This window comes from Mesoplodon mirus (genome assembly GCF_964341445.2).
Source record: "Mesoplodon mirus genome assembly, chromosome: 6".
NCBI lineage: Eukaryota > Metazoa > Chordata > Mammalia > Artiodactyla > Ziphiidae > Mesoplodon > Mesoplodon mirus.
This window is the reverse complement of record NC_138982.1, coordinates 25,807,689-25,879,777: the sequence shown is the minus strand read 5'-3', so window position 1 is coordinate 25,879,777 and position 72,089 is coordinate 25,807,689.

Here is a 72,089-nt window from a genome sequence, read left to right as displayed (position 1 = left end):
TCCAAGGCTGTGAGGGGAATATGGTAGAAATTTAAATGGCAGGCTGAGGAAAGAGGTCAAATGTTGCCACAGGCAAATGGAACGTGGAGTTTTTAAAAGCTTCCTTGCTACACTGAACTCTGAAGCTCTTATTTTTAAGAGGGTTCTAAAGTTGGCAATCAACATTCTCCCATCCTTAAATGAAAAGCAGTGAACTTAATAATGCTCTCAACAATAAATATACTGGAGTAGGTATTTTGTCTACTTTAGAGCTGGATAATCTGATCACAAACCCCCAGGAGAAAGAAGGAAAATGCATCTGGAAAAATGTTTTTGAAAGTGAGGACTTGGCCCTCCTCACATATATTTCCTTTAGCTTCATCACAGAAAGCTGCAGTTATTTCAGATACTTAAAAAATATTCCTTTTGGCCAATGACTTTTCCCAATTCCCACATATGTTCACAAGTTTGTATATCCTCTGTTGGTCAAATCTCAGCTTCTTGGTTTTCTGTAGTTGGCTAAACCTATCTAATACAAAAGTATCTTCAAAACACGATGTCTAGTATGATGAATCTGACAGGTCTGTCACATATGCCTCTGGAAGGGGGGAGAAATACACATTTCTTTTCTGTTTTCATTATCTTAATGATAATCAGAGCTTCTACTTGCTGGTCAAGTGCAAGAGAAGATTCCTGCCTACCTACTATTCTAATAAGAGTCACCTGTGTATGAGTGAAGAAAAAATCTCACCAACCCTTAACACATCAGTCATGTGACTACAGAGCTGTTCATCCACATTTTCTGTAAACTTTGGTTCTAAGAGTAAAATGAAATATAAGATTCTAAACTGTTATGTAAGAGTAAAAAATCCTAATGATTATCTTCAGGATTAGTGAAACTCTGTCTCCTCCTGCATAATTTACAATCAATGCTCTGATCTTAAGATCCCAAAATTAAAAAAGCAACTTTCTTGCCCCTCCTCTTGCCTTCAGATTCAAAGGTAACACAAACTTCTAGACATGGAATAAAAAAAGCATTTTACAATCTGGTTCTAATATTTTTTGGCCCATGTTTCTGAAACTACAGAGGAATAGATTTCAGCATAATGAACAAAAAGAATTTCAACACATAATACAAAAATTGAACTGGTTCCTATACTAGATGGTGGGTTCTCTCTCAGTGGATAACCACTTGATTGTACAGTTTCAGATATGACGGACTTGCAAATGGAAAAATAACATAATAGTTAATAGTCAGATTTCCAAAGTTCAAATCACAACTTCTTGACTTACTAGGTTCATGCACTGAAGCACATTACTTTCATGTATTTATCATCATCATGCTCACTTCATAAAATTACATGAAGATAAAATCAGATCCCATACATAAGTGGGGTAATCATATAATTTAACCTCCAAACTGAGTTACTTTTGAGACTGAATAGGGGATTACTAATAATTAGGTCAAGACAACAGGCACTCTATCCTGGGCATTCTACATATAAAACATTTCAAAAATTACCTGGGGAAGAGTCCTTCAAGATGGCGTAGGAGTAAGACATGGAGATCACCTTCCTCCCCACAAATACATCAGAAATACATCTACATGTGGAACAACTCCTACAGAACACCTACTGAATGCTGGCAGAAGACCTCAGACTTCACAAAAGACAAGAAACTCCCCACGTACCTGGGAAGGGCAAAAGAAAAAAGAATAAACACAGACAAAAGGATAGGGATGGGACCTGCACCAGTGGGAGGGAGCTGTGTAGGAGGAAAGGTTTCCACACACTAGGAGGCCCCTTCGCAGATGGAGACTGTGGGTGGCAGAGGGGGGAAGCTTTGGAGCCACAGAGGAGAGCACAGCCACAGGGGTGCGGAGGGCAAAGCAGAGAGATTCCCTCCCAGAGGATCGGTGCCGACCAGCACTCACCAGCCTGAGAGACTTGTCTGCTCACCTGCTGGGGCAGGTGGGGGTTGGGAGCTGAGACCTGGGCTTCAGAGATCATATCCCAGGGAGAGGACTGAGGTTGGCTGCATGAACACAGCCTGAAGGGGGCTAGTGCACCACAGCTAAATGGGAGGAAGTCCAGAAAAAAGTCTGGACCTGCCTCAGAGGTAAGATACCATTGTTTCATGGTGTGTGAGGAGAGGGGATTCAGAGCATGGCCTAAACGAACTCCAGAGACTGTTGCAAGCAACAGCTATCAGCGCGGACCCCAGAGATGGGCATGAAATGCTAAGGCTGCTGCGGCAGACACCAAGAAGCCTGTGTGCAAGCACAGGTCACTATCCACACCTCTCCTCCTGGGAGAATGTGCAGCCCACGACTACCAGGATCCTGTGATCCAGGACAACTTGCCCGGGAGAACACACGGTGTGCCTCAGGCTGGTGCAATGTCATGCTGGCCTCTGCCACCACAGGCTTGTGCTGCATTCTGTATCCCTCCCTCCTCTGGCCTGAGTGAGCCAGAGACCCTGAATCAGCTACTATTTTAACCCCATCCTGTCTGGGCAAAGAAGAGATGCCTTCAAGTGACCTACATGTAGAGGCAGGGCCAAATCCAAAGCTGAACCCCAGGAGTTGTGAGAACAAAGAAGAGAAAGGGAAATCTCTCCCAACAGCCTCAGGAGCAGTGGATTAAATCTCCACAATCAACTTGATGTACCCTGCATCTGTGGAATACCTGAATAGACAACGAATCATCCCAAAATTGAGGTGGTGGACTTTGGGAGCAACTGTAGACTTTGGGTTTGCTTTCTGCATCTAATTTGTTTATGGTTTTAAGTTTATGTTAATTTAGTATTTAGACTGTATTATCATTGGTAAATTTGTTTATTGATTTGGTTGCTCTCTTCCATATATATATATATATTTAGTGAGTGTGTATGTGTATGTTTGTGTGATTTTGTCTGTATACTTTTGCTTTTACTATTTGTCCTAAGGTTCTGTCTGTCCGGTAGTTTTTTTTTTTTTTTTTTAATATTTAGTGCTTGATATAATTTGTGGATTTGTTTTTTGATTTGGTTTCTCTCTTCTTTCTTTCTTTTTTGTTTCTCTTTTTATTATTTTTAAGTTTTAAATTTTTAATATTTTTTATTTTAATAGCTTTATTTAATTTATTTATTTATTTATATCTTTCTTCCTTTTTGTCCTCCCTTTTCTTCTGAGCTGTGTGGCTCACAGGGTCTTTGTGCTCTGGCCAGGTGTCAGGCCTGTGCCTCTTAGGTGAGAGAGCAGAGTTCAGGTCTCCACCAGAGACCTCCTGGCTCCACATAATATCAAATGGCAAAAGCTCTCCCAGAGATCTCCATCTCAATGCTAAGACCCAGCTGAACTCAACTTCTACTAAGCTACAGCGCTGGACACCCTATACCAAACAACAAGCAAGACAGGAACACAACCCCACCCATTAACAGAGAGGCTGCCTAAAATCATATTAAGGTCACAGACACCTCAAAACACACCACGGGATGTGGTCCTGCCCACCAGAAACACAAGATCCAGCCTCACCCACCAGAACACAGGCACTAGTCCCATCCACCAGAAGGTCTACACAACCCACTGAACCAACCTTAGCCATTGGGGGCAGACACCAAAAACAATGGGAACTATAAACCTGCAGCCTGTGGAAAGGAGACCCCAAACACAGTAAGTTAAGCAAAATGAGAAGATAGAGAAACACAGAGCAGATGAAGGAGCAAGGTAAAAAACCACCAGACCAAACAAATGAAGAGAAAATAGACAGTGTACCAGAAAAGTAATTCAGAGTAATGATAGTAAAGATGATCCAAAATCTTGAAAATAGAATGGACAAAATACAAGAAACGTTTAACAAGGACTTAGAATAACTAATGAGCAAACAAACAATGAAGAACAACACAATGAATGAAATTAAAAATATTCTAGAAGGAATCAAGAGCAGAATAACTGAGGCAGGAGAACGAATAAGTGACCTGGAAGATAACATAGTAGAAATAACTACTGCAGAGCCGAATAAAGAAAAAAAAGAATGAAAAGAATTGAGGACAGTCACAGAGACATCTGAGACAATATTAAATGTGCCAACATTCAAAATATAGGGGTCCCAGAAGAAGAAGAGAAAAAGAAAGGGACTGAGAAAATATTTGAAGAGATTATAGTGGAAAACTTCCCTAATATGAGAAAGGAAATAGTCAAGTCCAGAAGGCACAGAGAGTCACATACAGGAAATATCCAAGGAGAAACATTCCAAGACACATATTAATCAAACTATCAAAAATTAAATACAAAGGAAAAATATTAAAAGCAGCAAGGGAAAAACAACAAATAACACACAAGAGGATTCCCATAAGGTTAACAGCTGAACAATCAGCAGAAACTCTGCAAGCCAGAAGGGAGTGTCAGGACATATTTAAAGTGATGAAAGGGAAAAACCTACAACCAAGATTACTCTACCAGCTAGGATCTCATTCAGATTTGACAGAGAAATTAAAACCTTTACAGACAAGCTAAGAGAATTCAGCACCACCAAACGAGCTTTACAACAAATGCTAAAGGAACTTCTCTAGTCAAGAAACACAAAAGAAGGAAAAGACCTATAAAAATAAATCCAAAACAATTAAGAAAATGGTAATAGTAACATACATATCAATAACTACCTTAAATGTAAGTAGATTAAATGCTCCAACCAAAACACATGGACTGGCTAAATGGATACAAAAACAAGACCTGTATATATGCTGTCTACAAGAGACCCACTTCAGACCTAGGGACACATACAGACTGAAAGTGAGGAGATAGAAAAAGTTATTCCATGCAAATAGAAATCAAAAGAAAGCTGGAGCAGCAATTCTCATATCAGGCAAAATAGATTTTAAAATAAAGACTATTACAAGAGACAAAGAAGGACACTATGTAATGATCAAGGGATCAATCCAAGAAGAAGTTATAACAATTGTAAATATATATGCACCCAACATAGGAGCACCTCAGTACATAAGTCAAATGTTAACAGCCATAAAAGGGGAAATCGACAGTAACACAATTATAGTAGTGGACTATAACTCCCCACTTTCACCAATGGACAGATGATCCAAAATGAAAATAAACAACGAAACACAAGCTTTAAAGGATACATTATACAAGATGGACTTCATTGATATTTATAGGACATTCCATCCAAAGAAACTAGAATACACTTTCTTCTCAAGTACCTATGGAACATTCTCCAGGATAGATCATATCTTGGGTCACAAATCAATCCTTGGTAAATTTAACAAAATCGAAATTTTATCAAATATCTTTTCCAACCACAACTCTATGAGACTAGATATCAATTACAGAAAAAAAAAAAAACTGTTAAAAATGCAAGTACTTGGAGGCTAAACAATACAGGACTAAATAACCAAGAGATCACTGAAGAAATCAAAGAGGAAATCCAGAAATACCTAGAAACAAATGACCTTGAAAACGTGATGACCCAAAACCTATGCGATGCAGCAAAAGCAGTTCTAAAAGGGAATTTTATAGCAATACAATCCTACCTCAAGAAACAAGAAACATCCCAAATAAATAACCTTACACCTAAAGCAATTAGTGAAAGAGAAACAAACAAACAAAAAAAAACCCCAAAGTTAGCAGAAGGAAAGAAATCATAATATCATATCAGAAATAAATGAAGAAGAAATGAAGGAAACAATAGCAAAGATCAGTCCATCTAAAAGCTGGTTGTTTGAGAAGATAAAGAAGATTGGTTAACCATTAGCCAGACTCATCAAGAAAAAAAAAAGGTAGAAAACTCAAATCAGATATAAATTGAACATGTGTTAAAGACTTTATTTAATTCATTAATGAAATAGGGGACTAGCAGATGTCAAACCTGTTCAAAGGAGAATCCAAAATAACAGGCATATGTACAGATCAGGATTGTTGAAATGAATGTGCAAGTGGAAGGCAAAATTGGCTCCTTCCACAGTGAGAGAGGAAAGTCAGTTGAATCTCTGACAAACAGAATTTACATGTCTATAAACACGAATTATTTTACATTGTTCTTGGTTATCTACAACTAACAGTGCTAGTTGTAAGACAGTGCCCAATGGGTCAGGGTCAGTTAACTCAAAGTTAAGCTTTTGACTACTGGTTGGAAAACTAGCTGCCGCCAAGCCACCTGTTATTGTAAATAAAGTTTTATTGAAACACAACCATTTGTTAATATATTGCTTATCATGCCAAATGGCAAAGTTGGATAGATGTAACCTTATGGCCTATAAACCTAAAATATTTGCTATTGGACCCTTTAAGGGAAAGTTTGCTGGCCCTTGCTATAAAAGATACATAAGCTTTCATTGAAGCACAAATCTTCTCCTATATTCTGTAGTGATGAAAAACGAATTTGGGAACAAGATAAATCTGTATCCAAATCTTAACTCTATTACTTAATAAATGTATCATTTAAAGCAAGTTATATAAATTTCCAGATATTCAGTTATTAAACAGTATAAAACATGATTCTTTATTAAATAAGTATGATAATGCCTCTCTTATATGGTTATCATGAGGGTGAACCAAAATAGAAGATATAAAGTGGTTAGTAGAATATTTAGATAGAAAGTGGTAGAGGGTTCAAAAACTATTAATTTCTATTCATCATCTTCTGTCCAAATTCATCCTTAGGGCCCAAACTACCTGCAAATTAATAGCCTTAAATGACTGGGCTTCTCATTGAAAGAGAAGTGGCCCTTCATGCTGCCAGAAATACAATCTAGCCACCATGCTATTCTTTGGGACAGTAAAGAGAAGGCTTGTATATAAGCCAGAACAATGAACTGGGGTTAGAAGATTAGACACTCAGCCTGGTGAACCTGAAAAATGCTCCCATCTCTCTTGTTGTCAATTATTTTATCTCTAAAGTGAAAGGGTTGGGCTAGAGGCAGAGAACCACTGGGATCCTTCAAGCCTCTGAAATTCTGTGACATAATGCCACCATAGCCTCTTTCTTCTTTCATTTCACAGCTGAGAGAGTAAAGTTTTGGATAAAGATAAAAAATGACAAGGAAACTGTGGCCATACAGAGGGCAATTCTTTGGCATAATGCTATTGTTTTTTTCTTATTTTTGTAGCAGGTATTCTTTCATGCTACAGATGATGTCTGATATATTCTTTGTTATCCATCCACTCTGCATCTTGGAGAGTTAACAGAGTTTTGCATACCATGGTGCTTGATTAATATCCAGTGGAGACAGGAATACCTCTTTAATGATTATTATCATTGACTGTTCCTCATAGCATCCCTGGGAAGCCAGGTCAGTATAATTGCCTTGGTTTTACAGGTGAGAAATCTGAAGCCCAGGGAGGGTGAAGTCACATGCTAAAGCTACGCAGTTAAGAAGTAGCAGAGCTGGGAATAGAATTCAACATCTTAAACCTTGAGATTTTCTTCACATAAAATTATAACCAGATCCTGCCAAGGGACTAGGCGCTTTGGGGAAAGACATTCCCTTGAAAAGAGCAGAGGCTTTATATTCAGCCAAAAACACTGAGCAGAGTGGGCTTCTGGGAAGCCACTTATTTCTCACACATTAATATATTTTCTCAATCCTTTTGTTGTTCTCTTATATAAAAAATGTTTTTGTGATTCACCTTGTGAACATGACTTTCTAATTCTTGGGTGAAATGTCTAAGCTTAAAGGCATGCTTTAGCAATGAAGTTAGTGAGTTTAAAGTAATGGTAATTAAGAAAGCAGGTAGCACAGGAAGCATGATTTATTTCATTCACTTATCCAACAAATATTTATTGAAAACCTACTACCTGCCAGGCATTGATCTAGACATTGGGAATACAGTCATGGACCAAACTTTCTCTTCTGATAGAAATTAGAGTCTGTTGAGATACAGAAAATAAGTAAACATATAAGGTTAGTATTAACAAATGCAGTAGAGAATAATAAAATAAGCTTAGGAAAAGAAAATAGGGTTTAGGGAGTTTACTGTTTTTATATACGATTAACAGGAAGGCCCTTTCTAAGAAGGTGACATTTAAGAAGAAACCTAGGGCTTCCCTGGTGGTGCAGTGGTTGAGAGTCCGCTTGCCGATGCAGGGGACATGGGTTCATGCCCCTGTCCGGGAAGATCCCACATGCCATGGAGCAGCTAGGCCCATGGTGGCGCAGTGGTGGAGAGTCTGCCTGCCGATGCAGGGGACACTGGTTCGTGCCCCTGTCCGGGAAGATACCACATGCTGTGGAGCAGCTGGGCCCATGAGCCATGGCCGCTGAACCTACGTGTGCAGAGCCTGTGCTCCACAACGAGAGAGGCCACAACAGTGAGAGGCCCGTGTACCGCAAGAAAAAAAAAAAAAAAAAAAAAAGAAGAAATCTAAGTAAAGTTAGGAGGTGATGCTGTAACTGAGCAGGACCCTATGGGGTCTTCCTGGGACAGGCCTTCCTCCATATCCTCTGCTGTAGCTCCACTCTGAAGTACCCAGATGACAGTATCAGAGGCACCTTTCCTAAGTTGTTTTACAGATGAGAAAAACCCCACTAAATGGAAGATGTTAAATACTTGATGACCATGAACACATAGCCCCCAGGCGTCCTGGAGCTTAAGGACTGATAATGTTAACCCCTGTGACACCACCCTGTTACCTCTCCATCAGCCTGTCAGAGAATTGTGCAGGAGCTGATCACATACCCTGCGACACTTCTCCCTCGCCTGGCTTTTAAAATTGCTTTGCTAGAACATGAGCCAATAGTCTCCTTGCATGGCCCTACACTAAACCTTTCTCTGCTCTAAACTCTGAAGATTAATTTTGTTTGGCCTCACTGTGCTTCGGGCACACAAACTTGTGCTAACGATGCTGGAAAGAGAGTAGCTGGAAAATTTAGTGTGCCCCAGTGCCTCAAGATATCACATGCTCATGGGATGACAAGGAGACCAGTGAGGATGGAGCATGGTAAGGGGGAGAATGTCAAAAAAATCATGTTGGAGAGAAAGTAAGCAGGTCCATAGGCCATGGTATGGAGTTTGAATTTTATTCTAGGCGAGAAGAGAAAGCACTTGAGGTTTTAAGGCAGAGAGGGAACATGCTGTACTTTATATTTTACATTGCCATTCCAATGGTGCTGGGCAGAAAGGGCCATGGTGAGTACAGAGTGAGGGAGGTCAGCATTCAGAGGGCTTGGTAGTAGTTGAGGTGAGGAATCGCTTGGTGGTTGTGATGAAAATGATGAATAAAGTTTGGAGATGGGATATATTTTGAAGATACAGCCAACTTATTTTCTAATGGATCGATGAAGTGTGTGAAAGAAAGAGAATGATCAAAGATGATTGCAAGCTTTTTGGCTAAACACCTAAGTGACTGGTGATGGAATTTACTGAGCAAGAGAACACAGATGAGGAAAACTTGGGAGAAGGTACAATATTTCAGTTTTGGATAAGTTAAATTTGAGATGTTTATTTGAAATTTGACTGAAACTGTTCAGTAGGCAGTAGGATTTGGAGTTTGTAGTTCAGAGGAGAAGTTAAGACTAAATACATTTTGGAGTAATTAGTATGTAGATGGTGTTTAAAGCCATAGACTTGGTCAAGATCACACTTAGAGGGTAATTAAACATTGAGCCCTGGGCTTTGCAGTATTTGGATGCCAGGAAGTAGAGAAAGATCTGTAGAGTAAACTGAGAAGGAGGAAAAGCCAGACGATTATGGGATCCCAAAGAACAGGTAAAGAATATTTTAAAAGAGGCATGATTGGGCTTCCCTGGTGGTGCAGTGGTTGAGTCTGCCTGGCGATGCAAGGGATGTGGGTTCGTGCCCCGGTCCAGGAGGATCCCACGTGCCACGGAGTGGCTGGGCCCGTGGGCCATGGCGGCTGGGCCTGCGCGTCCGGAGCCTGTGCCCCGCAACGGGAGAGGCCGCAACAGTGAGAGGCCCGCGTACCGCAAAAAAAAAAAAAAAAAAAAGAGGCATGATTGCCTGTATCAAATGCTATTGAGAAACTGAATTAGAAGAGGACTTATCATTGACTGTTGAACTTGGTAATGTGAACTTCGTTAACAGGTCCTTTTTGACTGGACAAAAATGGTGTTAGTGGTAAGAATGAAAGGTGGGAAGCAAAAATTTATCAGAAAGCATTCAATTGAGAATAATAGGAGAGATATTAGAAAATGACCAAAAAAATTCTGATTTACTAAAAGAAGATCAGAGAAAGAAATAACTTGCATTTTAATGAGAAGATAGTGCATCCTGTTTGAATGCTAATGGGAATAATGAAATAAAGAGAGGCTTGCCAGGCAAAGGGACAAGGTTTTATTGGTGTGATAGGTAATGAAAATTTATACAGTCAATGGATTAGAAATCCCTATGGGTTTAAAAATTCATTGGGTTTGTGTTACCTGAAGGAGTGAGTTGTAAATACAAGAGATAAGAAAGGGGGATGCTTGAAGTTGAGGTTTAGGTTTGCTATTATTTTGTTGAGAATTTTGCATCTATAATCATCAGGGATATTGGTCTTTAATTTTCTTTTCTTGAAGTGTCCTTATCTGGCTTTAACATCAGGTTAATTCTGGTTTCATAAAATGTTTTGGAGTGCTCCCTCCTCTTTGATTTTTTTCAATTTCTCTTTTTCAAACTTCAGTTTCAGAAAGTCTGGTGTTAAATCTTCTTCAGCTATTTGTTAGAATTTACTAGCAAAACCATCTGATTCTAGACTTTTCTTTGATGGGTTTTTTGATATCTGATTCAATCTCCTTACTTGTTATTTCTATTTCTTCATGATTCAGTCAAGATAAGTTGTATGTGTGTTTCTAGGAATTTATCCATTTCTCCCAGGTTATCAAATTTTTTAAATATAATTTTTAACAGTAGTCTCTTTGATACTTTGTATTTCTTTGCATCAGTTGTGATGTCTCTTCCTTCATTTCTGATTTTACTTATTTGAGTCTTCTCTCTTTATTTCTTAGTCTAGCTAAAAGTTAGTCTGTTTTTTTCTATCTTTAAAAAAACCCGGATCTTAGTTTCATTGGTCTTTTCTATTGTTTTTCTGGTCTCTTCTTCAATTTTTCTGCTCTTTGTTATTTGCTTCCTTCTGCTAACTTTGGGTTTCATTCTTCTTTTCCTCTTTCCTTGAAGTGTGAAGTTAGGTTGTTTATTTTAGCTCTTTCTTTCTTCTTAATGTAGGAGTCCATCACTATAAACTTCCCTCTTAGAACTGCTTTTACTGAGTCCCATAAATTTTGGTATGTTTTGTTTCCATTTCATTTGTCTCAAGATATTTCTTTTATTTTCCTTTTGATTTATTCTTTAACCCATTGGTTGTTCAGTAGCATATAGTTTAACCTCCACATATTTGTGAATTTTCTTATTCTCTTCCTTTTATTGATTCCTAGTTTTATACCATTTTTGTCAGAAAAAACTTAGTATGATTTCAATCTTCTTAAATTTTTTAAGATTGTTTTGTGACCTAACATATGATTTATTCTGAAAGATGTTTCATGTGCACTTCAAAAAACGTGTATTATGATGCTTTATGGTGGAATGTTCTATACATGTCTGTTAGGCTATTTGGTCCAAGGTATAGTTCATATCCAATGTTTCTGCATTGATTTTTTGCCTAGATGTATTGTTGAAAATAGGATATTGAAGTCCCCTACTATTGTTGTATTGCTGTCTATATTTCCTTCAGATCTGTATTTGTTTAGTATATTTAGGGGCTTCAATATTGAGTGCATATGTAGTTATATTTGTTATATCTTCTGGATGAATTGACCCAATTATCATTATATAATGACATCTTGGTCTCTTGTTAAGATTTTTGACTTCTATTTTGTCTGATTTACGTATAGCTACCCCAGATCTCTTTTAGTTTCCAGTTGCATGGAATACCTTTTCCCAGCCCTTTACTTTTAGTCTGTGTGTGTCCTTGAAGCTGAAGTGAGTCTTATAGACAGTGTATAATGGGGTGTTGTTTTTTAGTCCATTCAGCCACTCTACACCTTTTGATTGGACAATTTATTTCATTTACATTTAAAGTAATTATTGATCGATAAGGGCTTACTCATGACATCTTATTGTTTTCTGGCTCTTTTGTAGTTCCCCTCTTCCCTTCTCCCTCTTTTGCTGCCTTCTTTTGTGAATTGATGATTTTCTGTACTGCTTTGCTTTGATCCCCTTCTCTTTATCTCTTATGTATCTATTGGAGGTTTTTACTTTGTGGTTACCATGACTCTTACATAAAACATCATATAGATAAAACAGTCTATTTTAAACTAATAGAAACCAGCTGAAGTTGGTACAATACCTGGGCCCATGTTAGCTGGCCTATCACTGGGCCCACCTGGGAACCTGGGTTCACATGTGCCCACTTGGAGCCTGAGTTTGCATGGGCTGATGGAGAGCCTGGTGCTGTGGGAACCAGTCAGGCCTGAGGAAGCTCGTCAGTGTCAGGGTGAGTTGGGAGCTTGGATTTCCTGGAGTCCACTGGGAGCCTGGGATCACAAGAGCTATCTGTGGCTGGGGAAGTTGGCAGATGCCAGAGTGGGCCAGAGGCCTGGGTTTGTGGTGGCCTAGTGGGAGCTTGGTTTGCAGAAGTCACCTGGGGCCATGGGAGCCACCTGGGGTCACTGGAGCTAGCAAGCACCTGAATAAGGTGCCTGGGTTTACAGGAGTCCACTGGAAGCTACCTAGGGCCCCAGGAGTCAGCCTGGTACCTGAGCATTACTGAGGGGGTTAATGGTAAAGTTGGGCCTGCACCTCATTCTTTTCCTCTCATAGAGGAAGTATCTCCACATTGGGTTGCTTGGACTTGATGAAGGAGTGATGGGGGTAATGTGAATCTATATTTCCTCCCTTCCTCAATGATTCTTTTCTTATTTCTGTGCTTCACTGAGGTGCTGTAATCTTTACCTGGAATCTTTAACTCTCATGATGGCATTTTCATACCCAGAAAATTGTTCAAATTGATAAGCTTGCGATGTGTTGGGCATTAGAAATTCTTACACCTCCATTTCTCAGACACCATTCTCCCCAAAAATCCCAATTTAAAAATGAGCAGAAGGCATGAACACACATTGCAGAGTGTGGGCAATGAACAGCATGTGTTGAGTAGAATCCAGGAGCTCATCTGGTTTTGTGGGAGCCATCTACATTCCAACTAGAAAGACTGGACCCAAAAATCTTCCTATAAGTTCAATAGCTTCCTACACCTGCAAATGGTTTCTCCTCTTTCCAAAATCAGCAGTCCCTGGGAAGAGGAGCAACTACCTAATGTTCTTACTGATGCAGACTTGGGTTCAGTATGGACAGTAGTAAAAGCAAAAACTATCTCATTATCATCCTTCCTTTATAAAACAATAATTGTATCAAGAGATGGAATCTTGATTTGACAAGAAGCAGACCTCCCAGCACCCCCGTGATTAATTACTATTAAATTAATGGCAATGGAGCCAAGATTCTGACATTAGGTTACGTGTCAGTTCTATTTGTCAGTGTACTGAGAGGTTTTACTTTTACTTATGTTTTCGTTAGAATGAAATTGGAGGTTGAAGGCTACATGGCCTATTAGCAAGATTCTATTTTTCACTTTTATTCTAAGTATAGAAAATAAAATCTCTAAGTGCAGGCAAGATGCATTTTCCTATTTCTGGGGATGACACAAAGAGAGCAACTTGGCTTAACCACAGTAAGTTTGATTTTGACTGGACATTATTAAGACTATTTTAGTGTCTTAGACATAAAACAGTGAAATAGGCTACTGAGGGAGACTGACATAGCTCAACCTTCAAAAGTCTCTGAGAAGAGAAAAGGAGATAACAAGATATAATACCACTTCAATGGCAAGGAAGATAATTCCAACAAATGGCAAGCCAAGAAAAGAAGGAGAGAGAATGTTTCTCCTTAGTCCTTTGAAAGAGTTACTTTGACCTGTTTTAGGTTTTTCTAGAAGAGGGTTACTTCCAAGGTGAAACAATTCCAAGCCTGTTTTCCTTTTTCAACTGACTGGAGAGAAGAGTGGGTAAAGAGGTGATGGGTAAAAGATGGGTACAGGGGAGCCACTCCATGTGGGCTCTGAACTATAATCCTTTCCATCATCAAAAGGAAAGCTCCAAACTGTAGTAACATGGTATATTGTCAACTGCTTCTTTGACTTGGCTAATCCATTAATAATATTCTCTGGGGCTAGAGTGAATGAGGAAGATAAATCATCCTACTCTACCTCATACTTTTTTTTTTTAACATCTTTATTGGAGTATAATTACTTTACAATGTTGTGTTAGTTTCTGCTGTATAACAAAGTGAATCAGCTATATGTATACATATATCTCCATATCCCCTCCCTCTTGCATCTCCCTCCCACCCTCCCTATCCCACTCCTCTAGGTGGTCACAAAGCACTGAGCTGATCTCCTTGTGCTATGTAGCTCATACATTTTTAGCAGTGGCTTCTATTTTGTCATCATAAAATGGCTTAAAATAGTGTTTTAATTTTTTTTTTTTTTGAAACTTAAAGCTCTGAAAAACTGACTCAGGAGTCTCACTGAAACTGGAAGTGACAGGGATGGGGCTCCATGCTTCCTACCCCCGCCTTTCTTTTTAAATAGCTTCAGAGATATAGTTCACATATAATACAAGTTACCCGGTTAAAACATAAATTCCATGATTTTTAGTATATTCACAGATATGTGCAACCATTACCACAGTCAAACTTAGAATATTTTTATCACCTCTAAAAGAAACCCTGTGTCTTTTAGCTATCACCCCTTATGTCCCACCTCCCACCCCAGCTCTAGGAAACTGCTAATCTACTTTGTGTCTCTAGAGATTTTCCTCCTTGGAAATTTCATATGAATGGAATCACATTACTTGTTGTCTTTTGTGACTGGCTTTCTGCACTTAGAATAATGTTTTTACATGTTGTCACTTATATCTGAATTTCATTCCTTTTTATAGCTGAAAATTATTCTGAGTGTCTTTTTAAACATGTGCTTCCAAGTACATTTTTATTTGAAATGAACACATATGTCTATACTACACTAAATATAAATAACTATATTTGTTTTACATTAAAAATAGTTATTTAAATAGGAGTGATGTAAGGATCTCTAAGTCCACCACAAATCTGATAATCTTTGAGCTTAAAATTCATCTTTTATGTAACCAGAGATCCAATTGAATATTCCTGTTGAGCAAGTGATTCCAACTCCCTTTACTTATAATAGAACTAAAGAGAAGTTGGGTTAGTGTGTGACCACTTTCGTTAGTATTTTTGTGTTAAAGATAACTGCACAATCAAGTCTCCCTGCTGAATAAAATACGGTATTCAGAACCTTCCCTGAAAACCTTCAGGTGAGAGAGTAAAGTGATCAAGTATGTGTTTTCTAGAGCCCTTCAGCTTGAACTTAAATTGTGGTTCCATTATTTGCTACCTATAGCAAGATGCTTTCCTATTCTAAGCTACTGTTTCCTCATTTGTGAAATAACACAATAATTATATCTGCATCACAGGGCTTTTGGGGAGACAATTTAATGAGAAAATGTATGTGAATTCCAGGCCCATTTTCTGGCATACTGAGTGCTAATAAATATGTGTTGCTATTATTCATATTATTATCTTTTTTGTTATTATTATTCACACATGAATCCTAATATGTAGTACAGAGCTTATTACCTAATAATTGCCCCTCGAATATTTGTTTAACGGAAGGAACAGGTGAATTAAAGAGCTTCACAAGACAGGGGGACTCTATATTTTTCACCTTATTAACTCTGGGTTTCACAACAGAGTTATACATTTTGCATGAGTCATTTGGGGAAGCCACTGGGGGAAGGCTTCTCAATGACACAATTTACTATTACTGGGGAGATGCATCAGCTTCTGTCTTGAACCTCTCATTGTCTTCTCAGGGAGGAGAGAAGATATCATGATGTTTCATTTCTATATTAATAAATAGTAATGACATCATATCCCTTCCCTCCCTCCCTCCCTCCCATGATGAGATGACATCAGAATCCTTGGAAGCATTTCCTCTAGAACCAACTGGCATTGATTTTTTATTTCTTTCTATTTTTTTTTTAAGCTGCCCATCCTGAGGACTCAGCAAATTCACAAAGCAAGGAAGCAATAATTCTCTGGCTAAAAAGCTGCTGAAATGTTTTTTCTATACCCACTGGTAGAACACAGAGGCAGCCAGATAAAAATGCTGACCCCCTGATGCCTGAAACTGTTGGATTCTGAAGAGGGGGGAGTCTGGGCTTCATTATTTATTTTTTGTTTGTTTGCTCTTAAGTTCTTGTGGGTGTGTGTGAGTTCCCTTTGATTTTCAAAATTGTAGGCTACCTTAATTCAAGAGAGCTAAGTCCAGAGTTGACTTTTAGGAATAAATTACAATTTATTGAAGGCTTATTTTTCCTTGCACCTTTTTTGGATACACACCAAAACATAAAATGGGAACTTTTCCAAAAATTGTAGGGGAAAGATGACATATTTCTGCCCTGATCTCTGAATTCCTGAATCTAACCAATTTAGGAAGCTAAGTAGATAGCTTTTGAGCAAGCATAGGAGTGAAACTTTGGCATTTTATCAGGAGAATGAATGAAGGAGGCAGAGTGAAACTATAGGAAGGAAGGGCTCAGCTGATCGCAGTGGTCTCTGATTCTCTCTCTCCACGGCCTGTCTTCCTGTGGGCCAGCAGATCTTCCAGGACTGGTGCTGTCTTCAACCTGCCTGTTCTTTGTGCTCACTACACCCCCCTAGGTAGAATGGGGACAAATCTCTATTGTGGTCAGCCAAGATAAAAGGAAAGTTTTAGGTAAAAAAAAGAGGGGAACTAAAAAAAAAATGAAACTAAAGAAAACTAATACTTCCCCTGAAAGAATAGAGAAAATACAAAAAAAATGAGGAGATGGGGGCCATGGAGATAGAGTCATCATTCTCAGTGCAGCCATACACTGGTAGGTGGCCATGCCTTAGCAGAAACATACCCCGTGGTTTCTTCTCTCTATTTACTTGAAATATCTGCACTTATCTCAACCCTGCGTTTGTCCTGAACTTTTTTTTTAACTTTTTATCTTATATTGGAGTATAGTTGATTTACATTGTTGTGTTAGTTTCAGGTGTACAACAAAGTGAATCAGTTATACATATACATCTATCCACCTTTTTTTAGATTATTTTCCTATATAGGCCATTACAGAGTATTAAGTAGAGTTCCCTGTGCTCTACAGTATGTCCTTGTTGGTTATCCATTTTAAATACAGCAGTGTGTACATGTGAATCCCAAACTCTTTAACTATCCCTCCCCCACCTCGTCCCCCCAGTAACCATAAGTTTGTTCTCTAAATCTGTGAGTCTGTTTCTGTTTTGTAAATAAGTTCATTTGTATCATTTTTTTTAGATTCATCATATAGACAATATCACAATATTTCTCTTTCTCTAACTTACTTCACTCAGTATGAGTGGATCTCTAGGTCCATCCATGTTGTTGCAAATGGAATTATTTCATTCTTTTTAGTGGCTGAGTAATATTCCATTTTATATATATATATATATATATATATATATATATATATATATATATATATATATATATCACATCTTCTTTATCCATTCTTCTGTTGATGGACGTTTAGGTTGCCCTGGACTTTTATAAGGGATCCCTATGAGTGATTTGCCTAGTTTTGAAGGTGAATAGTAGGTGTTATCATCTTAGAGCCTCTATACTATATGTGAGTCCCTTATACACTATGATCTAGTTGTGTGATCTTTCTAGGTCACAATTCCATCAATAATAATAGACCAAAATTCTAAACCCTACCATGGAAGACCATTGTGAGTATTGTTGATATTGTCTTCTTAGTTATAAGTAGAGGGTCCAGCACAATGTAGGAGCTCAAAAAATAGTACATATTTTTATTATTACCAAGGCTAATTGGAAATATATATCTCTCCCCATGGCTGGGCTTTGCCACCTATTAGAGTGTTCTAAGTTTCCAGCTTCTAGTTTTCAAAGCATAGGTAACTGACAAATTACTATGAATACCTTCTATTTCCTTTCTATTCATTGCATATAATTTCCAAGTATAGTCCTTCCTGTTCCTTTAAGTAGTACTCCATGGAACAACATCTATAACGTTGCTTTCAGAGTGAGATATGCAGTAGACATTTAATTCTTTCCTTCTCTGACACTAATGTCTGTTGTTTCCCACCTCAGAGATGCTAGAGCAGCTTTTACTTTTATGAGGACTTGGCTACTTATCAGAAATGGAAAGGTAAACAAACAAGCACGTAAAGAATCAAATTATATGTAAATTCTGCTCCCCTCTTCCAGGATTAATTGTCCAGTAGTGAGTTGTCTGATCCACATTCAAATGTCACTTTTCTGTATTCAGTCGGCATTGATTTCAATACTGAGTGATGTAATATAAAGCATTAGAAGAAACAGAGTGCATTTAACATAGAACAAAGGTTGCTGAAGAGATCATGAATCTAGGGCTCAGATCAGCATTTAATCTTTTCTACTCCCTGGTTATAGAATTATAAACAAGTCACTTTACACCTATAAATTGTATTTTCCTCACCTATGAAATGGGAATGGTATTTATCTTACCTATGTTCTAAGATTCTGGTTATATATACAATAGCAAAGTACTTGATAAACAATTGAGTAGTATATACATTTTAGTGTGAAGGTAGCCTGTGGGTTGGATGCCACATGCAATTTTTTTTTTTTTTTTTTTTTGGTTAACATGTGGCATCCAACCCATGGGCTACAGACAATATGTATTTCCCTGAAACACTGCAAGATCTGGAACCTCTGGGCCAGTGTCACTATGTAGCGACAATAGGCTGGCCTTTGAGTTTGTAACCTGTAGTAAGAGATTCATGCTCCCCTCTGCTCAGGATCCAGACCTGGCAGCCAGGATATGATTAATCAGTGCTCAGGAAGCAGCTCTGCACACCTGGCAGAGCCTGACAAAATCTTTGTAATCAGATTAACAAAGCAGTGATATGGTGTCTTGTTGGGTGAGAGACATGGAAGTGCTACATCATTATGCAGAACAGTTTATTGTCAGAGCTGACCTTGTACTGGGCTTTGCCTGTATCTTGATGTGGGACAGCTCACTGAAGATGCACGGATAAGTGCTCTGGTAAAGACATTGTGAGAGCAATTGGTAGCAGCTAGAAAGCTAGCTCTTTCCAAGTTCAGCTTGAAAAGACATACAGTTCTAGGAACACCATTCATTTTGCTATTTCTGAGCCCTTTCACCTCTGCTTCCACAAGTACAAGAGCTTCTTTTCTGTGTTTCCGAATGAGTTTTTTTTTCTTTTTTCCTGCTTTTCCTTCAATTTTTCTTTCACTCTAGTGCTTAGGAAGTCACTGGGATGAATTGTGGTGGCGTTGACGGTTTTTAATGATTATTTTATTAAGATACCAATTCAATTCTCTTCTTCTCCTTTTTCAATGGTCCAGGATATATCTGCCTCCTCCAGAACTTCCTTTCTCTCAAAGTCAGGTCTCACTCAACAGGTCTCTGATGTAATTCAGAGGTTGTACCATGAAGGATCACTTCCTTGCACCTACATTCGGCCACTGCCGCCCCCCCCCACCCCTTCCCAAGCTCCAGTATCTTTCGACGGTGGCTGTTTACTGCAAACGCACCAAGAATTTTAGAATCAGAGCATCCGTCATGGTCCACCTCTGCTATTTAATAAAAGGTGAAGCCTTTGCATAATTTGATTAACTCTGATTTCTTCTTTCTTAAAAAATGTCAATTACAGGGAGAGGGGACAGAAAACCCTGTTTTATCTGGTTACCTTCAAGCATTAAAATGCAATGAATTTCTGTCTGTGCTCTGAGCCTGTGACAAGCTAGGTAATCCAGGCTACAGTGTGTTTCACACGCCTGACTACCTTAGACTTGGGAGGGAAGACATAAGAAGTCCCACTGAGACCCTCTGGAAGCAACCACGTTCTCCAAACCACATTTATGAGAGGTTACTTGCCCACTTAACTCATTTGATCACCATCCTTGAGTGCATCACTCCCTTGCAGGAAGCAGTTGCAATGGAGGGGGGAGAGATAACAGCTGGTTTCATTCACACATCAAAACTATGCCTCAACAAAGGCAATGCTTGTAAAACACACTACTGTCTTTGAAAAACAAGTATTAGTGTCACAGGTCACATTCCCCAAGAAGTGCCCTCCGGATAGAGGTTTAAGTCTGGTAAGTTTATTGGGAAATAAACTTGAGAGAATTACTCCTGGAACAGAAAGAAAGGAAGCAGGATTGAGCAGAAGGAAAGTTTGGGCTGTGATGCAATCCCAACACAATTTGTAGACAAGCCCATGGATAACAATGAATGAAATACCAGTTCATAAATTTCCTACACACTGGGGCTGAGGGTAGAGACTTTATAGCCCACATTGACCAATCATTGACTGTGAGATCCCTCTAAGAAGCAAGGATAACTTTCAAAGAGGCAACTCTAGCTAGGCCAGACCAATTTGAAGCGAGGGTTGCATGAGGCACAGTAGCTGGATGAATGACAGCTTGTGTGCTTTTTCCTAATAAAGACATTTCCCCTTTCAAAACCACCAGCTCTCTGAATGTAACAACCCCTTACTTTGCATAAGGCTTTCTATTTCACAGACATTATCACGTACATCCCCCCATGACATTTTTTAAAGCCAGTGAAGTAGATCTTATTCCAATTTTAAAGAAAAAGAAACAGAAATTTCCAGTCTTTCCAATCACTCTTTCCTTGTGTAGCCTTCCACAAATGATAATCTCTGCAGAAGCCTACCAATTTTCTTGCAATTTCAGCCAGCATTTAGGGCCCAACAGGTTACTGGAAAATCAGGGACTGGCACTGACCCAAGTCAGACCTCATCAGTATTCAGCAATACAGGTACAAGGTGAGTAAGAAAAGAGGCAAGACACGTGGAAACCTGTTCTGATCCGAGAAGAGCAGTGAAGCAGAAAATAAGGACATTGCCAGGTTGTTTGGCCCAAATTTCATGTACTTACAGGCTTTTATTATGACAATGAAAGGTCTCCTGATTTACCTAAGTGTTCCTTTTCTAATTCTATAGTTCTGATATTTTGGGAAACCTGGCTGTGTTGTATATAAACTTTGGTTTTAGAGAAAGGAAATGAAAACACGCATTAGGACCATCAATTTGAAGGAGAGAATGCGCCTAGCTCCCTGAGGTGAAAAAAAATGGCATAAGGCAGGAAGAAAGAGGGAGTGGTTTTGCTTACCACTGTCTTTGCCCTTGACAGCTGTTCTTGAAAATTTGGGCTCTGAACTGTTCTCCTCAATTTGTTTGAATTTTTTCTGGTATACCCTCTTGCATTTTCATTCCTTGTCTCAGGTACTTCTCTCTGAAAATCTTCATTTTTGACTCACATCTCTTTGAGGAAATTTCTTAAAGCATTAGATTGGTTTAAATTGATTTTTTAATACATCAATTCGTTTCATTTCTTTGTAATCAAAAATATTATTGAATGATGCATTTTTTTTATTACTGGGAAGAGCCAAATCTTTCTGGTCACAGTTGAGATTGACAAGAAATGTGGAGTTTCACTTTTGTCTTTTCTTAATGTGCTATTTTAAAATGAGCTGAGGACTTCCCTGATGGTGCAGTGGTTAAGAATCGGCCTGCCAATGCAGGGGACATGGGTTTGAGCCCTGGTCCAGGAAGATCCCACATGCAGTGGATCAACTAAGCCCGTCTGCCACAACGACAGAGCCTATGCTCTAGAGCCCATGAGCCACAAGTACTGAGCCCGTGCTCAGCCCGTGCAACTGTGGAAGCCCACACGCCTAAAGCCTGTGCTCCACAACAAGAGAAGGCACCACAATGAGAAGCCCGTGCACCGCAACAAAGAGTAGCCCCCGCTGGACACAACCAGAGAAAACCCGCGCACAGCAACGAGGATCCAATGCAGCCATAAATAAATAAATTTATTTATTTAAATTTTTTTTGAAAAAATAAATAAATAAAATGAGCTGAGATGAAGTCATCAGAGAAATCTGGAAAGTTCCTCATCTTCAAATTCTGTCACCTCTTTATGGGAAGCCACAGGAGCCTATTAGTCAAATTCTAGCATTTAGAGCTGGGATAAAAGATTTGAAGTGAAATTATATGGACAGCTTGGTACATAGAGGTGCTATTATTACCAAACTCAGGTTTAGCTGCTCATCACTTGAGAATCCAATACTGAGAGACACATGTTGGGTAAAAGGAAAGATAGCTTTATTGAGGAAGTCAGCAATCCTGGCAGAAGATGTACACATATCACAAAAAAACAACTCTCCTTTGCCGATCAGGGGGCAAGAGTTTCTAAGAGTGGGGCGCACAGGCTGGGGAGGAGTGGGCCACTTGCAGAACAACACAGTCAGCTCCAACAATCATCCTGAAATTAGTTGTGCTTGGTCTGATCAGCATCATCTTGATTCTTTTAAGTACATTTAATCTTCAGTTTCAGGGTTGTTTTTTTCCCATTTCTTTGAGATCAGTTCTTAAAATTGTGTAAGACGGAGCAGCTTAAGTCATGGCTACAGTCTTGTCATCATGTAGTTAACTTCTTCCACCTGGTAGGGTTCTTAGTGTCTACAAAACAGCTCAAAGGACATGGCTCAGAATATTATCTATACCCCTTGAGGAGAAACTAAAAGTCCTTGACTTTGCTTAATGACTAAACTATTATTATTTTGTCTTTGTTTGACTGTTTTCCCTTGTTTCTGCATTTTCTCATTTCTCTGATTAAACTTATTCTTTTGTTAAAGTTTTTCTACTAACAAAAGGCAGACGGAGGACATGATGGGGTCTGTCCTAGGAAGGCCACACAGGGTCCTGCTCATTTTCACTATCATAACCATAGTGGCCGTGAGCTGGTAATAACTTCAGCTATAAGGCTAATGTCCAGTTTTTACAATGGGAAAGGCATGTTAGAACTTTCCTAAAATCTTCTTGACACTGCGTTGTGCACTAAACCAGATGAAACTCAACAGTTTTGCCTGAAAACATAAGGACTGTCAGTTATAAACTCTCTAAGAAGTCACCTCTCAAAGCTATCTTCATCCTTTCTCTGTCTTCAGGATTATTCTAATCATTATTTAGACATCGGTGGTCTGTCCTATCTTAAACAAACTCATGGACAAACAAAAGCAGTGAAAGGAATCAATTCAAAGAGCAAAAACCTTTTAACCTCATTTTCTCCTCTAGCTAACTGAGTCACAACTACCTATTGTCTCTTCTGTTGAGAGTGAAGTATCTGAAAATAGTGTTCTCTAAAGTAAGATGTTGACAGTGGGAGAAACTGGGTGTGGAGTATATGGGAACTCTCTGTACTATCTTTCCAATTTGCTGTAAATCTAAAACCATTTTAAAACTAAACTTTTATTTTAAAAATATAAATTTTTTTAAGAGAATGTGTCTTAAAATCTATCTCCATTTTCTTGCTTTTTTTTCTTTTCCTATTTCTGTACTGCTTTTATTTGCAATAGCCAAAACTGGAAACAATTAAAATATCCATAAACAGATGAATAAATAAACAAACAATGGTATAGCACTAGAACATACTTCTCAATAATATAAACAGGGTGCACTACTCATATAAGCACCATTGATGAATTTCAAAATAAATATGTCACACGAGGGCACCCAAGGGGAAAAAAAATTAAACACTTTATGATTTCAATTATATAAAATTCTAGAGTATGCAAAAGAATCTTTTATAATGAAAATGAAATCAATGGCTGCCTGGAGGACAAAGAGATTATTAAAGGACACAAGGTAAATCTCCATTTTCATCAACTCCCACTCACTACCCAAACTACTGCAGTCTGAGTCCCTCAGCACTGAACTGACTCTACAAAGTTATCAATAATCTCCTTGTTGATAAATCCAGCGATCACTCCTAGTCTTTAATTTCTTTAACTTCTCAGTCATATTGAACACTACTGATCCCTCTCCCCATTCTGAAACATTGTTGAAGGAAGAAACTGCTGCTCTTTATCTGAAACACAAAGCTGAATTAATTGTGTGCAAAGAAGTGGAGGACTGTATGGTAAAAGTACAGTTTTTGTTTTAACAACCAGTAGAGTCTGGAGAGGTTCGGAGTGCAGAGACTGACAGATTTTCAGAAGTGAGGGTAGTGAAGGAGAGGGTAAACTTCAGCTATGCAAGATTGGTTGCAGAATGAGGTTGATGATGACGGATTGACTTTTAAATGTGTGGTTACTGAAGCCAGTTGTAGCCATGCAAACCAAGACTGACCAACAGAGATGGATTTAAAACCAGTTCTGGAGATAATCTTTTATATCTTGGACTGTGGTCAAATAATAATCAGCCTTTTCCTTAAATTGTTGGAGTGAGTCAACTTTTTAATTTCTCCCTTCACCTCTGTTCATCTCCTAATTTCCTCCTATGTCATTAACTCTCATCTTCCAAGTTTTATTATACTTGCCATGCTGTCTTCCCTTTTTAAATGTTAGACATTTAATGGGAATTCCCTGGCGGTCCAGTCATTAGGACTCTGTGCTTCCACTTCAGGGAGCCTGGGTCCGATCCTTGGTCTAGGAACTAATATCCCACAAGCCGTGTTGGGTGTGGCCTAAAAAAATGTTAGATATTTAAATATTAGAATCCCTACATTCCATACTTGTCATGTGCGTACAATTTTATCCAAACTTTGGACTGCTTCTCAACAATTCCTTGATGCTTTCATCTAATCTTATGGCTTTTAACACAATTTCCTTGCTTTTATCTCCCCAAAGTAGCTTTCTAGCTGAGATCTTACCCTTCTACCTTATGTTTATATATCTCACTGCCTAATGAATATCTCCACTTTGTTGTCTAATGCACATTGCAAGTTCAACATGGCTCAAATTAATACATCTCCCTAAAATTGACCTCCATGCACAGCCTTGCTCATCTCAGTTAATGGCAATTCAATTGTTTTTTAAATTTACTTTTATTGAGATATAATTAACATTGTGTAAGTCTAAGGTGTGCCACGTATTGACTTGATGCATTTATATGTTGTAGTGTGATTATTACCATGTGTTAGCTAACACCTCTTTCATGTCACATACTTGTTATTAGTGTGTGTGTGTGTGTGTGTGTGTGTGTGTGTGTTGGAAACGCTTGAGATCTAGTCTCTTAGCCTCTTATTTGAAGTTTAAAATGCAGTATTGTTGCCTGTACATTAGATCTTCAGGACTTAACTTATCTACCAGTTCCAAATTTGTACCCTTAAACAACATCTCTCTAATTTTCCTACCCCCTAACCTCTGGTAAACATCATTCTACTCTCTGCTTTTAATGTGTTCAGCTTTTATAGATTCTCAAGTAACTGATATTATATTTGTACTACTCTGCTTGACTTATCTCACTTAGCATAATGCCCTCAATGTCCATCCATGTCGTCTCAACTAACAGGATTTCCTTCTTTCTCATGCCTGAATAATATTATTTTATATAAGATATACATTTATATCTTCCTCTTTATTCATCCTCTGATGGGCCCTTAGGTTGTTTCCATATCTTGACTATTGTGAACAGTGTTGCAGTAAACATGGGAATATCTGTTCAATATACTCTTTTCATTTTCTTTGGATAAATATCTAGAAGTAGGATTACTGGAAATGTGGTAGCTCTATTTTTAATTTTTTGTGGAACCTCCATATTCCTTTCCATAGTGGCTGAACCAATTTACAACCCTGCCAACAGTGTACAAGTATTCTATTTTCTCAACATGCCTGGCAATACTCATCTCATTTTCTTGATGATAGCCATCTAACAGGTGTGAGAATATCTCCTTGTAGATTTGATTTGCATTTCTCTGATGATTAATGTTGCTGAACATCTTTTCATGTACCTCTTAACCACTTTGATGTCTTCTTTGGAAAAATGTCCATTTAGGCCCTCTGTCCATTTTTTAATCAGATTGCTTGTTTGTTTGTTTTTGTCATTGAGTTGTTTATGTTTTTTCTATATTTTGAACACTCAAAGGTGAAAAGATATTCTCTTCAACAAATAGTACTGGGAAAACTGAATAACCCCATGGAGAAAAATGAAGTTGAACTCCTATCTTACACCACTCACAAAATTAACATGACATGGATTAAAGACTTAAACATAAGACCTGATACCATAAAACCCTTAAAAGAAAACATAGGGAAGCAGCACTTTGACATTGGTCTGGGCAATGATTTTTTGGGATATGACATCAAAAACACAAGCAACACCTCAACAGGTGGAACGCCATCAAAAACTTCTGCACAGAAAATGAAACAGTCAAGAAACAAAAAGACAACCTATGGAATGGGAGAAAATATTTGCAAACCATAGGTCAGATAGGGATTAGTATCCAAATATATACAAAGAACGCATACAACTCAATAACAAAAACAATCTGATTAAAAGGTGAGCAAAGAAACTAATAGACATTTTTACCAAAGAAGACATCCAAATGGCTAACAGGTATGTGAAAAGCTGCTCATCCATGGTACAGTTCAGCCCCATGCAAAGTTAACTTGCAGGGAGTGGGATGTGTGGCACTGGGGAATTTCGTCTATAATCACCTCCACTGTGACCAAACTTGTTTTTTTTTTGTGTGTGTGTGGTGTTTTGTTTGTTTGTTCTTTGTTTTGTTTTGTTTTTCCCTCCAATGATGTGCTGGAATCTCCCTTTGGGGAGGCGGGGCTCCTGAATATTCTCTCTTTCCCAGTGCTTCTGGTCCAGCCAACACTTTCCAGAGTTTTTCCTGGCTACACCGAGAGAGGTTGGGGCAGGTTGTCTGGCTCTTCTTGTTCCACAGTCCTTAGGGAAGTCTGCCTGCCCATTACCTAATGCACAGGTGGGCAAGATCCCTTACAGATCCCTTGGCATCTGGTGCTGGGTCCCACAACTCCCATCGTGTTTCTTTTGTTCATGATTGTTTATCTAATTCATTGTTAAAAGTGGAGAATAAGAAGAGGAATGCCTTACACTGGCACGGTGCTGATGTCACTCCCCACTTCTGGCCTTAATATTTCAGGTGGAGTAATCCTTGACTCCTCTCCCCCTGCACCACGGAACTCAATTGGTCAACAAATCTAGTTTTCTCTAACTTCAGAATAAACCTATAGCCTGATCACTTCTTCCCATCTCCATGGCTACCATCTTGTACTGAAACATCATGATTGCTTGAGGAGATTATTCCAACAGCCTTTGACATCATTTTCCTACTGCTACTCTTGAACTTCTCACGATTATGTTGAGCAAACTCCTGGTTTTAGCACTGAAAGTGATGTATCTCAAGACACCCAGTCTCAGGAAAACTGGGACAGATGGTCACCTATTATGTACTCTCAAGACAACATCTAGAGTTGTCCCTTAAAGCTATATAAATCAGATCACATCAATCTTCAATTCAAATCCTTCAATCACTCCCTACTTAACACAGAGTAAATGCTAATTTCCTTACAGTGGTCTATAAGACCCTATGCTCTGTATCCCACTACCTCCTCTGCTCTTCTGGCTTTTACCACTACACCCCTTATCATTTGTTTGGCAGTAGCCACAGAGACCTATTTTATGTTTTTTGAGCACACTAGGTATCCTCCTCCTCCCTTAAGGTCTTTGCACTTGTTGCTCCCTCTGGAATATGGAATATCTTCTAGATACATACATGGCTGTCACCCTCATTTATTTCAGGTCTTTGCTCAAGTGTCACCTTGTCAATTATCCTCACTCTGACCATTTTATTTAACTTTGCAGTGCCCACTCTCACAACTCTGAATCTCATTTACCATGCCACTTTTTCTCCATTGTATTTACCACTTTCTAACATATATTTTACCTATCAGTTATGTTTCTTACTTGTTTCTGTTAACAATAGAATGTAAGCTAATGAGGGTAAGCTATTTTGTCTGTTTTTTTTTTTTTCACTGAAGTATCCCCAGTGCCTAGAACAGATCTTGGCACATCATAGGTTCTCAATACCTATTTGTGAAATGAATGAATGAATGAATGAATTTATCATCTTCACATGGAGTGTCCTTTCCCCCTCTCTCACTTTCTTTCCCTCTCCCTACCTTTATCTCTTTCTCTCCTCCTACCTAGGTGTCTCTTAACAGTTCAGACATGCCTTCTTAACTATATATGTCTGCTTTCTTAACTATACACCAGTGTTCTACTGGAATTTCACACCCAATTTATTCAAAATTTAATTCATTATCTTCCTACTAAAGTCACACCTCCTCCAATGTGCTATTTCTTAATGAATGACGATATTTTATATCTGATTATGCAAGCTAGCAACTTGAGAGTTACCTATGACTCCCTTTTCTCCGTAATCTACCACATCTAACATTCTGTCACTCTTGAGTAAGTGGGGCCTATTTATTTTACTCCACCTGCTTTATTAACATCCATGCCCACACTTATATCATTTCTCAGCTAGCAGATGTCCTTAACTGACCTTTTTATCTTCTCTTCTCTCCTCTCTTCTATTTGTTCTCCATCCTGCAGCCAAGGTGAAACACAAAATTATAATTATGTCACTTCATGAATACACACACACCACTATCACTATGATAAAACATTTAAATACATTTTATTTTCTTTAGAATAAATTTAAAATCATCCATATGGCTTCCAAGGCCAGGCTTGGTCTGGTCCTTGCCTGCGTCACCAACCTCACCTGGCACTAACCTTCCCCTAGCTCTCCTAATTCTAGCCTTGTACATCAACTTGAGTTCCTTAAAAGCCTTATACCCTTTCTGGCTCAGGATTTCACATAGGCTTTCATCCTGTATGAAACGTTCTCCCTTCCTATCTTTTCCTGAATACTGCCTGCTTCAGAGCATAGCTCAAACACTGATGTCTCTAGAAAACCTTTTGTGACTCTCCAAACCTGGTCAGTGTCACTGGATAGGCTCTCATAAAAGTATGTATTTCTCTTCTTAGTCCTTTAAAAAAGTAATTTAAGTAATTAGGTGATTAATTTTTAAATGTCTGTCTCCTGCTCTAAAATATCAGCTATATGAAGAAAAAGAGTGTTGTTTTTTTCACTGCTGTTTATCAAGCATTTAACCGGTTTATCTTAGTCTGTTTGGGCTCCTATAACAAAATACCGTCTCCTAACACCATCACATTGAGCATTATTTCAACATATGAGCTTGAGAAGAACACAAACATTGAGATTATAACACAGTTCTTTGCACATTTTAGACATTCACTGATATTTATGAAGGATGGATGATGAGTGAATGAGTAAAGATTAAATTCTGGGTGACACTTTCCTGATCTTGTCCTTCCCCGCTCTTCTTTCTCCTAATTGTCTGTTGATGAAAGTCCTCCAAACTGCCTGATAGTTACAGTTTGAGCATCACATACGGCAGCCTTTTTCTAATAGTGATAGTTACTTCCTTTTCTTTAGCAAGCATAGCTGCAAGATAATCAGCAATTAATTTTGAAATGTTCATATGTGTGTAAAGTAATGAACTTCTGATTGCCTTTCATCTTTTAATGTAGTGTGCTGATATAAAGCCATATATCAGGAAACTAAAAGGTTGGGGAGAGCCTCTTACCTGAGAGGTTTTAGGTGATGGTAAATGTCATAAAGTAAAATTAGGGTGATTATAGAGTGTTTGAAAGGAAGACATCAAGTGTTGTTTGGATAGTTATCAGAATTACAAGTAGAGATAAAAGCAAATATTAGTAAGGTGAATTCACAAGAGGAAATTTCTACTCAGGGAGCAAACACTAGGCAAATTGATTAAATTCTCTTGGACCAAGCCTTGTAAGCTATCTTAAAAAAAGCTTCAGTCATCTGTATACTTATCTTGCCAGCCATATTAAGATAAATGCCTTATTTCTGGTTATTTCCATCCCTCAATTTGTATTCTTCATAGAAATGTATAAACTTGATTATACTAAATTTCTAAAAATATTGTGGAAATATGTAAACAAAATGTTACACTCTTTCCTGAAATGCAGGAACATTAGTAGCAGGCCAGGATTAAGATTAGCTCTTTTAACAGAGAAGTGAAATAATAATGGCTTAAACAATGAAACAATTTTTTTCAAAATAACAATATGTACATAAATGGTTTAGAGCTAATTAGATCTTTCACAGTATTGAGACCCAGATCTAACTCCTGATCTTCCATCTCCAGGGTACTGCTGTAAATCAATACTATGTACAATCCATATTATAGGGAATGAGAAGGGCACAAGGGGAAGAGAAGGATATGCCCTAGAAAGAGCATCATCACTTCTGCTCGTGTCCCATTGGTCAGAACTTAGTAGTAGCCATAGCAGCTGCACGGGAGTTTGAGAAATGCACCCATTATCATGAGTGGTCATGTGCCTGCTTACAACTGGGACTGCTATTACAGTGGGAGACAAGGAAGAATATACTGGATGGGAAAACTAACAATCACTATTGTGGTAAGGAAATATAATCCTATCCATTGTTACAAGCTTCTTGTTCAACTTTTCTCTGGAGTTGGTTTGCAGGGAAAATAGTTTTGGAATAGCTTCTGCTTTTGGTTAAAGAAGCCAGTTGAAAGTAAAAGTATTGGTAACTAAGGTCAATACAAGAGTCAATTCAAACTCTTAAATGGAAAAAAGGAATTCTCTAGAAATATATGACAGAAATCAATGGAGTTATTGTGTTTTTCTTAATGCAAACAAAATTTTGTGAACACAGCCTACATGTGTGTGTGGCTCCCTCTCATTTTGTTTCTTCTGTGCATTCTAGGGTAGAAAAAAGACTGAGTGGCTCGTGTTTTTCCTACTTAATTCTGGTGCTGCTCTGTGGCATCCTGTGAACTTGGGAGAAAACTATCTCCTATCCCACTTATGACACCTCATTTATACATTGCTGAAGTCTAGATGCAGAACACAGTCAATCTTTTATTTCACCCAAAGACATCACTCACACAAAGCATTAATGTATATAGTAGAATGTATTGGGAAAAATTTTTTTTGGTCATACTATATGTGTGTGTTCATGTTATACATCTATATTAAAGACAAAAAATTCATTATTAGTTTGGTTGCTTCTTAAAGTGTTCCTTTGAAATTTCTGTGAACTTCTTTTCTCTTTTTTCTCTTCACCATTCTGTATTCTTACTCCAAATTCTTACTTATTTCCTATCTAGAACAATTTATCATTCTCTTATTTCTTATTTTTCTCTCAGCTCTGCTCATATGAAAGTATTATTTTTAGCACAGTTGGTTTTTAACTAATTTCTGGTACCAGAGTAAATATTGGCATGTTCTTTTGTCTTGCTCTATGTGTTCTAATGCATTTCCTGGGTCTGAAACATCCAGTAGAAATATAATGTGAGCCATATATTTACTTTAACATTTTCTAACATCCACATTAAGAAAGTAAAAATAAACATGTATAATTGATATTAACACTATATTTTATTTAACAAAATAATCTAAAATATTATAATTTCAAGATGTAATCAATATAAAAATTATTGAGATACTTAAACATTTTTTGTACAAAGTCTTTAAAATCTGGTATATATTTTAAAGCTCTTGCACATCTCAGTTCAGATGCTAAATTTTCATTGGATATGCTTGATCTCTATTTAGATTTCATAACATTTGTAGTTGAAAGATTAGATTTACATACTCAAGACATTCCCAGCATAAATAAAAGTTTTCCAATAACTGAAGTGAATACCAAAAAGTAATATTCCTTTAATATTCATATCTATATTGATAAAACATGTTTATCTTTTATAGGAGAGTTGGTTTGACTCTGAAGCAAAAGCATATCTCTCCAAGTTAAGTAAATTCACAATTCTTGTGTCAATTTGAGATTATTAACATTGAATTCAAAGAGGCACTCCAAAAATTGAAGGGTAATTCTGAATTTGACAATAGGAATAAAGCCTTTTAAAATTATTCTTGTAGTTTTGTGGCTAATTTACATAGCACAATTCATTGTGCATATTGATTTATATTAGTAAAAAATTGTAAAATTAATATTATTGATTCATATTTTCAAAAGTCTTAATTTCAAAATAAATTCTAGTGCCTGTCTAGTCAGCTCACAAATAAGCTCTTCCTCACTTTGAAGCTTTAAATTTAGTTTATTCATATGCAGTGTGAAAAATCCTAATCCATATTACCATTTTTGTCTTTGATCATTTAATATTTGGCAAGCATAATTTTTGTTTCAAGAAAATTTTGAATTTTACAGTACAGTAAATCTTTTTAAAACTCTTCCATGGCTCAACCAATGAGCATTGGCAAAAAACTGAAGATCCTTAAATATATTTTCTTTTTTTTTTCAGAAGTTCCAAAAACTGGTTATGAGTCATATATTTATGACACTTTTCATAATCTACCTCAAAAACCTAAGCATAAATATTTTCAGCATGTATCATAGAGTGCAATGAAACAATAAGGGAGCTATCAATCTCTTGTTTTTAAAATCTCAATAAATGCAGGTTTTTTGACCTAATATAGAGAACCCTTCATAGTAATATTAAAAAAAGTATTTTTTCATATCTAGCTAAAATCCTTCTTTGAAAGATGTAAAATATTCAAAAGTATGTATGCCCTGAGGTTGATATTTTAGAGTGCAAATTGACAACATTGCCTCATAAGTTTGAAAGTCCATTGAGACAAAACATTCCCAAATATTTAATTGGGTAGTATGTTTTATATTCCATGACTCTTCTAAGGCAAAAAGAAAAGTACTTGTGATTTTTTGAATTTTGAATCACCTGAGCTTTGATGTTGTTGGAAACGTGTACTATGGGCAATTGGTAGGTGGCTTAACTGAAGATCTTTCAATTTTTTTAAATTAAAATATTTTCCTCATGACTCACCAACTAAATTTTCATAAATGAAATAATGATTAATTTTACTATCTCTTCATCTAAAAATGGATTTATATGTATGTGCAAAACTCTAAGCTGTTTTATAGCTAGGCAATATTATAATCTTAGATTCTGTTAACAATAATTTATAAAATTGGGGGACATTTATTTTTTATTTTAAATAACTAATTTCTTCAATTATTTTTTGGCTACTGAGATTAATTTCTTATTAAATTTATTATGTACACTTAACATTGTTCTCTTGTTTTTGCAAATCACGCAACTTTTTCATTTTGCTTTGCTGTAGCTAATTTTAACTGACATATTAATTTTTAATTAAAAATAACAAGTATGTTATAATTACAACAAATGTTTCAATTTAATTTCCAATTACACTTTTCACAGGTACCACTGCAACTCTTGCTGCCCGCAAAAAATATTCAAATAAGCACATTACAATGTTATATTGGTGCATAGAAAAAGAAATCATTCAAACTGAATCAATCCATAGAGAGCAACTGGATTGATGACAGGTTCATGTGTAATACTAGAAATGATGAATGTTCTCAACATGTGCAGTATAAAATAACCATAATATCTTACATGATCTAACAGTTAAAGTTAAATGTTGTTCTACCAAAATAGTAAAGTTGCAAAATCCCAAAATATTCTACACTGCTTAAATTTTTAAATGTAAATAAATTTAAATTAAAATAAAGTTAGTTTCCTCAGTCTTGCTAGTAACATCCATATGTTCAATAGCCACACATAGGTTACCATATTGTATAGGACAGTTCTAGGTGCTGCACTGACAGCTCTTTAACACTCAGTGATTTCTGGTGTTTCTTAATTGCAGTAACTTGTAAAAGAACATATTTCTCTGGATTGTACACTTTGTCATAAATTTTCTTTTGTGTATACTCTCTCTGTCTAGTACATTGCCTAGGCCTCAGTAAATATTATATAAATAAATAAATAAATAAGCAAGCCTACTTTTTGCCACTGTTTTATATTCCTTCCACTGATAAACTTTTCCAGTATATTTACAGCAATCTTTTTGAAGAAAGAGAAATAAGTCATTTAATTCTTTTTTTATTTCTCGTTTATTATTTGTATAATTTTACTTGATTCTTTCTTAAAACCTATTATGAAAATTTCAAACAATCATAAGAGTGAAAAGTTTCAAAATCTCTCCCCTAAATCACCAGTTTAACAGTTATCAACACAGGGAATTCCCTGGTGGTTCAGTGGTTAGGACACGGCACTCTCACTGCCAGAGCCCCAGCTTCCATCCCTGGTTGGGGAACTAAGATCTTAACATCCCACAAGTCATGCCACACAGCCAAAACAAACAAACAAACAAAAAAAGTTGTCAACACAGAATCAGTCTATAATCAGTCTATATCCTTCAAACTCCTGCCCCTCCCCAGCCCCACAGATACCATTGTTGGATTACTTTAAACTCATGTTTCCTTCAGAAATACCTCAGTATGTTACACTAAAAGATCAGTTCTGTTGAAAACATAAGCACAGTACCAATTTCACATACACAAATTTAAAGTAACATCTTAAAATACCTAGTCAATGTTCAAATGTGCTAAATTGTCTTCTAAGGAAATTTTACAGCTATTTTGTTTAAATCTGGATCTAGACAAATCCCAGACATGTCAGTTAATTCTCCTTTAATCTGTAACAGTTCCTTCTACATCCCCTTTAGTTCTTGATATTTGTTCATTGAAAAAAACAGAATAAATTTTCTTGCAGAATTATCCACACTCTTTATTTTGCTGAGAGTATCCCCATGGGGTCACTTAATAAATCTATCTATCACTGGCATTTTCTGTAAACTGGTGGTCACATCTAAAGACCAGATCAGCTTTTTGGCCTTCTCTGCAACAGTTAACATTGGTTTCAATTCTCTTCAGTCATCTCAATTATTATTAATCATTTAAATGCTTTTCAGCCACAGAAATGTGGGGTCTACCATTTTTCCATATTCCCGCAGTCCTGGGGATTTATACTTTTTTAATATCGATTCAGGAAAGTGTAGAAATAAATGCTTGTATCCAATTAACATGTTTCCCTTTCCTTCTTCCACTCAATATATTCTGCATTTTGGTCTCCTCTTTATTACAAATACTCTCTCTAAAGTTACCAATAGCCTCCACTTTAACAAATCCCCCTGACTATTTTCAATACTGCAGTAAATCATAAAAGACTTTTATCCCTTCATATTTTGGAGACAAATTTCTTCTGGTTCTTCTTCTATTTCTGTATTCTTACTTTTTCTTTAATTCTCCATTCTTTCCTCCTCTTCTATTTGTCTATTAAAAGACTCTATTTTCTTGCCTAGTCTGTTTATATTTGTATATACTCATTTTATTTTTTGCTCAACTTGAGACTCTCCTAACTTGAACTCATTTTCTTGCAGACACACATTCCTTCTTTTATGCAAACTCTTTACAAGCAGGAAACACGTTTTCCTTGTGAATAATTTTATTCCCAATTCCAGCAAGTGCCTGGCATGTGGTAAGCATACAGTAAATGTAGAATGACTTAATCAATGAATGAAAGCTCATTTTAAAGGGAAATTGTGTTTTCTTACATCTCTAACTAGACATTTTCAATTTCCTTCTTTAAATATTCTTTCTCTGCCACCAGTTAAATGTTGTTCTCTAGGTTTCATCCTGGGCCTTCTATTCATCTCATTCCAAACTCTTTTTTCTACGTTTTCTCTTAGACAGCCACGACAGTGGCTACTATATTTATAATGGTGACTACTTATATTTGGCTCTCTAGTTACAAATTTTATATAAAGCTGCAAAATCATATTTTCAACTTCCTACTGTGCACCATCAGCATCTCCCTCTGGCCCCCAAAACTTAACATGTCCAACTGTCTGTTCTCAATCATCTACCACAATCTACTCTTCATCTTTTCCTCACTATCCTGAATTATAGAATTACTGTCCACCAGCTGGTCCAAGATGGACACTCCCTTTATTTCTCTATAAAATTGAATCAGTTACTAAATTGTACGTTTCTCAATTCACAGAATTTGAATACCAGTTGCTTTTTCAGATTAAATGCCACTAGATGATCAATATCCATACTTTCCCTTTCTTTGCAGCACACTCCTAACTCATCTTCCCATCAACATTCTTTCCCATTTTAGGCCAACTTCTATATTTCCCTATTGTCTAGATAATTATCTTCTTAAAAATCAAGCTTGACTGTATGTCTCCCTTGAGTAAAACCTTTTCTTTGCTCCCATCATGCACAGAAGGACCTCAAATCTATCTTTCTAGACTTAGTTTACAACTCTTGTGCTCCACCTTTAACTCTTTTCTTTTCCTCCTAGTCTGAGCTGTGGTAAGTTCTATTTCAGTAAGCCCAGTGAAATTATTTTATTTATTCCTGAACCTGCCACCTCCTTTAATGTATTTCTGTATATTTTTAAAAGAAATATATATACTTCCCTCTTCCTGAAATCTCTGTCTGTGTCATCTTCACCTTAGGAATCATTCAAAACATTTTTCAAATGAACATTCAGAGCACATCTGTAGGTTCTAATATAGAAATACGAATATAATTCTATCATTACTTGAAAAACAACCATCCTTTACTTGAGAAAGTTATTGTCTTCTGCAAAACATCTAGCGTCCAGAGGTTGGACATGTGAGAGGGAGGGGACCATGCTGAACCACACATGATCAAAAAATCAATTCTACTAATTAGGAGCATGGCAGGTGTGGAGTCTGATCAGGCTCACACCTAGTTTAGAAGCAGCTCAAATCCCATTTTTGCTCTGATGCTCTGTCGCAGGCAGTCAGATGCTTTCTGTGTTTCTTTAGCTCTCTGTCCACAGTAACATTAAAGCACATATTATAGAGTTGTCTAGTTGTTTGTTGACATGTCTACTGAAATATGAATTTCCTATGGAAAAATCCAAATCTTCTTTATATTCCTGGATATGTAGTTTACTCTGAACTCATTTATTATGAATAAATAAATTTGGAAGAAAAAAGTGAGAGTCTGATTGAAGACCTATGAACAAGAAACCTATTCTTTTTTTTTAATTTTATATTGGAGTATAGTTGATTAACAATATTGTGTTAGTTTCAGCTGTACAGCAAAATGATTCTGTTATATATACACATGTATCTATTCTTTTCCAAATTCTTTTCCCATTTAGGTTGTTACAGAATATTTAGCAGAGTTCCCTGTGGTATACAGTGGGCCCTTGTTGATTATCATTTTAAATATAGTAGTGTGTACATGTCAATCCCAAACTCCCAATTTATCCCTCCCCCCTCCCTTCCCTTTTGGTAACCATATGTTTGTTTGCTATGTCTGTGAGTTTGTTTCTGTTTTGTAAAGTAAGTTAATTTGTGTCTTTTTTTTTAGATTTCACATATAAGCAATATCATGATATTGTCTTTCTCTGTCTGACTTATTTCACTTAGTATGATAATCAAAACTACAATGAGATACCACCTCACACCAGTTAGAATGTCCATCATCAGAAAGTCTACAAATAATAAATACTTGAGAGGGTGTGGAGAAAAGAGAACCCTCCTACACTGTTGGTGGGAATGTAAATGGGTGCAGCCACTATGGAGAACAGTATAGGGGTTCCTTAAAAAGCTAAAAACAGAGCTACCATATGATTTAGCAATCCCACTCCTGGGCATACATCTGGAGAAAAACCATGGTTTGAAAGGATACATGCACCCCAATTATCATTGCAGCACTATTTACAATAACCAAGGCATGGAAGCAACCTAAATGTCCATCAACAGATGAATGGATAAAGAAGTGGTATATATATAAAAGGGAATATTACTAAGCCATTAAAAATAATGAAATAATGCCATTTGCAGCAACATGGAGAAACCTATTCTTGATAGCTCTCAAGTTTCTTGGATTATGTATTTTTACAGGGTAGACTCTACCTGCCAAGGCAAGACTTTAACACAGGGTTGCTTTCAAAGGAAGTCTTTAAGATATCAGAGTTCCTTATGTCTGCATATTGAGATTTTAGTTTATCTGGAACAGAAGTTCTTGTTTAGGAACCTTTTAGTATGGTCATTTAGCTCTTGACAGCCTCTTTAGTGGCATGAGCAAGGCCACAATGCCTGTGATCCCTGGTATGTAAGATGTTAAATGAGAAGAGAAAGGAGGACTTTATCCAAGAATCTCAATCCTACTCAGAAGCACATAAACAATACTTTCTCTTTCTCTCATTTAATACATGATCATCTTTTTATTTAAAATTCTTTTTTTAAAAATTAATTAATTAATTAATTTATCAGCTGCACTGGGTATTCACTGCTGCACACAGGCTTTCTCTAGTTGCAGTGAGCGGGGGCTACTCTTCATTGTGGTGCACAGGCTTCTCATTGTGGTGGCTTCTCTTGTTGCAGAGCACAGGCTCTAGGCAAGCAGGCTTCAGTAGTTGTGGCATATGGGCTCAGTAATTGTGGCTCGTGGGCTCTAGAGTGCAGGCTCAGTAGTTGTGGTGCACGGGCTTAGTTGCTCTGTGGCCTGTGAGATCTTCCCAACCAGGGCTCTAACCCATGTCTCCTGCATTAGCAGGTGGATTCTTAACCACTGCACCACCAGGGAAGTCCCTTGATCTACGTTCCATGTCAACTGAGCTTTTGGGGTAGCCTTGATCATCCATATGCAATCAACTGCTTGGCCAGGTTTTGTTTTTTCCTCTTCTTCTACCTGACTAGAATACACTATCCTGTCAGTTCATGACAGCTCAAACTGCGATTTGGGTTGGGATTTAAGATATCTCCTAGGTAAGTGAAGTCTGTATCTGGAATAAATGAATATTTTGCTCAAAATCCCAGCCATTCAAGTTCTTCATCAGACCTAAACTTAATCCACATGAGTCTCGCTGTTGATCTAATTAATGGAGGGCTTTTCACACCACAGTAACAATCTATAAGTGGAGAGAAACCAAAGTTAGCCCATCTCTAACTTCCAAGTGATCAAACCAACATTCAAATGATGGTTCTATATAATAATGTTCATCAAAGGTCAACTCTATTCTTTGATGTGGAGCAGCTTCCAAAATGTAGATACATTCCTTGTTTGGTGGATATGAGCCAGGATAATTTGGTGAAGCAAAATGGTAGGCACTGTATAAAAGTTTTAGTCATCAGACCATTTGTTTAAAAGGTATGGGGCTTCCCTGGTGGTGCAGTGGTTGAGAGTCTGCCTGCCAATGCAGGGGACGTGGGTTCGTGCCCTGGTCCGGGAAGATCCCACATGCCGTGGAGCAGCTAGGCCTGTGAGCCATGGCCGCTGAGCCTGCGCATCCGGAACCTGTGCTCTGCAATGGGAGAGGCCACAACAGTGAGAGGCCCGTGTACCACACACACACACACACACACAAAAGTTATGATATTGGCCCAAGTGCAAGTCTTTACCCTTTAGAAATATATAATCTAAGAACTTGAGAGTTACCAAAAATAGCGTTTTTATTCCAGTGTTAGGGAGATTACTTTAGTGAATTACAGAGTTCCAACCAAGATTGGTAGCAGGCAGGTTTAGTAAGTTTTCTAGAATAACATCACTTTAGGGAGGCTTGAGTTCCTAGGGTCAAATATAGGTATAACTGCAGCTACTTCTGGTAGTTGCTGTAAATCCAAACACTTGGCAAGAAATTTTCTTTGGGGATACTGACTGTATATGTTAGTGTTAACTAAAAGAGCTATAATTTGAAGCCCACTGGTGGCACCGTATCAGGAGCTATGTAAACATATAGACATGGTATTAACTTGTGTATAAGTTCCCAAAGGATTATGTAGGATTCTGGTCCAACAATGATATCAATAATACTTTCATTAGTCTCCAGATCCTTCTACTCTTTATGTCAGGAGAGAGCTGACTTACCTTTAGACTGGGTAAGCGTCAGAATATCTGAACAATTAAAGGTCAGGAGAAAATAAGTCTCAATGGAAACTGGTGAGATTCCTGCTAATAAGTCGAGGGGATTTTGAATGATTAGTTAAAGAATAGAGAGATGAAATATTTTTTCTCCACAGTTGTGGTGATTCTCATAGTGGATAAACAGAGTACTTTGTAGTAGTACTTTTGTTTACTTTGTAGTTGTTCAATGGTGTGACAACTCTCAGTGAGATTGTGTAGTTACAAGAACTTAATAAGTGAAAAATACTATATACATGAAGGAAATATAACAATACATTATTAGCATAAATTTAGAATTTACACAGTAATAATATCTATGAAAATATAGTAGAAGTTACTCTGAGAGAGATTATTTTAAATCATTTGAATGAAGTAACCATACCAACATTATTTCTCTGATCTTGTACGAGGCATTATCCCAGATGTACATCTGTCATAAGCCATTTATCCAACTCTGTAATGCAGACTTACCTAAGTCTAAAATGCAAATGACACATATTTAGAGGGAAAACGTATTCCAACTAGGAGAAAAAAGGCAAGAATTTGTTGTCTTTCATGACTCATTTAAACCTATTGCTTTACTTTCATTATGAATGTCTCTGAATAGTGCCAAAACAGACAGGTGAAAAGTGGAAGATTAAATCATGTTCAATCAACCACCTGTTTGCCAACACCATGCCAAATATAAATATGCCATTAAAATTTTTTTCTTCATCAAGTTGGTTAATTTTTTTTTCACTCTCATCTTTGTTATTTTCTTCCTTATTGATTTGAGTTTAATTTGCTTTTCTTTTTCTAGTTTCTTAGCATAGAAGGTTATTTTATTTTAAATCTTTTGTCTTTTCTAATGTAGGTGTTTAAAGTTATAGATTCCCCCAAAGTGCATTCCATAATGTCAATAGCATACAAAAATACTTCTAGATAGTTTGTTGCTCTCTCCTTTTACTCTTATTGTCACAAATTATATTTTTGTATAAATTATGTGCCCATCAACTTAGATTGATAAATATTGCATCATGCAGTTGTCTTTTAAATCAGATAGTGAAAAACAATAGAGGTTACAAACCAAAAATACGTTTATACTGTGTTTTATATTTACCTATGTAGTTATCTTTACTGATGCTCTTTATTTCTTCATATAGATGCAAGTTACTGTCTACTCTCATTTATTTCAACATGAAGTCTTCCTTTAGAATTTCTTATAAGACAAGTCTTCTAGTGGCAAATATTAGTTTTTGTTTATCTGAGAATTTCTTAATTTCTTCTTTATTTTTTAAGGATAGTTTTGCCAGATATAACATTCTCAGTTGACAGTCTTAGCACTTGGAATATGTCATCCCACTCTTTCTGGCTTTCATAGTTTTTCAATGTGAAATCAGCTGTTATTCTTATTGAGAATACCTTGTATGTAATGAGTCACTTCTTTCTTATCTCTTCCAAGTTTCTCTCTTTGTCTTTGACTTTAACAACTTGCTTATAGTGTGTTTCAGTGTGGATCTTTGAGTTTATTGTCCTTAAAGTTGCTACACTCCTTGGTTGTGTAAATTCATATCTTTCATCAAATTTGGGAAATTTTTGACCATTATTTCTTCAAATATTCTCTTTCTTTTTTTTCCTCTTCTCTCCTTCTAAGACTTTCAAATGCATGATTTATGATGTTTCACAAGTCTCTGAGGCCTGTTTGATTTTTACTTTTCTGTTCTTGTTGCTGTTCCTCAATTGACCTGTATTAATGTTCACTGATTCTTTCCTCTGCTTGCTCAAATCTGCTGTTGAAATAATCTAGTGAATGTTTTATTTCAGCACCATATTTTTTAATAATACTTTTCAGCTCCATAATTTCTATTTGGTTCCTTTTATAATTTCTACCTCTTTATTTATATTCTGATATGGTCTTTAGTCCTTTAGACATGATTTCCTTTAGTTCCTTTAACATATGTTAAATAGCTGATTTGAAGACTGCCTAAATCTAGTATTAGCACTTCTTAGAGCCACTTTCTATGGATTTTTCTTTTCTGGGAAGAAATCATATTTTCTTATTTCTTTGTAGATCTCACAACTTTTTGTTGAAAACTGGGCATTTCAAGTACAGTGTGGCAAATCTGAAAAACACATTCTCCTCCTTCCTCAGGGTTGCTGTGGTTGTTGTTTTTTGTAATTGTTCTTGTTTGTTTAGTGACTTTTCTAAACAAATTCTGTAAAGTCTATCATTGCCATATGTGACTACAAAAGTCTTCACTCAGTCTTCTCAGTGGTCAGCCAATGATTTAACAGAGATTCTTTAAATGCTTGGAACCAATGATTCTTACAGTCTTTGCTGCAGAGTTCTGTGTGGGTGACATGCCTTTAATACCCAGGTAGGCAGTTTAAAACTCCTCCTTAACCTTTGGTCCTGTTATCAGCACCTCAAGGAGGTGAGAGTTGAGCACTTAAGACCTTCTCAGGTCTTTCTGGAGCAAATTCTCAGTTGTCCAGGGTCCTGGGCATTCATGTGGCTTTCTAGATTTCCAGGAATATGAAAGAGCTTTTGCAAGCCCCTATGGACATCTCATTTCTCAGCCTTTTCTTTTAAGGCTTTGATCAGTATATATATATATATATATATATATACATATATATATATATATATATATATATATATATACATATATATATATATATATATATGTATATATATATATATTTTTCGGTACGTGGGCCTCTCACTGCTGTGGCCTCTCCCGTTGTGAAGCACAGGCTCCGGACGCACAGGTCCAGCAGCCGTGGCCCACAGACGCAGCCGCTCCGTGGCATGTGGCATCTTCCTGGACTGGGGCACGAACCCATGTTCCCTGCATCGGCAGGCGGACTCTCAACCACTGCACCACCAGGGAAGCCCTGATCAGTATATTTGTTGCCTCAACTTTTATCCATCACTTCAGGTAGCTATTATATTAAAATGGTTGACCAAGCTCTCCTCACCCTTCACTTCACCCTCCAGGGAAAGATGTTTAGCACTAGGTGAGTTTGAGCAAGGTCAAATAAAAGTAACTTTTGAATGAGATCTTCCAAGTTACCACCAGACAGATCAAATAGTGGCACTTCTTTGGGAATGAGATCCATTCTTCTGTCTACAGTACTGACAACACAAACTGCTATTTTCCAATCTACCACTGATTTGGGGAATAGGCGATGGACTAGAGCAAATTGAAACACTACAAAGCTTGCTGTTCTTAGTGATAATCAGCCACTTTTCTTGATTAAATGCTCCCCATGTTGCTGCAAGCCTTTGGTTAATTTCCAGAGTTTTGAAAAACTTGATTCTGACAATTTTTTTCCAGTTTTGTTTTTGTTGATTTTATGGAAGGACAGATTTTCAGAGGTCCTTAAGTTACTTGAATAATATTTAAATATATATATATATATATATATATATATATACACACACACATACATATAGTGATGTAGAGCTCAAGTAGACATATAAAATGAGATTTCAATAACTTGATCTCTAACTTAAAATAATTACATATTAATTGAACATTTATGTGGTTAGCAATGTGCTAGGGGTATTCAACTGGATTTAATATTTTTAGTACCTGAAAGGGGTTGGCACTCTTATTTTTACAGATAAAGAAACCGAGAGACAGAGAAAAAGAAAATGGATTAATTCACCTGTGATCCATATCTAGCAGGCTAACTCAAGATTCATTGCCTTTGTTAAGTTTGCAGTTAGGTTATCTTTCAAAAATTCAACTTTGGGGTGACAAATGTTCTCAACTGGATAAATAAAACTCCCTGTTATGGTTGTTGTTGAGAGCAGTTTTGCATTATATTAACAGTAGGTTCAGATGATCTTGAGCATTTACTATCTAAAACACTTTACCCACAATGTCATACTAGACCTTAAAACAATTTTGAGATGTTCCCAGTATTCTTAGTTTTTTTTTTAATGTGAAAATTGATACTTAGAAATCAGTGTTATATATGAAAAATAATCCTGATTAATAAACTAAAAAAATCTCATCTTCTTCATCTCAAATTAATGTCTTTGGTGCTGGGTTTGGAAGCCACAAAAATATCAGTTTACTTTCTAACAAAGTAACCTATTAGTTTTCTGGAAACAATTGAGGAAAATGAATGTATGGATATAGTAATCTTATATTAATATTAACTATTATGCATTTGGCATCTACTATAGATAGCTTTTTGCTATGTATTATCTGTAATCATATCAACCCAGTAAGGTAGGTATATTGGTTCCTTTTTAATATAAAAACTAAAGATCAGAAAACCTAAGTACTGCCTAAAGTCACACAGTTAATAAATGGTTGAGCTGAAAAACCAATTACAGACTTATCTGACCCCAGATTTCAAGCTTTTTCCATTGTGCACAGCTGCTTAGCACTTTGTAGACAAAGTACTTGCAAGGTACTGTGAGTGATAAATGGGCATCAGTGGCATGCAATAGCAAGGCACCATACTCAATGCAAAGGCGTAACTGAATGATCATCAGATTTTTTTTTAGAATAATTGCTCTCTAGTTTGGAAGCTCAATATGGAGAATTTCAAACTTAACACAAATTGAAACTTATATCCCACAAAGAATACTTCTCCTCAGGTGCCAAGAGTCCACAGATATGATCGATCCAATGTGTACTACTCAGTTCTTTTCTTTTTAGAACCTAATGAAAAACAGAATTAAAAAACAGACAAAAATCACATTTCCTTCACAATCACACTGTTGCTATGCCAATTCTCAAAAATACAGCTGGCTGTCAAAAATATGCTCTATTATAATGTCTTTCCCCCAGTAGTCTTCTAGGTTCTTGAGATGCAGAATGGAAAACACAATCCCCAACCTCAAGGAGTTCCCATTCTTTATCTACTTGCATAGAATATTGCATCTTTTCTATAAAATAGTCACATATTCTGGATTTGGAAGAAACAACAGGCTAGTAGTCTTCCTTTGTTTTGTGCTAATGATTCACACCCATGACTCTAAATCTGAGCTATATCCATGCAACAGAATAAAGAGATGAAAAATGATCCATGGGTTCTTGAGAATTTAGTGTATTATAATGATAGCTATCATCTGATGAGTGACTATAATGTGTAAAGCGTTACCTTAGTTTTACCTGTTTTACTTCCTATTATGGAGGCATCAGCATTATATTTGTGTTTAAGATTAGAAAATTAAAGCCAGAATGATATAAGCAATGTGCGTAAGATCATATAACAAATAGACTTTAGGGATGGGATTTGAACTCAAGAATATTAATACCAGAGCCCTCTTTGTACAACTGCATCATATAGTTTGACAATCAAAGCCAATTGGGGGGAGGTGTTATTTACTATTTAATTAAATGATGGTGCATTAAGCATCATCAAAGCATAACTCCAATATGATTAGGGAGATAATTAAATTAATTTACAAAATGGGATATATTTGGAAAGCTATTAGAAACCTATGTGATGAAAAAAATTGGTATCTTTATCATAAAACTTATTTAAAACCAATAATAAGATGAGAGACACCTTACATATTAATATAAACTAAGAAAAGAAACAAAAGAAGAGCTATAAGTGATCCTTTAGTTTAAGACAATACGTTTAGACCCTCAGGCAACTAAAAAAATGTAACTCAAAGTCTCAGTATAATGCCAGTTTAACCTATACAATTGGTAAAGGTTAAATTTTTTTAATGATTTGCAGCTTTAGAGGGTATATGGAAAAAATGGCACATCCATACTTATATAATAGTTTTATTAAACTTTTTCAAAAATATAAGACACACAGGGCTTCCCTGGTGGTGCAGTGGTTAAGAGTCCGCCTGCCGATGCAGGGGACACAGGTTCATGCCCTGGTCCGGGAAGATCCCACATGCCGTGGAGCGGCTGGCCCCATGAGCCATGGCTGCTGAGCCTGCGTGTCCAGAGCCTGTGATCTGCAATGGGAGATGCTACAACAGTTAGAGGCCCACGTACCGAAAAAAAAAAAAAAAAAAAAATATATATATATATATATATATATATATATATTATATATGATACACAGAAATGCAGTTGTCTATGTTTAATAAAAATATATAATGCCAAACTGACAAGTGATATAATCAAAACAGATTACAAGAGTAGACATATGGTTGAAACCAAGAGTCTGAAGTAAGACTTGAAGATACATAAAGATACACCAATTTTAAAAAGAAACACTGTTCTTCCCACAAACAATTGTGGAATATATTCTCTGAGACCTTAGGTATGCTTTTAATGACTGCATGTTTTCAAAATATATGTATATAAAATATTTCATAGAATATGGCACTATGTTTTATAAATTTTAAAATATCAGGCTTTCATCAAATGTAAGTGACCTGGATCCTGAGATAGAATCTATTTTACATTGGTTTGTTATATAGAGTGACTATGAAGAAACATAGAACAAATGTGAGTCTGAGTAGTGTATGTTGTCACATTTTTTCCAAATGTTGTTTTATAATAGAAGCAGTAATTACATTACTGCAGTAAGATGAAAGTCTAATTGATCCTCAATATGATTTAGAATGAAAAAAAAATTTAATGTCCATTAACTCATTCAAATATACTACCTGTAGGTGCAAACATTATTTAGAAGGAGCTATAATATTTTATCTGTTCAGATGTTAAATCCCCTAATTTATAGGTATTTCCTTTCTTACAGTAGCAGGGCACTTACATACTTTCCTAAAGTGTTTTAATGCTATGTTTTCATATTTGATTATGATAACTATGTAAAGAAAGGAAACATAATCACCCCTATTTTAAAATAATAGGAAACTGCGGCATAGTAACTTTGTAGGTTGTATGTAAGTCTCACAGAATGTTGTAAACTACTGCGTAGGTATTTTTGGTTTTGTCTGATTTTTTTTTCTTTTCTACAAGGGTCATTGAAGTGTAGATTGGGGAAGGTACTCTATTCATTTGTACATTCATTTAATAAACAACATGCTTAAAATTCTATTAAACCAAGTCAACTTCTCATTTTCTTTCATAGTTTCTTGACAAAGTTGCTTCTCTGGTTGAATGTTTGTCATCACATATCTTACCTTCAACTCTGAATTTGGAAGAACAAATAAAACATGCTGTAAATCTCTTGGCACAGCATCATTCAATAAGAATGTAATGTTAACCCCTATATACTTTAAGTTGTAAAAAACTTTAAATAGGTAAAATTAATTTTATTATTATATTTATTTAACCTAATATATCCAAAACATAATTTGAACTTATAATCAATATAGGAGTTATTAATGAGATATTTTACATTTTTGTACTAAGTCTTTGATATTACATGTGTATTTTAGACTTATAACACATCTCAATTTTAGCTTGTCACATTTCAAGTACTCAATGGCTAAATGATTATACAGTACAGTGAGAGCAGTTGGGACAACTGATTGTCTACTTTGACTCTAACTTAAATAAAATTTGAAATATTTCCAGACTTTAAATGGACTCTGCGGAATATGTCTGCTTGCAGAGTTACCATTAAGCTCTGATATTTAACCTGTATTCTCATAATATGTGCATAATTTTTTTTTTTTTTTTTTTTTTTTTTTTTTTTTTTTTGCGGTATGCGGGCCTCTCACTGTTGTGGCCTCTCCCATTGCAGAGCACAGACTCCGGACGCGCAGGCTCAGTGGCCATGGCTCACGGGCCCAGTCGCTCCGCGGCATGTGGGATTTCCCTGGACTGGGGCACGAACCCATGTCCCCTGCATCGGCAGGCGGACTCTCAACCACTGTGCCACCAGAGAAGCCCTATGTGCATAATTTATTAATTGAAACATGAACTTCTTTTAACTGACTCTGCGATTTCTTAGCTGCTCACTCTATTCTGAACTTTTTCCTTTTTTCAGTAATATCTTTCCCATCTCCACAAGGACCAGCTTTAGGACAAGAGAGTAAATCACATATCTTTAGTACAAAGAAAGTTTCATCTTCCAAAAGAATCCCATTTCCATTCATTGATGCCTGATTTCCATATAAATCATTTAGTTCCTTTGTTTTATTGTTTTATTCATCTCCTAGCATCTATAATAGACAAACTCCAAAATTTCAACTGCTAAACCACAAACTCACTTTCTCTCAGATAATAGACCAAATACGAGCTACTTTTCAGCAAGGTCCCTGGGGAAGGGGTAGTGGTACTTCCATTCCATGAAGTCATTCAGATGCCAAGCAGACTAAGGTCCTGCCTTGAACATATAGTTTCCAAGATGTAGGCATAATTCATTTTATTGTGTTTTGATTTATTGTGCTTCACAGACATTGTGTTTTTTTGCAAATTGAAGGTTTGTGGCAACCCCAGTCTATTGGTGACATTTTTCCAACAGCATGTGCTCACTTCATGTGTCTGTGTCACATTTTGACAATTCTCACAATATTTCAAACATTATCATTATTATTATATTTTTTATGATGATCTGTGATTTTGTTATGGTGACTTTTGATGTCACTATTGTAATCTGGGGGGACACCATGACTGTGCCCATATAAGTTAGGCACTTAATCAATAAATGTGTGTGTTCTGAGTGCTCCACTGACAAGCCCTTTCCCCTTCTCTCTCCCTGTCCTTGGGCCTCCTTATTCCCTGAGACACAGCAGTATTGAAATTAGGCAAATTAATAACCCTGAAATGGCCTCTAAGTGATCGAGTGAAAGGAAGATTTGCATATCTCTCACTTTAAATCAAAAGCTAAAAATAATTAAACTTAGTGATGAAGGCATGTTGAAAGCCAAGATAGGCCAAAAGCTAGGCCTCTTGTATACAAAATAGTTAGCCAAGTTGTGAAAGAATGCAAAGGAAAATTTCTTAAAGGCAATTAAAAGTTCTACTCCAGTGAACACATGAATGATAAGAGGATGAAACAGCCTTATTGCTGAAGTAAAGAAAGTCTGAGTGGTCTGAGTAGAAAATCAAACCAGCCACAACGTTCCCTTAAGCCAAAGCCTAATACAGAACAAGGCCATAACCTTCTTCAAGTCTATGAAAGCTGAAAGAGGCAAGGAAGCTGCAGATGAAAAGTCTGAAGCTTAGCAGAGGTTGGTTTGTTCATGAGGTTTAAGGAAAGAAGCCATCTCCCTAACATAAAAGTGCAACGTGAAGCAACAAGTCCTGATTGATGTAGAAGCTGTGGCAAATTATCCAGATCTAGCTAAGATAATTAATGAAGGTGGCTACACTAAACAACATATTTTCAATGGAGATAAAACAGACTTATATTAGAAAAAGATGCCATTTAGGACTTTCATAACTAGAGAGGAGAAGGCAATGCCTGGCTTCAAAGCTTCAAAGGACAGGCTGACTCTATTGTTAGGGGCTAATGAAGTTAGTGACTTTAAGTTGAAGCCAATGCTCATTTACCATTCCTAAAATCCCAGGGCCCTTAAGAATTATGCTAAATCTACCCAGCCTTTGCTCTATAAATGGAACAACAAAGGCTGGATGACAGCACATCTGTTTACAACATGGTTTACTGAAAAATTTAAGGCCACTGTTGAGACTTACTGCTAAGGAAAAAAAGAAAATAAAAAGATTCCTTTCAAAATATTACCTCTCATTTTTTTTTTAATATTTATTTTATTTTTGGCTACGTTGGGTCTTCGTTGCTGCGCGTGGGTTTTCTCTAGTTGCGGCAAGCAGGGGTTACTCTTCATTGTGGTGCATGGGCTTCTCATTGTGGTGGCTTCTTTTGTTGCAGAGCATGGGTTCTAGGCACAAAGGATTCAGTAGTTACAGTGTGTGGGCTCAGTAGTTTTGGCGCACGGGCTTAGTTGCTCTGTGACATGTGGGATCTTCCTGGACCAAGGCTCAAACCCGTGTTCCCTGTCTTGGCAGGTGGATTCTTAACCACTGTGTCACCAAGGAAGTCCTCAAAATAGTACTTCTCATTGACAATGCATCTGGTCACCCAAGAGCTCTGATGGAGTGATGAACAGGTACAATGAGATTAATGTTATTTTCATGCCTGCTAACACAATGTCAATTCTGAAGCCCATGGATCAAGGAGTAATTTTGAAGTTTAAGTCTTATTATTTATGAAATACATTTCCTAAGGCTATAGCTGCCACAGATAGTGATTTCTCTGGTGGATCTGAGCAAAGTAAATTGAAAACCTGGAAAGGATTCACCATTCTAGATGCCATGAAGAACATTCATCATTCATGGGAAGAGGTCAGAATATCAACATTAACAGGAGTTTGGAAGAAGTTGATTCTAACCTTCATTGATGACTTTAAGGGGTTCAAGACTTCAGTGGGGGAAGTAAATGTAGATGCAGAAAAAAATAGCAAGAGAACTAGAATTAGAAGTGGAGCCTGAAGATGTGACTGAATTGCTGAAAGCTCAGGATAAAACTCTAAGGGATGAGGTGTTGCTTCTTATGGATGAGCAAAGAAAGAAATTTCTTGAAACGGAATCTACTCCTGGTGAAGATGCTGTGAAGATTGTTAAAATGACAACAAAGGATTTAGAATATTACATAAACTTAGTTGATAAAACAGCAGCAGAGTTTGAGAGGATTGAAGTCAATTTTGAAAGAAGTTCTATTGTGGTTAAAATGCTATCAAACAGCACTGCACACTACAGGGAAATAGTTCCTAAAAGAAAGAGTCAGTTGATGTGGAAAACTTCATTGTTGTCTTATTTTAAGAACTTGCCCCAAGCCACCCCCACCTTCACAATAACCACCACCCTGATCAGTCAGCAGCCATCAACATCAGGGTAAAGCCCTCCAACAGCAAAAGATTATGATTCATTGAAGACTCAGATAATGGTTTGCAATTTTTAGCAGTGAAGTATTTTTAATTAAGGTATTTACTTTTTTTAGACATAATGATATTGCACACTTAATAAACTACAGTATAGTGTAAACATAACCTCTATATGCACTTGGAAACCAAAAAAAAAGTGTGACTCACCTTATTGTGGTATTTACCTTATCTTGGTGGTCTGGAACTGAACCTGCCATATCTCCAAGGTGCCTTGCAGTTGCTTCAAGCATTGACATTTAATAGACAAAGATCAAGGACAGAGAAAGACAAACATTCATTAACTATCTAACTCTGTAAGCAGCACACATCATTTTTACCTAAGTTTCACTGTGAAGAGCTCATCACAGACTGACACTAAATGCAAAGGAGGATAGGGAATGTGTTGCCTGGTTGCTCTGTGCTTCCTAGCACCAGCTTATCTAAATAGAAACAGGTCATGCATCTTTGGTGGATACCAAGCCTTCTCTGCCACAAATGCTGATCTCCTTTAACCATAATATTCTGTGGAAGATCCACCTAAACTGAGAAAGCAGTACTGATATTCCTGAGATGTAGACACCTGCATTCAAATTCTGGTTCCAGCACCTGAACAAATTAATCAGCTTCCTTGAATTTTTTTTTTTCCCATTTGTGTCAATGTGGTTGGGAATTTGATCAGAAATGGGAATTGTTTTCCCAATATCATTATACCCTTCTTATTTATAAAATGAACCCCAGTTATGTTGGGGTGGGAAATTCATCCAGCTAGAAACTACAATTCCCATTTAGGGTTGACCACATGATTCATTTTTGACCAATGACAAAATTGGCCATTCATTATTTTGGTTTAGTTATTGTTTACTGATGTTCCCACATGCAAGTATAAAAAATGTTTCAGAATTTCCGATCCTTTCTTAGGAACAATATCGTATAGAGAGTGAGTAAATGCATACAAAATTTCTGATGGATAAGAAAATTGTGTACAAGGTAAGATAGGTTCTGGTTTGCTGCTGTAACAAACAACTCCAAATTCCAATGGCTCATCTCAACATAAAATTCTTTATGACTCACACAAATTCTGCTGCAAATCTATATGATTCTCTATGACAACTGTTCTGCATCAAATAGATAGTACAAGGCTGAAGATATACTTTCTTTCCTTCAAATTCAGAGGTTCCCAGGAGAGCAGCACAGAGACCAGCAATAAGGTGGTCTGTGTCTAAAGTTTACAGACATTAAAATCTTACTGACAGGACAATGAAAGCATGCTTACATGTGTGAATATATCTCTAGTATTCTCCAGTTTTGTGTACTGTTTTCCAATTTCTTAATATGTGTGAAGTCTAAAAAAATCTTTGAGAAGCTTTAAATAATTATTGATAAGTAGTTTTTATTTCAAAATACATTGAGCGCAATTATTCATCCACTTTACCACCAACTCTATTTTAGTTAAATAATATGATTCTCTCGTAAAGGCTTCTCTTCAAAACCTGTCTCCAAAACACTGTTTTGTGAAAGACACCACTTAAGGGTGACATCTTGCCAAGGCAAACTAATGTAAGTCAAATCTCATTGTAATAGCAGAACTGAAATTATGCTTTATGCACATCTGGCAACATGTCCATTTGTACATAAAAAAGGCGTGAATAAGATTATGTCTCAAATAAATTGTCCACTGATTATGACAATTAAATACCTGTCATAGGTATTCAATTATCTAATTATCTGCAAAATTTGTGGGCCAGGTGTTCCTTATGTCCAAATTTCTATTTTGTTACATTTTACTAACAAATTGCTTCATTTTGAAGAACATTCTAACTTAAAATAACTGGACTCAATCAAACTATTTTCTTTCTCTGTTTTTTTCATATTTAAGGACCCCATTTACAAATGAAGCCATTTGCATAATGCATAAAGAATGTGCATGGATTCAAACTCATTTGTCCACATGACTGTCACTGTCTGTACTGGCCCAACTGCTTACTATGCATGCAGATGTTAAATTGTGCATCCCCGATCATCTGTTTATAATGCAAAATGACAGGTTGACTTGATTTTATCTAGCAGAAATAACTCAGCCCTCCATATTGGCAAATTTGACCCAGACGGTTTTGAGAAAGGTTTTGCAGTGAAACCCGTGGATAAATTAAAATGCATTCCCTCATTTCTGTGTATGACTGTATGCATGTATGCATTGCACAGTGCTTTTCAAAAACTAGAGATTTTCCTTCTTAAGCTCCAAAGAGAAGCAATTTTCCCCATGAATCAAAAGAAGTGTAAATAACCCTGTTTTTTGCTTTTGGTGTTACCTACTACTATAAAATAGCCGTGAGAAGTGTGCTCAGCACTTCAGGTACCTGATTTAGCAAATGTAAAGAAATAAGTTTTTTGAAACTGCATTTTTATTTATATAGAAATTCAAGTATGGTTTAACAAGGACTTGTTGATCTCTATACTTTTTATGGTAGTGAATGTAACTCCCACTGAAATCAGAAATAAAACTTGTTATACAAAACAAGTGATTTTTAAAGACATTTGATTTTATTGTCCAGTGTTATATCAGAAGGACGAGTACACTTACAACAATTGATGGACATAAACACAAAAATGTCTAAATATAAATACAAAAATCACAGGGAATGAAAGTGTATAAAAAGACTTTTATAAATATATGGTTCTGATTTTTGATAGAGCCAGAATTTACTGCAATTCTTTTCCCACTGTCTCTTTCTACTTCAAATTCTCAGTAAATTTCCTATACATTTTCAAAACCTAACTGGGCTTTCTGCTACCTGTGCTATGTTCCCATCCCTCAACCATCTACTCTTCCTTAAAATCTAAATACAGCTTCAAGAGAACATATTTAATATCCTGATTTTGTCATCTATTATGGTATTTCCCAGTGGGGTTTCTTTGGGTTTGGGGTTAGGAGTAATCTTTCTTAGCCTCAGATGGAGAACAAAGTTTAAATATTCATTTGTCTTTCAGGGATTCTCTGCTATGAAGCTAACGGGTTTTCTGTCTCTACTCTTTGCCATATTCCATTCTTTTCCTTTTTCCTATCCATTTACAATACTTCAGTACTAAGAATTTGAACATTATTCTCCTAAATAACATATATTTCTCAGCACATATACATGTATGTATATATTTATATACATATATATATATATAAATATATATATATTTCTAGAATGTCCTTTCCTCCAATATTCACTTATCAAACACTGAGCTATTTTTTTACATCTGCCAATCCTACCACACAACAAATCTTGCCCACCCAAGCTGGAATTTTTTTTTCACATCCACATCCAGAACACTTTATTAATTTTTATTGTTACATATATATATTATATATATATATCAAAGTATTTATATCTAGGTTCACTATTAAATTATGTATAAGCCATTACATTACATAGTGGAACTGTATATTTTCCATTGTACTGCTTCCACAACTTTCAAGATACTGAACACAGAGAAGTAGATGTTTGTAAAAACAGATCATTTATTCTACAAACTATTACCCACCAATTATATGCTTAGTTTGGGGCTAAGAATTTAGAATGCAAATATGAATGAGTCACAGAATATAAAATATGTAATTATTTATGGAGTAACATCTACAAGATGGTGGAATAGGAAAACCCAGCCTTTATCATCCCACAGAAACAGCAATTTAGTAACCATATACAGACAATAATGCCTTTATGAGAACTCCAAAATCTAGTTAAGAAGTTGTAGCACTTCAGAGGTGCACAGGGCCAAGGAGAATCACATTGAAATGGGTAAAAAGAACAGTTTCACTTTATCTACACCCCCCACCCCTCCTTCAAATCAGTGCAGCTCAGCACAGAGAAAGATCCTTTTGGTGATTTCTTCCATGGTGGATAGAGAGAATGAAGTGTGCATCCACTTCTGTCTCACATCATCCAGAGAGCTGAGGGAGTTGGAGTGCCTTGGAGCAGCTAAAACAACAGGAGGGACAGCTGACTCTCAGTAGACAGTGAGTACCTCAGCAGCCTGCTTGGGTCTACAGGATTGAGAAATGGCACACAATCCTGAGAAGAATCAGGAAGGAGGGAGAGAAGTAGAGCTTACACCCAACATCCCAGCACTTAATGTATTTCACTAGGGAAAACTGAAGAGCATGTGTCATTACCTGGCACATCTCAGTGGGATTGGGAGAAGGTTCACAATACTAATTTTTCTTCTTGAAGTGGAAGACAAAGTGGAGCTTGTACCCAATGTCCCAGCATTTTGGTGCACTCTCTAAGGAAAGGAGCAAGTGACTCTCAGCACCAGTAATGGTTCTGTGGGATTGTAAAAAGGCACAGAATTCTGAGACTTCCACCCCAGGAGGAGTAAAACATGCATATCCATTTAAAAAAAAGGTTTTAGATACACTCAGAATCTCTAGGTGGGCTGATTGGTGAAGGCTTTTCCTTGCCAAAGCCAGTCTTTAAAACTGGAAAAAGTAGCTGCTTCTTTAAATGTACAGATATGAATGCTAAGCTCTAAGGGACACAATAAATTAGAAAAAATATGACAGCATCAGAGGAACAAAAAGTAAACAACCCTAAAGAAATCTGTGAATTGCCTGACAATGAATTCAAAATAATTGTACACCAGAGCACAGATAGGCAACTAAACAAAATCAGGAAAATGACATATGTACAAAATGAGAATATCAGCAAAGAAATAGAAACCATAAAAAACCAAATGGAAATGCTGGGCTGAAGAATAAAGTAACTGAACTAAAAAGTTCAATAGGGAGCTTCAATATCATAGTCAATCAAAATGAAGAAACAACCAGAAAACTCAAAGACAGAGGAGTGAAAAGGGAAAAGAGTAAAATTATCCAGTCTGAGGAATGAAAAGAGAAAAGAGTGAAAAATTGTGAAGAAAGTGTAAGTGATCTATGAGATAACCAATATATGCATTATGGGAGTGCCAGAAGGAGAAGAAAGAGAAGGAGCCAGAAAGGTTATTTAGAGAAATAATGACCAAAACCTTCCCAAATTGGTGGAGGGAAAAGGAGAGCTAGATTCATGAAGCCCGATAGATTCCAAAGAAGATGGATCAAAAGAGCTAATAATGAGACACATTATCAAAATTTAGAGTCAAAGACAATTTTAAAAACAGCAAGAGTAAGTGACCAATCTTGTACAAGGGAGCCCCCATAAGTTCATCAACATATTTCTTAACAGAAACCTTTCAGGACAGAAGGGAATGGGATGATATATATTCAAAGAGCTGGAAGGAAAAAAAATGCTATCTAAAAATGCTATATCTGAAAAACTATCTTTCAGAAATGAAGGGGAGATAAAGATGTTCCTAGACCAACAAAAGCAAAAGGAGTTCATCACCACCAGAACTGCCTTATAAAAATGTTAAAGGGAACTCTTCCAATTGAAGCAAAAAGACTCTAAACAACAAAATAAAGCACGTGAAAGTAGAAAACACTTTTGATAAAGGTAAATATAAAACAAGTACAGAATACTGTATTACTATAATGGTGGTGTGTAAATCACTCTTCCTTTAGAATAAAAATCAAAACAAAAGAGTATTAAGTATAACTATAACTAAAAAATTTGTTAATGGACACACACTATAAAAAAGATGTAAATTGTGACATCAAAAACATAAAATATGTGGAGGAAGAAGTAAAAGTGTAGATGTGATTAAAGTTTAGATATTTTAACCTTAAAATAAGCTGTTATATATATGATGTTTTATGTAAGCCTCATAGTAATAACACATATGCACAGAATACCTCTAGAAGATACACAGAAGAAAGAGAAATTTTAAAAGCTATCACTACGAACAGTGAAACACAAAGGAAAAAAAGCAAGGCTGTAAAAGAGGAACAAAAGAGTTACAAGACAGACATAAAACAATAAAAACTGGAGATGGTAAGACAGCCCTTTCCTATTAATACTTACTTTAAACTGAATGGCTTAAATTCCCCAATCAAAATCATAGAGTGGATGAATGGATAAAAAACAAGACTCAATTATATATGATCTACAAGCAACTCATTTTAGATTTGAGGACACACATAGGCTGAAAATAAAGGGATGAAGAAAGATATTCCATGCAAATGGCAAACCAAAGAGAGCATGAATAATGGTACTTGCATCAGACAAAACAGACTCTAAGTCAAAAATAGTCACAAGAGACAAAGAGGGACAATATATAATTATAAAGGATAAATTAATCAGGAAGATGCAACTATTATAAATACCCAACAGAACAATTCTAAAATTCATATGGAATAACAAAAGACTCAGAATAGTCAAAGCAATCTTAAGAAAGAGAAGCAAAGATAGAATCATCACAATTTCTGATTTTTAAACATATCACAAAACTACAGTAATTAAAACAGTATGGTGCTTGCATAAAGACAGACATTTAGACCAATGGAACAGAATAAACCTCAGAAATAAACCCACACACATACAACCAACTGAGGTTCAAAAAGGGCACCAAGCATACACAATAAGGAAAAGGTAGCATCTTCAACAAGTGGTTTTGGGAAAGCTGGATAACAACTGAATACGCACAAAAAAAAAAAAAAAGAAAAAGAAAAAGAAAAGAAATTAGATTTCTCTCATACACCATACAAAACATCAACTCAAAATGGAATGAAGACTTAAATGTAAGACTTAAAGCTGTAAAACTCCTAGAAGTAAACATAGGGGGGGAAACTTCATAACTTTTGTCCTGGTAATGATTTTATTGATATACCATGAAAAGTACAGGCCACAAAAGCAAAAATAGACAAGTTGAACTACATCAAACTAAAAGGTTTCTGCACGATAAAGGAAGCAGTCAACAAAGAGAAAAGGAGACCTGTGGAACTGAAAATATTTGCAAACCATATATTTGAAAAAGGATTCATTTGAAAATATATAAAGAACTCCTACAATTCAGCAGCAATCAATCAATCAATAACCCAAATATAAAATGTATAAAGGACCTAAATAGACACTTTTCCAAAGAGGACATACAAATGGCCAACAGGTATATGAAAATATGCTCAACATTACTAATTAATAGGATAATTCAAATCAAAACCACAGTGAGATATCACCTTACACTTGTTAGGATGGCTATTACAATGAAACAAACAAACAAGCAAAAAGATAACAGGGGTTTGTGAAGTTTTGGAGAAATTGGAACACTTTTACACTGTTAATTGAAATACAAAATGGTGCAGCCATTATGAAAAACAGTATGTAGTTTCCTTAAAAAACTAAAAATAGAACTACCATATGATTCAGCAATTCCTCTTCTGGGTATACATGCAAAGGAAATGAAAACAGGATCGTGAAGTGTTATCTGCACTCTCATGTTCATTGTAGCATTATTTAAAGTAGCCAAGTATGAAAACATCCCAAACATCCACTGACAAGCAAGTCAATAAAGAAAATGTAGTATACACATACAATGGAATATTATTCAGCCTTTAAAAAGAAGGAAATCTCATCATTTTCAACAACGTGGATGGACCTGAAAACATTACGCTAAGTGGAATAAGTCAGTCACAGTAGGACAAATACTGCATAATTCCACTTACATGAGGTCTAAAACAGTCAAAAGTGTAGATGCAGAAAATAAAATGGTGGTTGTCAGTGGATGGGGGTAGGGAAAATGGGAGCTATTTTTCCATGGGTATAAAAGTTACAGCTATATAAGATGAATTATTTCTAGAGATCTGCTGTAAAATATAGTGCTTATAGTTAATAGTATGGTATTGTGTACCTAAAATTTGTTAAGAAGGTAGATATCAAGTTAAATGTTCTCATCACAGAAGAAGAAAGCAAAGGGACACAGGGAAACTTTTGGAGGTGACGGATATGTTTGTTATCTTGACTGTGGTGATGGTATCACAGGTGTGTGTATATTTCTAAACACATTAAATTATATACATTAAATATGTGCAATTTTTATATACCAATTACATTTTAATAAAGCCATAAAAAATAAAGACCACACACTTGAGTCAAACCTCCACCCCCACCAAAATGTAATTTTTGAGGAAGTAATTCACTATGTTGGTGATTGAGGTGTCCAAGGTTACTCTGTTTAATATGAATCTTAAGACCTGAACATGTAGAAGAGGGAATTTTAGTAAAAGGAATATTATGAAAAAAGGAAGTAGATACAAGGACATGTGGTGTAATATTAGAAATGACCAGTAATAATACTAGAAAGGTATGCTAAGGCCAGCTTTTGAGTGGTGTCAGATGCCAAGGATAATGCTGAGTGTTGCCTACCCAACAGCAATGCCTCATGATCTTTTCCCATGTTTGCAAGTCTAACTTCAACTACTAAAACTGGAAGTATCAGAATTCTCCTTTCCCAATCTTCCTTGATACCAAAAAGGGAATGTTGTTCTATGCTGGACAATAGTTTCTGAGAAGAAATTTTCTATAGGGCTTTTGGGAAAGTTGTGCTTTTTCCCCCTAAAACAAAAGGAAAAATCAGGGAATAATCTTGTTTCTGAGTTTGATTGTATTTTTGTTGTGTTAAGATTGTGGTGTCTGGATCAATGGACCCTGCACCACTGATTTTTCTTTCCTGTATCTTTGCAAAGCAAAGCAAAACAGAAAGTTGGAAATATATGGATCCTCGATAGTATTCTTATTTTGCTGATTTAACCAGCCTTGAAACTCTCTACCCCGAACTTGTTATGTAATAAAATACTTGTCTATATTACTTGAGCTACTGCTAATTGAAATTCTGTTACTTGCAGCTCAATTTTCTTAATCAATACAATCCTGTAAATATCATGAGATCTCAGAATGGGGAAAAGCAGAAAAGAATCAGATTTGTATTTTATAAATACTACTCTCAGCACAGTGAAAAAAAACACATAGACTATAAGAATGGACAAGAGATTAGGTTGAAGGTTTTTACATTAAAATGGGTAAATGGTGAGGCGAATATGAACTAAGCAGCAAGAGATAAGTTAGAGCACAATTTCCTTAAATGTGTTCCATAGAATGTTAGCTTTGAAGAATTTTAGTAGGTACTATTGATAAACAGATAAGTTTAGAGAGCAAATATTGACTTGGAAAAACACTAGGTTAAGTCAATTTAAATAAACTCTGATTTGATAAAATGCAGTGTAAACTTTTGACTAAGAGGATTGAGTTACAGTATTTCCTATATGTAAAAGAATTTTCACTGAGGCATTCTGTGGAACTAGTGTTTCACAAAACACATTGTAGGAAATTCTAGACTTGGGTTATATTTATTTGATAAAATACCCCGAATCTAGGGACTAAATATTAGATAAAATGCCTCAGTTTCTGTCTTGAGTGGTCGGGTGAATAGTAATATTATTTATTGTGACAGAAATTTTGTGAGAAGATAATTCATTTTTGGACATGCTGAATTTTGAGTTGCCTGTGGGATAACAAAGTAGGAAAATCTCTGATAGTTATTTGAATATCTGCCTAACCTTCCACAAAAAATTTTCCTAGATATGTAGGTAATGATTAAACTCTTATGAGTAGAATAAATTGTTTTATATTAAATTCTTTAGTATGGGCTTTGGTGGAGCTTCCTGCCTAATTGAGGGCATTTGAGGCTTGGAGCACATCCTTTGGACAGTAGTTGCCAGTGAAATGTCTAAGATAGAGAAATGTAGTGTTAGTGCAGGCTGCACATTTTTAACATAGCTGTTCATCTTACATCCTCTTTCTCTATTGAAAAAGGCATCTTTGAAAAGCATAGACTCACTCCTTAGAGTTTAGAAGTGGATAATGATCGTTAGCCACCAGAAATACCTGGGATGTGTGAACTTTGGGCAATGCCATAGAATCTCTAAGGTCTCTCTCAGTCTTGAGTGCAAGCGTTTCTCTTATTAACTCCAGCTGAACTTAAAGCAGGACTCAGGAGATGAAAAAACTCAAGTGGACATTATGAGCTTTCTGAGCTACAAAGCCATATAAACCCAATTAAGGTTATATTTTTAAAGTGCCCCCAAACTTAACCTGTTGGTATTTTTGGATGGAGCAGTATGAGCACCATTTTTTTGGGCTCAGGAGCAAAGTGATTCACAAAGATCACTCATTAAACAATCTCTTTCCTTCCTGAAGGCAGTATGAGTGTTTATACCTCTAGCATTCCAGGTCAAAATGCATATCTGAACTCTCTTCTTTCTTAACAAATTACTAGGCTCTAGATGTGACATACCATGGAGAAACTACTGAACAAAAGTTGGTCATCATCGAAGTCCAATTTACTGAGCACAGCTATCGGCAGTGAGATCACTAATGCTCCCACCTTTTTAGCTATGTATTCAGGGAATGACCATTGGAGATGCTTAAACCCTTGACACAAACAAAAACAAGTAGATAGTGATGAAACAGGGAACAGAAAGCAGTGAACTATATATATAACATATATAGGAGATTATATACAGCATACTTGCCAAGATGAAACACATTATATAATTTTCCATCCCCAAATTTACTTAAGTTTAATTTTATTTTGGACAGTTACACTGAATGCCTGACATTGTTAAACATGGCAAGAAAGAAACTCAGTGAGAAGAAATTCTTACTGTACATCTCAGAATTTTTAAGTCGAATAAAATTAAGAGAATTTAACATTTTCTCATGACACCAAGAATAACTGGTGACTGGGCATGTGGCACACTAAAGATGACTCTCAGTTCTTTGTCAGAGCCCCATGAAGAAAAGGTGTTAATTTGTCCTTGCCCTTCCCTTAGGTTTTATTTATTTATTTTTTTTGCCTTGTGACTACTTAAACAATAGCATGTGGTAGAAATCACACTGTGCCAGTGCAGGTTTAGCCTTTAAACTATCTAGCAGCTTTGCTTGATCACTTTTGGAACAATCACTGTTGGGATGCTACCTCTCAAAATCCATGTGTTGGGAATTCCCTGGCAGTTCAGTGGTTGGGACTCTGTGCTTCCACTGCAGAAAGCATGGGTTCAATGCCTGGTCAGGGAACTAAGATCCCACAAGCTGTATGGCACAGCCAAGAAAAAAACAAAAATAAGAAACAAAAATCCATCTGCTGCTCAGAAGCCAAAGTCATATGGAGAGCCTGTGAGTGTGAGTTCTGATCAACAGTCTCAGTGGAGCTCCCAGACAAAAGACAGTATCATCTACCAACGTGCAAGGAAGCCATTTTGGATGTTTCAGCCCAAACAAGTCCCTAGATGAAATAGCCCTAGCTCACAACACATGGAGAACAACTACCTGGCTTGTTACAGAACTGAGGTTTGGCTACTCACCGCTCAAAAGCCAATGATTCAAGAGGCAAGTGTCAGGAGGAAGGAAAGCTGCTTTAGTCAGAAAAGCCAGCAATCTGGGGAGAAGGTGAACTTGTGTCCAGAGACCAACTCTGAAGATTATGCTCAACTATGACAGTTTTTAAAGGGAAAAATAGGGGAAAGAATCTCAGTGAATCATCAAGGCAAGATGTTAGGTTCTGCATCCTTCTCCATTGTGTGCAGACTGGATGGATATCTCTTCAGAGGTTATCTTGCCTGCACGATCTGCCTGCAGGATTGCTAAGGGGACTATTGGGGCTAGAAAGCTAGTTATTTTTTAACTGCTTAATTCTTCATCCTTACTTCTTTTTATCTAGGAAAATAATCAACAAGTTAGGCAAGGCATGGTGTGCATTCAGGAGAGCATAAGTTAGGAGTTAGGTTAAATTGCCTAGTGATCTCTTTCCTATAATTAGGTTCTTTTAAGGTTAGAAGGGAACAGAAATGGGCAAACAGGAAAGGGGCAAAAGAGCTGCTTTGAATTCTCCACTGTCAGACATCATTCCATTGCTATGGGATTAGGGGAGAAGGTCTGTCTTCTTTAACTTCTTTATGCTGACTTAGGGCACCATATTCTCAGAGTAGAAGATGTCAACATGGGTCTGTAGCATCTCTTTGCTGACAGTTTTAGTTGCCTGCTTACATATAAGCAGAGCAAGCTACAGCTACTGTGATGCCTACAAAAATATAGATCATTATGAACAATAATCCCATTCTCTTGAGGCCAGTACTTGGAACTGAGTTAGCCAAAGATTCAGTACTGCTCAAGAGGGAGCAGCTTATGTCATGTCCTCTGGTGGCAGTTAGAGTATCTGTAAAACAACTCAGGAATGTGCCTCAGACACTGAGTCTGTGACTCTATTGTCTTAATCATTAACTGCTCAGTTTTGTACTTGGAGGGGGGTGGTACTGCAGAATTCTGCTCCGTTCCAGTTTGAATGTATGCACTGTATGTAAAGAAAGGAACAATGGGATAAAACAGTTCTAGACGCTCACCAAATATTTGTATGTTCTCTCCTCATTTCCCAGACATGTTTACAATTAGGTTGTGGCTGTGTGTAGATGTGGTAATAGCCTGTGAGCAAAACTCCTGTGTGTCACTTTGAGGATAACGCAGTCAAGATCTAGGATGACCCTTCCAGTCTCTCTTCTATTGTCGTGGCATGTTGAAGGACATCTGGTTTATAGAGTATAGACAAAAGATGGAGGAAGATATCTTAACCCGAATTGGACTATGTTAAAAAGCTGAGATCTGGAAGTTTGTTTATTGTAAGCACTAATGTTAATCACCTTAATGAATTGATTCCTGGGAGGAAGTGCTTAGCAACTGCTTTCACAAACAGAGGCTAAATAACCAGCATCCCTTATTCCTTCTCCAATATCACACGCATACACTTGTGAGGGGTATTTACAACTCTTATGTCTTTCAGCCCTCCATTTCTACAATTTAACAAAAAGTTTGCTAATTTAGCCTTACTCTCTGTGTGCTTTCTGAAGTAACATCTCTCTGGCTACAGTCTTTTTTCCAACATTAGTGAGTTTATTATCCTACAATCCAGCCAGAAATTACTTTTCCTTCTCTGTTTTGCAATCCCAGTGTATTGTGTTGTCAGCTCCAGTCTCATAACTTGAAATGTTTTCTCGAACTTGTTGGAATAATATTTCTAACTTAAATTTCCAAGGCTGGCATTTCCCATGGTTCACCTTTGCTTCTCTAATTTAATATCAGAACACTTCCTTTCTTACTGTACATTTCTTCAAAGAAGGCAATATTCCATTTTTAATATAGAACTTACAAAGAGTTTAGGGGCCCATTCACATATGGCCATGTATTTGATTCTCAAAATAACTCTGTGGAATCAGACGTGAATGTTGTTATTTATACCTTATTCCTGTCTTCCTGATGAGGAAAATGAAGTTCAGGGGACTTCCCGTAACCTCCTGGCTATGACTGTGCACCCATAAATTCTTATTCCAAGTCTCAGTTTTCCACCATACCTTTATTACTTTTTACCAGTTCTCTCATTTGTTCCTGATCCTATATCTTGTATGTCCACAAACCATTCATATGAAATCTGACATGTTTGAAATATGTATTACTGTGCCTAAAATCATATTACTACAACATGATATAATGCCATGAGTTTTAAGAAAGAAAAAGTTGGAAATCTAAACAGGGAATAGCAAAGGTAAACATAAAGGAAGGAGAAAAAGAGATATTTTAGTTGCTTCTAGTGGCTGTTTATTTATTTGTTTGTTTGTTTGTTTTGAGTTTGTGTGCACTCACAGATGTTTTGGGTTTTGCTATTAAAAGAATTCTACCATGAATGTTCTTGTTCAACTCTTGGTAATCATGGACAAGATTTTCTCCTAGTCTAAGTAATTGAGCTAGGATTGCCAACTGAAAATGCTGGGAAAGTTAGAATGACAAAAGTCAATTCAAATAAATATATACATACACACGTATATACTATATGTTACATACATAGTATGATACAATTTTGGTAAAATTCAAAAACAAGTAAACAGAAACAATACACACATGGTAAAACAACTTAAATAAATAACGGAAAGGCAAATATAAACCTGAAGACATAGATTACCTCCGGGGGAATGTAGGAAGGTAGATAGCATTAGATGATTACAGCACACTGAACTTTCGCTGGTATTTGGTAATATTTTAGTTGTCAGCTTGGGTGGGTGGTGTGTTCATGAGTGTTCAATTAATCACTATAATTCATAATTTATATATTAATTATATAAAGTTTTGAAAATATTAAATCTATTTTTAAAAATCAGAGGTGACCAATTATCTCTAAAGTTTAAATAGCTAATGAACCATAGTGGGCTGCAACTCTATCCACCTACTAAAGAAAGGTTTGTATAATCTATGTATATTAATTTCATTTAAATTCCAATGTCTTCCCAATCAAAAAGGAAACTTTCTGTGGCATGTAGACCTTGAGACGACCCCCTGTGATCCCCATCTCTTGGTGCTCATGCTTCGTGTATTTCCCTCCGCTGGAATGTGGGTGACTTGACACTTGTTTCTAACCAATTGAATATGGATGTCACTCCCATGATTAATTTAGGTTATGTGGTAAAGGCTATAGGGTGTCACTCCTGTAATGGCATCATGTATATAAGACCCTGCCTTGCTAGCAATTTGGAGCTAGAGATTCTCTGTGCAGGCTTGCCGAAATAAGCACCCATGTTAGAGAGACCATGTGACAAAGAAGTGTGGGCCACCATTAGGAACTTCAGATGTACTGGGATCTAAGGCAGCTTCCAGCTTATAGGCAGCAAAAAGCTGTAGCCCTAAGTCATACAACTAAGGTGGAAGTGAATTCCACCAATAATCTCCATGGGCTTGGACGTAGATCCTTTCCTAGTCAAGTCTCTAGATGAGAATTCAGCCTGTCCAATACCTTGATTGCAGACTTGTGAGACTCTGAGCAGAGGATTCAGCTAAACCATGCCAAGACTCTTGACTAATGGAAACTGTGAACTAGTAAATAATACATGTGTATTGATTTGAGTTGCTAAGTTTGCAGTAATTTGTTATACAACAGTAGATAACTAATACACTTCTTTAAACTATAACTATGTGATTCTTTTCTATATATAGTCACAAACTTAGCTTTCAGAGATCGTTGTAACATTATTTCTAATATGATCATTTTTATAAAACTATCAAACCTGCAGAAGGCATTTTCTTTTTAGCTACAGATATTGACAGCTCACTTCTTGAAATAAAAGAAGTGATATTTCTTATCATTTCTACCTTAAATGTCATAACACAAGTTGCCTTTTCAAATAGATATTTAATTATTATTTTAGTTTCATGTGGCAGTGAATACTAAATTTAAATATGGTTATAGCATAGCGTTTTTTAGTTTAGGTTGCAATTTCAAGCTTAACTTTGGGCTTTGGAGTTTGTATTAGGAGAATATTTTAAAAACTGAATTTTTTCTTAGTCTCACTGTTGATTGATTTCTAAACTGAAGGTAATCATCAGAAAAAAATTGGAGATGTAACTAGTCAATTTTATAGTATGGTGGTATCAAATAGATAAAGAAAATCATAAAAAATAATAGTTCTTTTAGTTAAAAGATAAAACTTACCGAATACTATCTAAAAAAATTGTGCTGTGACCCAGTATAAAGGAAATTTTATATTTTGGGTCTGTCTGTTCCATATCCAACCCTCTCTCCCACCTCAGTTTGAATGGTGGCCCACCTATTGAAATGGATGGCAAATCCTCAAACCAACATGGAGAACTAAAGAGACAAGAGAAAGATGGGGAAAAAGTAAATGATGTCACCATGTCCTGGTGATGTTGTTCAAGACTCTGGTTTCACTTCTGACCTGAGTCACATGATCAGAACTCAGCTCTCTATTTTGCGTGTAGGATTTTTGATTCCCAAGAATATTCCTGAAATAAAATGACAGCCTCATCTTGTTAATGACAGATAGATCTCTCTATGATGCAAATTGTGATAGGAGGTGGTCCTAAAAAGCAATGGTACCGCCACTGGTTCATTAAGATAGCATTTGGAGAATTGCATTAAATGGAATACATTGCAGTAAGTGAAACTATGGGACATAGAGCTATATTAGAAAACTGCAAGTATCTGAAGGAATAAGGTTAAAAATTATTACCAGTTCAGTATTACAGCTATGAAGGTGAGCTGTTCATATCTCCTTTCAAAAGAGGATCTGCTTCAAGAAGATCAGTTGAAGCCCCAATCTTTCCAAGGTCTGTCTCCACTTTCAAGTCAAGGCCACATACTTTCTGGGCAGACTCTGCCCATGACTGAGCATGGTGCAGATTCAAGGGCTCACCATTTCCAGTCATCTCGGCTCTCCTCCATGGGTGATCTGTGCACTGGAACTCCCTAGTGGGCTGGGTGAGACTTTCTCAGAGATGCACTTAGTCACTTAGTTCTACCCAGTCTTTCTTCTGTCCCCTCTTTTTATAAGTGTGAGACCAGTACCATGGTCAGAAGTCTTTCTCTGCCTACTTGTGCTTTGCCTTTCTTTCTTTTTCCTCTTAGGAAGTACCTCCAATAACTCTCTTGTACTTATCTTTTCCTTTTGACACCTGTTTCCCAGAGACCCAGAGCTGTCACTTGGGAGTCGTTATTGGTCTTTATGAAATAAAGAACTTGTAGCTTCTTTATTTTTTGGTGGATAAGGGAGAGAGAGAGATTGAGGACATGAATATGTGTGAGCTTCTTTATAACTAGCTCAAGGAAGATACTAAAATGGTTGAATAACTGAAATCAGTACAAAACACAATTACTGCAACAGAAGTAGTTTCCTTGCTTATGAAAAGCTACTTACAGAAAGTTAGCTGTCAATCGAAACCCATTTCATTTAATTGGGCAAAGGGATAATAAGACCTTGTAGCTATTTAGCCAAAGAAAATGTCATTCTAAATATCTGTAAAATTCCAATATGCTGTGTGATATAACAAAACTAAGCTACCTCCTCATTATTATTATGATTAAAATTTAGATTATATTCCATTTGCTCAGGTCAGAAAATTCTCCACTTTTTGCTTTGGAAGTTAACCAACTTCCTTTGGGTTATTTACTTGTTTAATAGTACCTCAGAAATTACTAACTGTTTAGAGACTAATTACCAATGAGAATGTGTATTACCATAGGTTTCTTCAAAATCTAAGGTCTGTAAAATTATGAATCCATGATTAAACTATATACATACCATGGGAGAAAAAAGATTGTAACTCCCCTCTAGACTGTGAGATATTTGAGGGCAGGGACTCTATCATATTTATCTGTATGTCCAACTTCTGAGAGTACCTAGGACTTAGTAGGCGATCGTGAAAGATTTCCTAAATCAAACTGAAATCCACTTTTTGGTTATTTTGTGCCAGTGAATTCAGACACAAAATAACTTTATTGCACTAAGTTTCACTGACATTGATGGCCAGTATTTGCCATGAGAATTGGATGGGAGTATTACAGTTGAATGTCGATGTGCATTATTTGAAGGATCTTCTATTCCTTTCACTTTGTCAGGAACTTACAGGAGAATTTTGACTTGTGTGTAACTAAAATAAGAGAAAGAATTTATAGGTCTGGCTTGGACCACAGCTGTTTGGGATTACATCTAATTGCTTTGCTGCTGCTATTTTTATCAGCCTGCTGAAAGGATTTTTCTAAAAGCTGGAAGAGAGAGAGCCTAAATTAAAGGGGTTAAGCTTCTAAACTGCTGTGATCTACAGTCAGTTAGAAGTGACAAATTGTAAGCAAAAGATAATCTCTTCCACTTATAGAAATGCCAGCCCAAATATCATCTGTAGAAGGACTTCAGCAACTTTAATATATTCATGTTTGAGAAGCAGAATTTAAAAATAGGCATTTGTGGATCTTTTAAGTCCCTGTTGCTTTATAGATTATAACTATGCTCCTTAGCAAGTCTTTTCAGCTGTGGTCTGAAGGTTTATGTGGAAACTTTGTTTTCATAGAGATTTATGGAAACTCTGCACCACAGAGTTAGCTAATACCTGGCTTCCCAACTTCATGCATCTTCCACACAGTGGAAATCACAGCTTGTGAGGTAGAGGACCTTGAATCCATTAGGAAAGTTTTAAGATGCAGATAACAGTACTCTCTACCAAATCTGGCTTTAAAAGAGAAAAAAAATTTAACTACAAACAAATTATGGAGTATATATGTTTTTTAAACAGCATCTAAACTATATCAGGAATGTGAGTATTTTTGCTCATCTCTCATCCTTCCTTCTTGGGCCCACAATGGCAGCTGCAGCTCCAAGCAACAGGATATCACCACATCCCATCCTAAACAGGAAGGGAGGGAGGCAGGTAGAAAAGAGACTTTTCTTTTGTTAAGAAGTGAAATCCTTCTTAGATTTCCCAAGTATTCTCTCTTTATGTCCAATTAGCTAAAATCAGATGATATGGACATCTCTGTGTACAAGGGCAGCTGAGAAAGGAGGAGATGACAAAGAAAAATGAGATACATAGTTATAATTGGCTTGGATAAAGCATGTTTAATTCCATGAGTTTGGTTACAGTTGAGTCATACTCAACTCACTCACTCACACCCTCTCACTCAAAGCCTGAAAGGGTATCTTCTTCCTCATGTGTCTAAATGTTACCATAAGTCAGTTTTCAGAGGCTGATTGATTACCAAGCAACAGTACGCTGTGAGAAACAGAAATATTTCAAGATGGCAGCCTCAACTGTCTTTACTGATCTTGCGGCATAAACAGAAGATCCTAAAATTGAGCTCCAGAGAGATCCTTAACTTCCCTCAGAGAAGGCCCTAGAATGGCTTCCTGCTTTGTCATCCAGGGACAAGAGGAAGGAGAGAGAATAGAGAAAGATTACATCCATGTCTACGTGCATCACCTTTTAATGCACAGTCATCTTTCCCACTAGTAAAATGGTCTTATTAGATTTCCAAAGTATGACTCAATGCAATGACTGCTTCTTTACTGGGGAGGAACTGACAGTGGGGTGACATGGAAAGATGGATCTTCCCTCTTCCCCACCCCCATCAAGGAACCAACAGAGTCTTCTTGATCTCTTAGCAAGATTTTATATTTAACTCTACTAAAAGGTATGCCTAACTTTGCTTAAACAACAGTATTTATCTAAAAGTATCTTTTTGAAGTGTTTTTCACTGACCAGGGGACAAGGGACAAATGTTTTTTAAATGTCAATATTATATGGACTCTGCTGCAGAGCAGACATTTGTATCTTCCTGAAAGTCATATGTTGAAGGCTAATCTCCAATGTGATGATATTTGGAGGTGAGGTCTTTAGGAAGTGATTAGGTCATGAGGGCACAGGGCCCTCATGAATGGAATTAGTGATCTTATAAGAGAAACTGGGAGAGTTCCCTTGCCCCTTCTGCCACATGAGGACACAGTGAGCAGTGGGCTGTGTGCAGTCTGCAAGAAGGCTCTCACCAGAACCCGACCGCCGTACTGGTACCCTGATCTCAAAATTCAAGCCCCAAGAACTGTGAGAAATAAATTTCTGTTTTTCATAAGCTTACCCAGTCTATGGTACTTGGTTATAGCAGCCCAAACTGACAAAGACAGACTGGAACTACATTTAAGTAGAAATTGACAGAAACTATTTACACAGATGTTTAAGTCCCATATGTACTGAATGGCTGAAGCCTTGTGACATACAGGAGGCTCAAAGAAAGAATTATGACCCATCATTCAATAAAACTGTATGGGTGTTGAGTGATCTCTGTGTCAGATGTCATCCCAAAAGAAATCATTCATTTTTTGGTTCCTAAGCCATTTCTGGATGCAGCAAAACAAAGCCACCTTTGGACTTCCTTATCACTCCAATGGTTAAGACACTAAGCTTCCACTGCAGAGGGCATAGTTTTGATCCCTGGTTGGGGAACTAAGACCCTGCATGCTGTGCAGCATGGCCAAAAAATTAGAAAAAAAAAAAAACTGAAAACAAACAAAAAACAAAGCCACCTTCTTCCTGAAGGAGTCTTCACAGAGTAAATATAATCATTTTGTTTTACAGTTGAAACATTGTTTTTAATCTTATTTTCATCCATTGCTGATTGCTGTATGGACCAATTTAAACACACACCATGAGGTACATTTTCTGTATTGACATATGTTAACATTTATCTCATACATATAATGCTTTCAAATCAGGCAAAACAGTGAGGATCGATTTGGTCTTGGTCACTTTCCTCTCAAAATTGTAGAAATGGTGAGACTAGATATTGATAAAAAATTATGAAACCTTACCAAAAATTTCTGAAGAACAAAGAGTCTGTTGGCGACCATGATCACAAATAGCTAGTGCAGTAAATCCTGATTCTTCTGTTGACATAATTTTGTACACTAGCCTGGATTAGGAAATGTATCCAGGCTTTTAATAAAAAAATATAGAGTTGAACTTCTATTATTTATGATAAATTATTATTGTCTAACTCCACACTTTTTATAATAATGATGCTGATATATCATTATTTCAGCTTGGTAACCACTGGATGATACCTATCAAATGATAAGACATATCACTTCTGTTTATAAATTACTGTATCAAACACAAAATAAAACAGCTCTGTGGAGTTAATAGTCAAGGATTATGAAGCCTCTAAAGGCAAGGACATATGTGTATGTGTATATTTGTGCAGCAGTTGATAAGCTGTAGGGGTGGAAGAAGAAATCTACTGCTGACTGAATATCTACTGTGTTTTAGGCACTGTCCTGGGTATGTTACACTTATTCTTTTATTCTCAGAATACTTTTCACTAATTATATTTGAGGGGTTAATCCATCCAAATACAGCAATATTTTGTCATGAAAAACATTCTGATTCAGTTCACTTGGTGGCATTAAAAGCGATTCACATTTCATCTTTTGGCAATGCCTTTAGTTTTTGAAGTTAGTATAAATGAGTATAAATGCTGCTTAACTACAAACAAATCTTTTAGTCTCAGAGGGAGACTGAAATTAGCATATCTAGTAAACATCCTTAGTTTGAAAAAAAACCAATTTTTGTTTGTGGTTTCTAGATAAAAATGTGTCTGTGTATACTCATACAAATGTGTTGTCACAGTATATTAAAACTAATACCTTATATGATTTCAAATGTAGTGTGTACAGAGGTATATTAATCTGCTAGGGCTGCCATAACAAAATACTACAGACTGGGTGGCTTAACAACAGAAATTTATTTTCTCACAGTTCTGGAGGCTGGAAATTCCAGATCAAGACAGCAGTTGGCTCATTTTCTGGTGAGAGCTCTCCTCTGTCTTGCAAATGGTTGCTTTCTTGCTGTGTGCCCATGTCTTCATCTCTCTTCTGCATGTAATGAGAAAGATCTCTGGGGTCTCTTCTCTTCTCTTCTTACAAGGGGACTAACTTTATTGAATTTGGGCCCCACCCTCATAACCTCATTTTATGTTAATTACCTCTTAAAGGCCCTGTCTCCAAATGCAGTCCCAACTTAGGGCTTGATAACTGCAGGACTCCCTGCACATAACTCTTCCAAACCCCACACTAAGGGATTGGCCAAACTCTGGCATGGTTTCCAGCCACATAAGCCATGCTTCTAGGATGACCCCAGAGCCCCCATTAAATTCCTGCCTGCAAAAGCTCAATGCAGCTGGAGAATTTACTATTTGTTCTAGTCAACACTGGAGGCTAGGCCCCTGACTTCCCTTTCTTAGAGAATTTACTAAAAAGGGCTCACAATTGTGAATTTGTATCTCTT